The 72,089-nt window shown below is 38.4% G+C and overlaps 2 long non-coding RNA genes across 4 annotated transcripts; both read right to left on the bottom strand.

Annotated features, from left to right (window-relative positions):
* Nucleotides 1-25,129: 25,129 nt before the first annotated feature.
* Nucleotides 25,130-38,514, bottom strand: LOC134485867 (uncharacterized). Of its 2 annotated transcripts, none has more exons than XR_010064160.1 (2): nt 38,317-38,514; nt 25,130-30,144 (listed from the first exon to the last, which is right to left on the bottom strand). It is a non-coding gene; the product is annotated as an uncharacterized LOC134485867 (long non-coding RNA). The 2 variants fall into 2 exon arrangements; XR_010064159.1 differs by having other exon boundaries at nt 25,130-30,078.
* A 667-nt stretch (nt 38,515-39,181) lies between these two features.
* Nucleotides 39,182-46,178, bottom strand: LOC102551226 (uncharacterized). 2 transcript variants are annotated; one of them, XR_005500761.2, is made up of 3 exons: nt 46,076-46,178; nt 40,855-41,313; nt 39,182-39,268 (listed from the first exon to the last, which is right to left on the bottom strand). It is a non-coding gene; the product is annotated as an uncharacterized LOC102551226 (long non-coding RNA). The 2 variants fall into 2 exon arrangements; XR_010064161.1 differs by having other exon boundaries at nt 40,855-41,079.
* Nucleotides 46,179-72,089: the final 25,911 nt, after the last annotated feature.

The following is a 72,089-nucleotide window of genomic DNA, read 5'->3' as shown; positions in this document are numbered from 1 at the left end:
GAACATCCTTGAAACTATAGAAATAATTTTGTTTTATAGATTTGCATTTTCCTAATTCCAGAAAACCTGTGCCTACTATGGGAAACATTCATAATCAATATCAGAAAACTGAGTTCATTGTTAGCTAAGGACTCAGATACACATGTATGCCTTCTCTTCCATACCCAGTGGATTCATTTCAACTAATTAGCAATGTTCTGTTTTTAGAAGTCAGACATAATTGCTAATATAAATCAATTAAATAAAATAATCTATGGTCATCAATTACATGAAAGACTATTCCAAAATATAAAATACTCAAACATATACTAGATCAAAATGTGTTGGTACTTGGCATTTTCTTCCTTTAAAAATTAAAGGAAGGAGGGTTACCTTAATCAGGACAGAAGTTGTTGCCTCAAGATAAATGAACAAATTCATTGATCAAATCTAGTTATATGATGTCATTCTTGGTTGCCATTTTTGTTTTTGTCCCACAGGAAGTTTCTTTTCTAACTAACAAAATGAAAGAGAAAATTTGCTAAAATTCCATGGCTCCTGTTAAATCACAAGCCATGAAAACTTTGAGACTTTTGTTTCTTGATCCCTAGATATCCTTCTACATATTCTATATATTCTGATAAGAAAACATATACCATCTGGGCTGAACAAATACATTATTCAACACACCAAGTTCAAATCCAGCAGCCAGAGATACCATGTTCAGTTTGTCCCAGTACAGTGTGATGAGACCCAGGTGTGTGTGTGTGTGTGTGTGTGTGTATACATATGAACTTATTGTGTAACTTTAGCTGTTCAGTTTCCATATTTATGGCTAATGTGTGATTAAAAATAGAAAGAATATTAACTATCTAGAAAGCTATCTGAATGTTTTCATTAGTTATGAGATACTTGACATTTATATAGGACAGTTAGTAATCTACTGTTCTTGGGGAAGGAGAGGAGATTGATTATTTTCCTAACTCTAGTGATGGGATGTAACTCACTGTATTGTAAGGGTAAAAAGCGTTCTTTGGATTAATTCCTTGGAATATCAGCCAATCTCTTCAGACAAACAAAAATAATAGATGGTTCCTGTGAATCTCTGGCAAAAAATTGCTGAGAGAGCATACATTTCCTGGAACATTCATGGAGAACATTCATGGAACATTCATGGAGAATTGTCTCTCAAAAGCATCCTATCCTTTATCAAAAGACTCATCTAAGAAGCCTGCTTATTCATTCCTTTCTTTTGACCTCATACTGCTCTGTAATATTCAGAGATGCGTAGACATTTCACACATTTAAGACAACAAGGGTATGGGTAAAAGTCAGTCAGTGAAGAACAGCAGTTGAAATAAACAGCAAGAGTTGTATTGACTCTCTGAATCACTACAAGTCCAAGTCTATCTGCAAGTCTCGACCGTGAATTTAGTGTGAGTGAAATCACCCCTTCCTTGATTAATGAATACTCACTTGGGTTTCCTGTTACTTGCAGTGGGTGATATAATGGAATCATATGTAGTATTTCCAGAGACAATGAATAGATGAATGGGTACAGTATATATCCTGAGCAAATATGGGCAAGGTGTATCACAGTGAGTGTCTTCTTTCCTGGACCACTTACAGCATGGTCAATTTAAATTCCACAGAATTTAATCTTCCTAAGATTTGGGGATAAAGGTCTTTCCTAATTTCATAATTAAGGCATTATAAAGTTAGCTAGACTAGGTTGCAACACTCAGAGGAAAGTAGGATGTAGAAATGCGTGCTCTCCTCTTGTGAGCACTCTGATATAAACAGACATCTCCTGTTTCCTTTATACCTTGCAAAATTGAAAAACCATATAACCTCAAACCATAACCAATGTTCTCAGTCTTATTATAACAAATTCAGTTTAGCTTTTTTCTTTGTCCATGGTGTGCCTATATGCAATTTCTTCTCTTTTGAGCATGATTAATCTATCACTTTAAATTTTCTTCATACAGATAATATAAAGAGTTATCTTGAGACAAAGCTTTACTATGTGGTTGGAATGCCAGAACAGAGGTGACTAGATGTGTAGGATAATAGATTTATTCCCTGGTTCAGCCATTCTTTGTCCTTCCCATAGAGAAATCTGTTGGTTATATGCACTGAGTGGAATGTTACATAATCAAAATATTCGTTCTATTGCTGGATAACTTAATTTCCTATAGGCAAAATTGAATTTCAACATGTATCTTCATAGTAGATAGAAGCTTTCCAAATTCCACTAGTGGTCACACATTCAATTTCCCTGCAATGTATCAAATTGTCAGTGAAACATGATAATGAATCCCCTCCAGGTATGCATGTGCTCCATACACACTGCAAGTTAGACAATCACTGGAAATCTCATTTGCTCAGATCAACAATGATTATGGCCACACAAATAAGAAATGAGTTATGAATTCACAAAGTTGGCTGTTGTCTATCTAGATTATTAAGATACTGGCCATGAGGTAAGTTTCCTGGCATGTTCCTTTTTAGCTTCTGTTGTGGACCAATGATTTATAAGACATAAAGCATATATAATAAAGTACAACTAATGTTTTACTTCTTTTTGACAGGATCTTGATATGTAGCCCTGCCTTGCTTAGGACTTGCTACATGGACTAGAATGACCTCACCTCACAGAGATACACCCACCTCTCTCCCAAGTGCTTGCTCAATGGTGTGTGACAAGAAACCCAACAAGGCTTCTGATTTTTAAACAAAAACATAAAAAGCAATCTCCAGGTTTTTAAAGATAATTTACAGTGAGTAGATTTAATACATATAAAAACAACATGATGGACATGGTTTAAACCCTAAGCTATGTAAAATTTTTGCACAGAAGCCTGAGTGAGAACGATGTGTGGCATATGTTCCATACAATACTTGTTCATTCTGTAGTCACATGTAAATCAAGAATGAAGTACTAACCCTGGTCTGGATTTTTTGTTTTGTTGCCGTGAAACATTGTCCTTAAAGAATCCAGTTATGTAGAAACATACTGAAAACTGGGAAACTATTTTAAAACAATTTTACTTTTGCACAATTTTGCTTATTTTTTTTCACCAAAATCAAAACAAAGGCATTTCAAAGGTCACTGTTTACTCTAATAGGCAGCAAGATTCAGAAACACATTCCGTAAGGTTTCATTTGGTTTAAAATTGCCTTCCATTGAAAGTAAAGTCTAACTTTGATGTACATTTAATATATTGTTTAGCCAAAAATGACAAATACACCTGAAAATACCTCACATAGCCATGAGGTGCGCTGTGTACAAAAACTACAGAGCCTGTGGTGGCTAACAGCTGAGAAAGAACAGCATCAGAAACCACTTGAATATGCTCCCGGAAATGTGTGCACTGTATGTCTCTGACCTGTCTCAGTAGTATTGAACTGACATACAGTTTATAACATGTCAATGGGTCTTTATCAAATCCAGCACCTAGTCCATCTGTTCTAATCCTCACCTCTTCTTTCCCTTTCAACTTCATGCTATCTCGAAAAAAGAAGAAAAAAAAATTACTGAGCTCACTTAATGATGCTTGTTTGTAGGTAGTAGACCATCATCTATTACATCATGGGTAGCCTGTTCCTTAAGGTATATGGGTACATGGGACTTACTGCGTGTGTGTGTGTGTGTGTGTGTGTGTGTGTGTGTGTGTGTGTGTGTGTGTCTCTCTCTCTCTCTCTCTCTCTCTCTCTCTCTCTCTCTCTCTCTCTACCTCTCTCTGTGTTTGTGAATGCCATGGTACATGTGGAAGTCCAGGTACAACTTGGGTGAGTCATTCTCCCTTTCCACGTGGGTCTCAGGGATCCAAGTTGAATCATCATATTTGTTGTCAGGTTGCTTTACTTGATGAGCCACACCATTGCTCCTAAGCTCTTGCTCACAGAATGAATTCATCTTGACAGTGTCACACTGCAGCGCTCTTGGAAAAACACCAGTCAATGGAGAATCCAGTGGTATCCTTGCTAGTTTATGTTAAGCTGTCGCAAGTTAAAATTGTCTGAGAAGCAGGAAGAGCAACTGAGAAGGTGCCTCCATATGACTGACTACTGGAAAATCTGTTGGGGCATTTTCTTAGTTACTGACTGGTGGAGGAGGGTCCCACACACTGTGGATAGTACCATGATGGACAGATAGATGGTTTTGGTATATAAGAATGCCAGGTGAGCAAGCCATTAGAAGAAAGCAAACAAACATCACTCCGCAAGGCTTCTGATTCAGGTCCTGCCTTCATCTTTTCTGTCTTTAGTTCCTGTCCTGTGCTCCTTCTCAGATGGACTGTTATGTGGATGGGTAAGTTGAACAAGCCCTTCTGTCCCTAAATAGCTTTTTGTCATGCTGATTGATCACAGCAATAGAAACTCTAAGACAAATGGTCTCTCTGGAACCCACATTTCAAGGAAATGAAGAGTAATATGCTGATAATTAAGTACTGACCAGTTTCTGCCACATTCCTCTATTTGGAAGATGTTTCTCTCATTTTGTCTCAATTTCAACCTGATTCATTAGTTTGCTTTACCTACATTAGTATCTGTTTTATTGGATATTTTTTATTTACATTTCAAATGTTATCCTCTTTCCTGGTTTCCTCTCTATAAACTCCCTATCCCCTCTCACTTCCCTTTCTTCTATGAGGGTGTTCCCCCCCACCCAACTATCCAGCCCTTCCCACCTCCCCGCCCTGACATTCCTTTAAACTGGGGGTCCAGCCTTGGCAGGACCAAGGGCTTTTCCCATTGGTGCCCAGCAAGGCCTTCCCCTGTTACATATGCAACTGGAGCCATGGGTCTGTCCATGTGTACTCTTTGGGTAGAGGTTTAGTACCTAGGAGCTCTGGTTGGTTGATATTGTTTTTCTTATAGGGTTACAAACCCCTTCAGCTCCTTTATTCCTTTGTCTAGCTCCTCCAATGGGGACCCCATTCTCAGTTCAATGGTTTACTGTAAGCGTTTGCCTCTGTATTTTTCATGCTCTGGCAAAGCCTCTCAGGAGACAGCTATATCAGGCTCCTGTTAGTGTGCATTTATGAATATTTTACCAGGGTCCATTCATTTCTACAGGAATTGAAGAAAAACCCATAAAGTCTCACCAACATGACCTCTAAGCATGAGCTGAACAATAACAGTAACATGCTCTGGAGAAAATCTAAGAAGCCTCAACCATACAAAAACTACAGGCAACTAAGGAATTATGGGAACGGGAGAAATAATCATCTACAAGTAACATTAGACTTCTACAAGTAACATGTAGACTGATGATGTGTCTCTGTGTGTGTGTGTGTGTGTGTGTATGTATGTATGTATGTATGTATGTATATAACAACGATTAATGAAAAAAAAGCCTCGAACCTGAAAGAGATCAAGGAGGTGTATATGGAAGGGTTTGGAGGGAGGAAATGGTAAGTAATATAATTATATTATGATCTCAAAATACCAAATAGTTTTTAAAAACAGAAAATATTCCTGGGTCATTAGGAGACCACCAGCAAGCAACAAGGTTGTCATGACTCAGGTCAGTTGTTTTTTTCTAACTGGGAGAAACCATTTTCTCCTGCTAGTAGAAAATATCCTTACATTATCTTGGGAAGGATTTAATTTTCTCAATAGAAAATAGAATAAAAAATATCTATAAAAATATCTATATATCTTCAATTAATTTTACCTTCACTAATGTTGTCTGTGATTTTGGAACATGAAGAATTTTAGGCTTTTACAGCCTGCAACTTTTCACACCAACCACACAAAATGAATTAATTGGTTGAAATTCTATAAGACTAGCTATGCAAAATAAGTAGGTCTTTCCTATATTTCTTTACCTTGTAAATACTTGTGAGTTACAGCATGCTCCCTTTTTCCCTTTCCTTCTCTGTAATTACTCAGTGCATGGTGAATAAGAATATTTTAGCATGTCTTTTTCTTTTAACTTCACTTGGGCTATCAGACTCAGACCATGCCACTGCACAATTATTTGCTGGGTCTCATGTTAAATTGTTGTTTACTCACATATTTGCATGTGTCTTAAATCACTGAAGAAGGAGGACATAATGTTGAGTCCTGACAGATGGAAAGAGCTAGGTTGTTGCACACATAATTCAGAATGCAAGGTCAAATATTCTGTCAAGATATGTGTGTCGCCATGACCTTATTCTTGGGAACAGATTTTTCCCATTTTGAGATCTTCACTTTGATCAATGTTTGTTTTATTCGGAGGGGATTGAACCATTCTGGAGGTAAAATGTAAACCTAACTTTGATTTATTAAAAGAAAGGAAGACAACTTAGTTTACTCTGTTCCAAAATTATTACTTTAGGAATTCTTGCATTATATAGCAGCTCTATAAAACTGTGCTTTTCTTTCTGTTTTTTTTTTTGAGTTATAATAGGTTATTTGAGTTTTAAGTGAGTTATAGTGTTTAAAATTCCATATTATTGTTTGATATAAAATATATTGTTGAAGGCAAGAGGTAGTTCTTTAGTTACAATGAAGCAAGGTATTTTATTTCTTTGTTTCAAGGTTAAAGTATTCTGTGAAGTAGATATTTGCATTTATTTCCATGAACACAATTCTGGAATAAATTATTGCATATCTGTAAAGTACAGATGTGATTCCTAGCTTCAAAGGGTTTTCAAAATGCTTCTCTAGAAGCAAATAAATTATACTTATTTTACACACTATTACTTCAAACAGAGCATTGAATGAAGCAATACTTCCAAAGTTTTATAATTTAATGTTATTATACTTATTGGGTATACGATTCTAGTCTCCACAGGGCAGTTAATAATTCTATTAAGAAAATTTCTACATTTTATTTAAACCATTTAGTTTCCATCATCGCAAGTTCATTTCATGAAAGGCCATCATCAGATAGTGGAGAGAGCAAGTATATAGCTATTCAATTATAATATGTCACCATTCTTAAAGGACACATCCAAAGGACAGGTTTTTTGGTTTTGTTTTTTATCTTTTTATTTTTGTCATTTACACACTGGCACATTTAACAAATCAGTGTCTGTACTAAATTCTCTATTCAGAATTCTTTGACTCTAAAATATGCAACAATGTAAAATATCAAGACTCCTAGCTCATGGAGATACATCAGAAAATGGAAGAATGAACCTCTTTAAGGTGACCAAGTATCTGAATGTAAAATGTATCTTCCTAGTGCCTGTGTTTGAATACTGGAACCCATATGATAGTGCTATTTTAGAAAGCTTTAAGAAATCTGGGCACAGAGAATGTTTGAAAACCGTATCACCATAGAACCAGGACTTGGAGGTTGTAACCCAGTCTCTCCTTACACTGCTGATTCTTAAACATAGTAGGAACTCTATCAGGAGCTCCGGCTGTTCAAACTGACCCAGCCACTCATACCAACCCAGCCTCAGCTGGGATCCTGTCATGGTCATTTTATTCTGCTTCCTCTTGAGTCGAGAGCAAAGCTAAATCTTTCATTTATTTGCCATTTCTGTCAGGCGGTTAGGCATAGCAATGAGAAGAGTAACCAATACTCTCAGAGAGAGTGGAAGGGAAAATATATTGGCTTGCAATATCAAATCTTTAACGAGCTGCCTGTAGTTTCTCATTCACTTCAGTTAAAACGCCTTCACTGCTGTTCTTTCACTTTCACCAAGCTATTTCAACTTTCATTGGTAATTAATTCTAGTAAGAATGAGAAATACAAAGTGTAAAAGGAGAGGGGGGAGGGTTGTCTGAAAATTAAAAATAAAAATTCTTTGGTGGTGGTAGCCAAAAGGACTGCCAGGAAGAGCAACACTGATAAACATGATGAAGAACTGTTGTGTGATTGGCAGAAACTCCTTAGAAGAAGGTGGCATTAAGTTAGAATGCCAGTCACTAGTTCATGCAATTAAGCAGGTTGAGTTAATAAATACATGTGAAATAAATTCCCAACTGACTTTATTTTACAAATATCCTGTTAATTTCAGTCTAAAGAATTTGTGAATAAACTACTTAATTTTATAGCCTTCTGATTTAACTCTGCAAATTAAAAGTCTTTAATTTTTCAAACAATATTGAAAAATCAGAAGACACCTAAATTGGATGGCAATATTATGAAACATTTTTATTATAGCATGGGGTAATGAGGAGATATTCATGCTTACCTTTTCTCCTTATAATTTCTCTTACATTTTTACTCCTTGGTCTTTCTCAAATTCATGATGTATTTTTCTTGGTTATACACACACGCACACACACACACACACACACACACACATGCACAAACATACATATGTGTATGTGTATACACCTGTGCATGTGCATATATATATATATATATACATGTATATATAATCACATAAATATATAAATACAACCTGAGTGGTCTGTCATTGTTGCTTGTATGTATATGATTTCTGGTTGGATCACTGGGCATTGGATAACCAATTGATTAGCTCAATTTTTGGGCAAAATATTATCTAATTCTATTGTTCTTAGCATTCCTTATTTGCCTGCAATTCTTTGGGGATAGAACATTATAATATTTCCTTCTTCACACTATTTGTCAAAGAGTATTTCAAGAAGCATCAAAACACAGAGAGAAAGACACTTGAAGTAAACATATAAACAGATGATCTAGCTCTGAATCACTACTTAGAAATAGAGCTGGTGCATCACAACCTTTGCTATCCTAATCCATGATGCAAAAATATCTAAGTGAGTATGGGTAAGGTTGAAGAAAGAAAAACAAATGTATCTTGTCAAATTCTCTAACCCAACCTCCATACCTATTCAATATAGTATGTTAAGTCTTCACTATAACAATGACACAACTGAAGGAAATCAAAGGGATCCAAATAGGAAAGAAAGAAGTCAAATTATTCTTACTTGTAGATGATGGGATTTTATACAGAAAATATTCTAAAGATTCTGTCAGAAACCTTCTTTAACTGATAAATTTTGTCAGCAAAGTAGCAGAGGACACACACACACACGCACACACACATACACACAAACACACATGCACACAGCTATTCTATATACAAATGACAAGCAGATTGAGAAAGGTATCAGGGAAATAGTTCTTATATAAAGGTCCCAACAGTATATCATGGGAAACAACTGAGCAAAAGACTTGTATAACAAAAAATATTAAGACATTGAAGAAATAAATTGAAGACACTGGAATATAAAATATCTCCCATGTTCATGGATATGTAGGAATGCTATTAAAAAAACTAACATACAAAATTCAATCTATATTTAATGCAATCTCTATCAAAACTGCAAACCAATTCTTCACAGAAATTTAAAAAGAATTAGCTTTATATGCACACACACACAGACACACACATATATGTTTGTGAGTATGTGTGTGTATGTGTGTGTTGAGTGTGTGCACACGTGCACACACGCGCATGCACACGTCCACTGGTATGCAATAAAATAATTCTGAATAGTTTAAGAACTACTGAAAATATCATCATTCCCAATCTCAATTGTGCTTACAGAGATAACATAAGACCAGCATGTTATTGATATTAAATGATGACCAATGAAATCCAAGACCCAGAGATAAGTCTACCTATGGGCACCTCATTTTTAACAAAGAAGCTAAAAATTCACCCTGAAGGAAAAACACTCTCTTCAAATGGTAGATCAGGCCGGAGAGCAAGTAGGTGATAATTCACACAGAGGCCCGAATCTGGACAACATGCAGCAAATAGGAGATTTCTGAGCACCTGTCACTAAATGGGATGAGTTTACCAAACTGTCCTTTTAAATCTCTAGGATCTATGAATACGAGAAGAAGGAAAGATTGTGAGAACCAAAGGTGATGGTCGACTCCAAGGAACAGCAGTTTTCAAACTTAATAAGACTGAGACATATGAGTTCAAATAGACTTTGTCAACAGGCACATGTACAAACCAGACAATTTCCAGCATGGAGAAGAGGAAGTAGACACAAGCACTCTGTCCTCATCCCTCCCCCTCCATTGCTTACAACGTGGCTACTTGTTGTTGTAGTTTTCCTTCTGTTTTGGTTGAGAAGGATAAAGACTATAAATTTGGGTGAGTAAATAGAGAAGTGGGAGAATTAAAGTGTTTTGGGAGGAAGTGGGTTATTTGAATAAGACTGGCCCCCATAGGCTCATAGTTTCAAATACTTAGTCATCAAGGAGTGGCACTATTTTAAAAGATTAGAAGGTGTGGTCTTGTTGGAGGAAGTATTTAACTGACTGTGGGATTTGAGGTCTCTAAAGACCGATTCCAAGCCCAGAGTCTTGTTCTTCCTGCTGCCTGAGGATCCAGATGTAGAATTCTTGGCGACTTCTGAAGCACCATATCTGTCTACATGCCATCATGCTTCCTGCCATGAGGATAACGAATTAAACCTCAGAAACTGTAAGCAATCACATTTAAATGCTTTCTTTTATTAGAGTTGTCACAGTCATGGTGTCCCCTTACAGCAATTGATCACCACTAGTACAGAAAGCAACAAGAATATGATAAAAATACATTTTGAATGAAAAATTTTAATACTTCAATGTAAATGAGTACATCTGATTAGTTTTAGTTGAGACTATACATGTTGGTTCAACATGGTGCAAATGTCTTTTCATTAAGTTTCCTTTTGCATTTCAATAATTGTTTTCAGAAAAAATCAGACCTGTGGAGTCAAAAACTAAAACTAATACAAATATTAAATGCCCAGTAACCATTGCAATGATTGTTTTAAATTCAAATGGTTTTACTGGTTCCAAGTAAATGGAGGATGTTAACAATTTTACAAATCATAAAATTAGGAAAATGCTCGATTCACATAATCATGGCATTAAAACTCTCTTCAGGAGTCTTCTGATAAAAGCATTCAACTCTCTCTTTCCAAAAGCGTTTCTAACACAAGAGATACCCAGGAAATATACACATGGCTGAGTCTCCAATGTGAACATCTCAATAAGGAATTCAGGTACTCTTGTTCCTTTGCTTTATAATTATCCAAAGAAATTTAGATTATTTAGTAAAAGCATTGGCCATCAAGTTGCTAAAACAGTCAAGAGCATTAAGTCATGTGCAGTAACTGGAAATCTCCCTTTGAAGTTTTTCCTCATTGCCTAGATCTCTAGATAAGACAGTAGATCCACACTGAGACCACCCACTCTAGTCAACAAAATTTTAGACATTCTTTCAAAGATATTTTTTAATCTTAGAAGTCATTCAGTGAGTCTAAAAAGCCATTAGGTGTAAGTATGGTAGTTCCAATCCAAACCTTCAGGCAGGTTAAATGGCTCCTGTTAACTTATCCATGTGTCTCAGTACATGAGGGAAATTATAAGGACTATAAGTAAGGCTATAAATTGCCCGAAACAAACTGAGCTTTTCTTGCTAATTAAGAATGCTAAGACAGCTAGTGGTCTCTTTAATAATGAGACCTTTCACCCAATAAACAGGAAGACTGAAAAGGATACAGTTAAAGACTAAAAACTGTGCAGAAAATGGTAGAAGTGAAAATTAAGCTGGCCACCCAACTAATCTTGATCAAATGACATCTAGCAAAGGGAATGCCACTTAAGTAATGACAGCATCAGCGTTAGAAATTTTTTTCCCTATGGTGCTAAAGACTTAATGTACAGAAAGCTTCCACAAGTGCTGGATTGGATGCATGATTTGCATATACAGATAGCTATATGTGTCATTATCTTCATTATCTTCAAAAAATGCAATACTTCAGTGCTATCATCTTAAATTTTTTTAACTCCTATTTGGTAAAGCTGTGATCTTTATATTTATACCAAATGCAAACTTTGGAGGCAAACTTGATTTAGCATGTTTCAATATAATATATTAAAAACTATGTTCATTTTTAAGAAGTAAGACATGTTTAGAACATAATTAAATCTAGTGCCATAACACTTAAAGTTTTGTCTCAACCATATTACTGTAGTTTTTGTTGTTACAGAAAGGTTTATGTTTAATGGGATCTGCACTCACGGAACTTGGACTCAGAAAGATGATCTCTTGAGTTTCCTAGTCCATGTTGTTCATTTATCTTATTACCGCACCAAGTTCAATTCACAATGTTTAGAGGTTGTAACAGATATGCAATTTATGTCACAAGTAATTCATTAATATTAGAAACATGTTGTAAGAGAGCGCCATTAAAATAACCAAGAGGATAGTTCATTTTATGGAAAATTATATAATTTCACTATATTGCCAGTACAGATATTTGGGAGGGTATTAATTTTCATAAGCATATTGTAAGATTTCTAAATTGAAGTCAAAATATGTTGTGTTTGCAGTTTTAAAGAGCATCTGAAATTAAGCTAGAAGGAAAATGTTCTATACCAGAGTAATTTTATGCAAACATAGGCAGAATCTAATACTTGGGCATCCATAGAATAGTAATGATATCCAAGTCTAGATAGACTCAATGGGGGAATTCTTAGGAAGGGTAAATGGACATGGACCCGGCTTACTCCCTAAAGTTCCATAAATAAATGAGTGTTTCTTGCTTGAATGTCACCATTATTATATGATATAGTCAGTTGTTCGATCTCTATATTTTTTTCTCCTGTTGGGAAGATAAAGGTATAAATCTCCAGTTTAAAAATTATTGATAAACCAAAGCAATGATAGGAATCCATACATTTTTTCTTATTCATTTCAATTGGATTCCATCTAATACATGTTGACAAATCTACAATCATTGACTGGTAAGATACTGTAAAAAAAATTGTATTCATTATAAACCATGTTCATCTCAGGATAGAAATATAGCGATATTTACTAGAAAATTCACAGGAGAGAGCTTTTGCAATAAACATCACAATATATACAATTCTGACCAAAGCTTTTTATGGACACTCCTGGTAGTGTTGGCCCTAGAGCTTTGCTGTAGCTTTTGAACATTTTCCTCTTACGAAACACAGATTCTGTATCCACTGAACAGCAGCAGTCCCTGCCACAATTCCTTGGCTCCTGGCAAACACCAGTCAACTTTCTTTATAGGTTTGTCTAGAAATGCATACACATACATACATACATACATACATACATACATACATACACACACACACACAGAGATAGACAGACAGACAGATAGACACTCGTGTGTACACACACTTCTAATCCCAGCACTTAGGAGACTGAACCAGGAACATTGCTACGAGTGTGAGAACAGTTTAAGCTACATAAGAAATTCTAGGCCAGCATGGATACAATTGATTATTTTCAATAGTTTATATCAGAATATTATTGGGCTAGATATTACACTGGCACATTACCTGAGTGAATTTGTTTATGCCGTTGCCTTTACAATCATTTTCTATTTCATATGTGTTTACATTGCCTATGTTTTATGTTTAAAGACACTTTGATGTCCATGGCCTTCTACTGCATGGCATTCCAGCTCCATTTCTTGTAAGTTATGTGTCCTTGTTATAAATTCACTCCATTTTTATTTTCTTAGTGGTCTTTGTCCTTCAGTTTTTGGAAGCTAGTGATTGGGGTGAGCAATACGTTCTCCCCAAATTTTGACTACATCTCATAACTCTCTTCTAATAATTCCCATTGTGAAAACCACTGATAATCTTACACCAGCTCCCTTGTACATGACAGATTTCTGTTCCCTTACTGCATTCAGGATTCTCTCTTTGACTTTCATTCTAGCTAGTTTGTTTCAATTTTCAATAGTGTTCACACTAATGACAGTCTATTAAGGCTCACAGGAAGTGAAATCTATTGGGCTTCTTGGTCGGTTTGTAGTGTAGCAATACTACATTGCCAACTGGATAGGCAATAAAAACATAATCTTTGTCAATAGATTTAAATATTAGAGCAGTCTAAGGATTAAAAAGACATTGAGCCCAAATTACAAGTTTTAACACATTTCCTCACATCCCATCAAGTTAACATATTAATATTCACAAGACTCATAAATACAAGTGATGAATACTGAAAGTTTCTAGTTAATAGTGTTGCATAAGTTACATGGCCAGCTTCATTAGTTTGACTCTTTCCATAGGACTTCCTATGCACTGCATAATGGACAACTTGTTTGAGCATTAGAAGACAACACAGATTTCACTGACTTATAGCATTCATTCCCTATGCTCCAGTTATCAGTGTGTCCCTCAATATTCTCAAACCACTGGTGAGTAGTTTTCTTTTTACTCTCCCCATAATTATGCATTTTCTAGAATACCATATAATTGAAATACTCCAATATGTAGATTTTACACTTGGCTATATATATATATATATATATATATATATATATATATATATATATGCATACATACATATATATGTCTCCAAGTACTATTTTATTAAATAAAATTATCTGTAATTACAAATGTATAACAAGTGATTTTAAAACTAAAGGCCATTATTTCTTTTTAAAGTACTTTTCTTGTATTTATTTGTGTGTGTGTCTGGCTGGCTGGCTGGCTGGCTGGCTAGGTGTGTGTGTGTGTGTTAGAAAGAGGGAGGGAGGCACAGAGAGACAGAGTCCTGAAGGAAGAGTTCAGATAATCAGACTTGGCTACAAGTGAATTTCACACTGAGCCTTTGCCCTGGCACAGTGTAGCAATGGTTAAGAATTTTTAGCTCATTTTTGAAGTCAAAGGCTGTAAAAACATTTGATCATCTCTACGTGCACTGCCCTGACATACATGTTTTCCTGCAGTATTTGTAAAGCTATTTTATTTGTGCATCACATTTGTCCTTAATGTGCTCATTTTTAATGATTTTATTGCATCTCACTTCATATTTCCATTCCTACCAATCGTCTCCCTGGAGTACTTCTCATTATTTCTTGCAATATTTTAAAAGTCTCTCAGTTTAACTTCTTGCCTTCTTTATATTCACTCTAAGACACCATCTCGCTGATTCTCAGGATATTCCCTAGAATGTAATTCTGGCCATGTCTTCTGTCTGAATATAAATCATTAATGATGTTCTACTCTGTGCCAAATCGTGTCTGGTGGTCTGACCTTAAGCTACCTTCTACTCCCGCTTTCACCGGAAGTACTTCAGCTAAGAAGCTGTTTTCTCTGAATTTCACCTGTGTTTCTTACCTTTGTTCATATATTGCTTCCTCTACCCTCCACCTCAATTTTTGCTTTATTCTTATTCTTATGATTATACATGCAGCATTGATCCTATATGGCTGTTAGCATCTGCAAATTCGTATGTTGGGAACAAGTCTCAGAAGCCCAGGCATGATTGAGGCATGAGGGCAGCATGCTCATGAACTGGATGAGGGCCCTTATCAAACAGGTCTTGGGAATCTTGATAACTATTTTGAGCTCTATTTTCAGGCTTCCAACACAAAGTAACCAACTAGAAACTACCCTCACCACACACTCACCATCCCTTCAAACCTGTAGCATAAAATAAACTCCTTTCTTAAGTTACTCCTGTCACATAGACAAGAAAAAGGAACTACTACAAATGCATGCAGGGGTAAAGGAGAGACACTATGACAAGGTACTACCATCAAACTTGAACAGAGGCTGTTACTTTAAATGAGAGCAAGCTGGGGAGGTTGAGGACTAGAAAAATAGCTGCAATGAGTGAAGAGAATAATGTGAAAGGCTTATGCAGGTGGTGAACTGGAAGGTGTCTCTGGAGTAATTTTTGTGGAAAAATTAGGTGTTGGCATTTAGTCTAGGCTCTACCCTACAGATACCTGGCAACAGCCAGGTGTGCCTGACTCACTATAAAAGAGGCTGCTCACCCCGTTCTCACTCCCTTGCTCTTCTGCTCTTCCCTTCTTCTCTTTCTACCCACTCCTTCTCTCCTCATCCTTTCCCCCTCTCTCCATGTACTAATGGCTGGCCTCTACTCCTCTCCTCCATTTCTCTTTCTGCCTTTTTCTGTCTCTATTACCCCCCTCAACTCTCCTCACCATGTCCTAACTAAACTCTATTCTATACTATACTGTCAAGTGGCTAGTCTCTCAGGCGGAAGGGATGCCTCAGAATGGGCCCTCAGAGGTACCCCCTGCCCCAACACCACACCTAACATCCCCCAAACATATTTCTGCTTTCCTTTCTTTTTATAGAACACATGCATGGGAAATGGCTTAGTTCCTGCAGGTTATAAAGTGTTCAAAATGGGAAATGAAAAAAATAGGGATATTTTACTTAAAGGGCTTCCTTGTAAATAGAGAGGATGCGAAGTAATAGTCACTGTGCTGTATGTACCTAATGACAGTTCTGTCTCCCTTGGGTGAAAAAGCCTGGTCCACAGCTACATGACAGATAAAGAAAGAAAAGGAAAGGAAAGACCCCATTATAAACAAGAGGCCTGGGCTGGAAAGGTGACTTAATGATTAAGAGCAGATACTGCTCTTTTCTAGGACCTGGGTTTGCCACATTTGGTTCCTAGCACCCACACTGGGTGGTCTATAACTGTGTGTAACATCACCTTCTGGGTATCAATCTTCTGGCCTCCATGGGCAACCACACTCTGCTGTGCATGATCTCACTGAGACTCAAGTATACATACATAATTAAGGAATAAAAGCAGCTCATTTGTAGAAGAGAAACAATTGGCTTTGTTATGAGGAAAAGCTATTAGCTCTTACAGACTAGAATCACAATACAAAATTAAGTCTGAATTTTAAAAAAATCAAGAACCAAAACACTACACGTGGTTACATTTTTATGACTATTGTTGCATTTTTATCCTCTTACAAATCAGTTCAGATTCCTTCTGACTAAGAACTTTAAGTTTCCAGTGACCCATGTGGTAGGAAAAATCATTTAGTTTCTTCTTAATTTTTTGAGCCCACCTTACTGAATTGTCATTTACATAAAGTTCATGAGTTTTACTTTTCAATTTGGTGATTTGGGGCAAAGACATACAGTTTGGGAATGACATGAAATATTCTCACTACTTCAAAACCTGTCTTTGAGTTTCTTGAAGTCAATCTCTCTATTCCCTGTTCAGAATAATAACCAATCTGCCTTTTCATTCTGCAATTTTCTTGTTACAAGACCTCAGGTTTAAATCAAGTAGATTGTTTCATTTATCTGTCTTTGTTCACTTTGCATAGTGTTTGTATGCATGAGAATCTTGAGTTGTCTATAGTAGCAAGCCATTGACAGGATACTAATTGTGATATGCCCCCAAGGAACTCATGTTGAAGGATTGGTTTACGTGGTTGTGCTGTACTAGAGAACAGTACAAATTTTAACAAGTGAGAGCAGGTTGGAACAAAAAGGCAACTGGGAGTGTATCTTTGAAGGTTCCTCCCCATGGCTCTTGTCTTACGGTTTCTATTGCTGTGAAGAGACATCATGACCACAGCAAGTGGTTTCAGAGGTTTAGTCCATTCTCATGGGGAAAAAAAAACATGGCAACATGGTAGCAGACATGATGCTGAACAAAGAACTGAGAGTTCTACATCTTGATCCACAGGCATCACAGGAGTTTGAGACACATAGGCAAGATTTGAGACTCTCCTTGAGTCACACACTTCTTCCAACAGAACCACACCAACCCCAGCAAAGCCACACCTCCTAATAGTGTCTCTCTTAGGGGTCAAGCATTCAAACACATGAGTCTCAGGGGCCATTTCTATTCAAGCTATCAAAGCAGTGATTCTTTAACACTGCTTCTTTTCTACAATGAAGATAATAGTTTTCTTCTTGCTATGCCTTTACTCCATAATGACTCTACCTTGCCTTATATCTAAGAGGCATGATCAAAGTGACTCTGGACCGAAGTATTTAAAACCATAAGCAAAAATAAACCCTTTAAGGTCTTGGGAGCTGGTTTGAGAAATAAAAGACATCAAGAAAATTTAATTTTGGATGCTAGTACCCACATAAAAGATGGGCAAAATGGCAGACACCACTTTATAAAAAGAATGAAAGTAAGCATATCAGAAAAGGCAGATTGTTAGACTATCTGAATCACTGAACTCTGGGTTCAAAAAGAGAAGCTGGCTTGGTAAGTAAAATCAAGAGTGATGAGAAAGATATCAAGTAGAACACACACTTCCTCTTTTAAGTTGCTGTTTGCAGTCAAAATCACACACATGCACACACTCACATACATACACACATGCACTCACACATACCCTTCCTCCATTAAGTTGTTTTTCACACATATTTGTGGCAGTCAAAATCACCTGCCAAGATGTTCTAGCTTATCCATTCTCCAGTTGCAAGTTTGTTTCCAACCATTAACACCAACAAAGTGTGCATTGATATTCAAGTTCATACTTTTGTGAAGACATATCATAATTAATCTGGTATTAATCATCTGTAAGCACAAGTGTTAATCATATAGTGTCTGGTTTCTTAAGAAAGTGAAGAGTATTCTTTAGCCATACCATTTTATAGCATCCTATACATAATTGATGATCGTTGTTCTCCATATCTGTCAACTCATAGTTTTGCTAGTTTTATCATTTTAGCCATTACAACACATCACTGAATGGTTAATTCACATTTCACTAATGGCTAGTAACATGAGACAATTTCACATTAGATTATTTTCATTTTAATTATCTGCATTCATAAAGTATTATATAAGCTTTAGCCAATTTTTTAACATAGTATAATGGTATACTTTTTAAAAATTTTTATTTAGCTTCCTGGTTGCTGCCGCTGCAGAGTGCCCGTGGGCAGCACCCCGCGAGCGAACTTGAGCCTCGGGACCACAGGTAAGACCAACTTTTCTGCTGCAAGAAAGCTGCCTGGTGAGCTCTGGACACACGGAAGCAGAATTCCTCTAGGACCGGGCACGTCCTGTGTTTACCGGAAGTCCCACACCCGCAGATCGGGCATGCATCAGCTCTCTACTCCCAGACCCCGTGAGACATAGACCCAACCGCCTGGTCAGGTGGGCACTCCTGAGGCTGCAGAGCGGAAGAGACCACCAACACTGCCCACACCTGCCCACATCCCTGGCCCAAGAGGAAACTGTATAAGGCCTCTGGGCTCCCGGGGGGGGGGGGCCCAGGAGCGGAGGGACCCCTGCCTGAGACACCACCAGAACCTGAGGAAACAGACCGGATAAACAGTTCTCTGCACCCAAATCCCGTGGGAGGGAGAGCTAAACATTCAGAGAGGCAGACAAGCCTGGGAAACCAGAAGAAACTGCTCTCTGCACACACATCTCGGAAGCCAGAGGAAAACAACAAAGGCCATCTGGAACCCTGATGCACTGAAGCTCCTGGAAGGGGTGGCGCAGATCTTCCTGGTTGCTGCCGCCACAGAGAGCCCGAGGGCAGCACCCCGCGAGCAAACTTGAGCCTCAGAACCACAGGTAAGACCAACTTTTCTGCTGCAAGTGACCTGCCTGGTGAACTCAAGACACAGGCCCACAGGAACAGCTGAAGACCTGTAGAGAGGAAAAACTACACGCCCGAAAGCAGAACACTCTGTCCCCATAACTGACTGAAAGAGAGGAAAACAGGTCTACAGCACTCCTGACACACAGGCTTATAGGACAGTCTAGCCACTGTCAGAAATAGCAGAACAATGTAACACTAGAGATAATCTGATGGCGAGAGGCAAGCACAGGAACCCAAGCAACAGTAACCAAGACTACATGGCATCAACGGAGCCTAATTCTCCCACCAAAACGAACATGGAATATCCAAACACACCAGAAAAGCAAGATCAAGTTTCAAAATCATATTTGATCATGATGCTGGAGGACTTCAAGAAAGACGTGAAGAACTCCCTTAGAGAACAAGGAGAAGCCTACAGAGGGGAATCGCAAAAATCCCTGAAAGAATTCCAGGAAAACACAATCAAACAGTTGAAGGAATTAAAAATGGAAATAGAAGCAATCAAGATAGAACACATGGAAACAACCCTGGATATAGAAAACCAAAAGAAGAGACAAGGAGCTGTAGATACAAGCTTCACCAACAGAATACAAGAGATGGAAGAGAGAATCTCAGGAGCAGAAGATTCCATAGAAATCATTGACTCAACTGTCAAAGATAATGTAAAGCGGAAAAAGCTACTGGTCCAAAACATACAGGAAATCCAGGACTCAATGAGAAGATCAAACCTAAGGATAATAGGTATAGAAGAGAGTGAAGACTCCCAGCTCAAAGGACCAGTAAATATCTTCAACAAAATCATAGAAGAAAACTTCCCTAACCTAAAAAAAGAGATACCCATAGACATACAAGAAGCCTACAGAACTCCAAATAGATTGGACCAGAAAAGAAACACCTCCCGTCACATAATTGTCAAAACACCAAACGCACAAAATAAAGAAGAATATTAAAAGCAGTAAGGGAAAAGGTCAAGTAACATATAAAGGCAGACCTATCAGAATCACACCAGACTTCTCGCCAGAAACTATGAAGGCCAGAAGATCCTGGACTGATGTCATACAGACCCTAAGAGAACACAAATGCCAGCCCAGGTTACTGTATCCTGCAAAACTCTCAATTAACATAGATGGAGAAACCAAGATATTTCATGACAAAACCAAATTTACACAATATCTTTCTACAAATCCAGCACTACAAAGGATAATAAATGGTAAAGCCCAATCGCTTCTCGGCCTTTTGGCTAAGATCAAGTGTGGTAAAGCCCAACATAAGGAGGCAAGCTATACCCTAGAAGAAGCAAGAAACTAATCATCTTGGCAACAAAACAAAGAGAATGAAAGTACACAAACATAATCTCACATCCAAATATGAATATAATGAGAAGCAATAATCACTATTCCTTAATATCTCTCAACATCAATGGCCTCAACTCCCCAATAAAAAGAAATAGATTAACAAACTGGATACACAACGCGGACCCTGCATTCTGCTGCCTACAGGGAACACACCTCAGAGACAAAGACAGACACTACCTCAGAGTGAAAGGCTGGAAAAAAACTTTCCAAGCAAATGGTCAGAAGAAGCAAGCTGGAGTAGCCATTCTAATATCAAATAAAATCAATTTTCAACTAACAGTCATCAAAAAAGATAAGGAAGGTCACTTCATATTCATCAAAGGAAAAATCCACCAAGATGAACTCTCAATCCTAAATATCTATGCCCCAAATACAAGGGCAACTACATACGTAAAAGAAACCTTACTAAAGCTCAAAACACACATTGCACCTCACACAATAATAGTGGGAGATTTCAACACCCCACTCTCATCAATGGACAGATCATGGAAACAGAAATTAAACAGAGACATAGACAGACTAAGAGAAGTCATGAGCCAAATGGACTTAACCGATATTTATAGAACATTCTATCCTAAAGCAAAAGGATATACCTTCTTCTCAGCTCCTCATGGTACTTTCTCCAAAATTGACCATATAATTGGTCAAAAAACGGGCCTCAACAGGTACAGAAAGATAGAAATAATCCCATGCGTGCTATCAGACCACCACGGCCTAAAACTGGTCTTCAATAACAATAAGGGAAGAATGCCCACATATACGTGGAAATTGAACAATGCTCTACTCAATGATAACCTGGTCAAGGAAGAAATAAAGAAAGAAATTAAAAACTTTTTAAAATTTAATGAAAATGAAGGTACAACATACCCAAACTTATGGGACACGATGAAAGCTGTGCTAAGAGGAAAACTCATAGCGCTGAGTGCCTGCAGAAAGAAACAGGAAAGAGCATATGTCAGCAGCTTGACAGCACACCTAAAGCTCTAGAACAAAAAGAAGCAAATACACCCAGGAGGGGTAGAAGGCAGGAAATCGTCAAACTCAGAGCTGAAATCAACCAAGTAGAAACAAAAAGGACCATAGAAAGAATCAACAGAACCAAAAGTTGGTTCTTTGAGAAAATCAACAAGATAGATAAACCCTTAGCCAGACTAACGAGAGGACACAGAGAGTGCGTCCAAATTAACAAAATCAGAAATGAAAAGGGAGACATAACTACAGATTCAGAGGAAATTCAAAAAATCATCAGATCTTACTATAAAAGCCTATATTCAACAAAACTTGAAAATCTGCAGGAAATGGACAATTTCCTAGACAGATACCAGGTACCGAAGTTAAATCAGGAACAGATAAACCAGTTAAACAACCCCATAACTCCTAAGGAAATAGAAGCAGTCATTAAAGGTCTCCCAACCAAAAAGAGCCCAAGTCCAGACAGGTTCAGTGCAGAATTCTATCAAACCTTCATAGAAGACCTCATACCAATATTATCCAAATTATTCCACAAAATTGAAACAGATGGATCACTACCGAATACCTTCTACGAAGCCACAATTACTCTTATACCTAAACCACACAAAGACACAACAAAGAAAGAGAACTTCAGACCAATTTCCCTTATGAATATCAACGCAAAAATACTCAATAAAATTCTGGCAAACGAAATCCAAGAGCACATCAAAACAATCATCCACCATGATCAAGTAGGCTTCATCCCAGGCATGCAGGGATGGTTTAATATACGGAAAACCATTAACGTGATCCATTATATAAACAAACTGAAAAAACAAAACCACATGATCATTTCATTAGATGCTGAGAAAGCATTTGACAAAATTCAACACCCCTTCATGATAAAAGTCCTGGAAAGAATAGGAATTCAAGGCCCATACCTAAACATAGTAAAAGCCATATACAGCAAACCAGTTGCTAACATTAAACTAAATGGAGAGAAACTTGAAGCAATCCCACTAAAATCAGGGACTAGACAAGGCTGCCCACTCTCTCCCTACTTATTCAATATAGTTCTTGAAGTTCTAGCCAGAGCAATCAGACAACAAAAGGAGGTCAAGGGGATACAGATCGGAAAAGAAGAGGTCAAAATATCACTATTTGCAGATGACATGATAGTATATTTAAGTGATCCCAAAAGTTCCACCAGAGAACTACTAAAGCTGATAAACAACTTCAGCAAAGTGGCTGGGTATAAAATTAACTCAAATAAATCAGTTGCCTTCCTCTATACAAAAGAGAAACAAGCCGAGAAAGAAATTAGGGAAACGACACCCTTCATAATAGACCCAAATAATATAAACTACCTCGGTGTGACTTTAACCGAGCAAGTAAAAGATCTGTACAATAAGAACTTCAAGACACTGAGGAAAGAAATTGAAGAAGACCTCAGAAGATGGAAAGATCTCCCATGCTCATGGATTGGCAGGATTAATCCCCATCAAAATACCAATCCAATTGTTCAAAGAGTTAGAACAATTTGCAAATTTATCTGGAATAACAAAAAACCCAGGATAGCTAAAGCTATCCTCAACAATAAAAGGACTTCAGGGGGAATCACTATCCCTGAACTCAAGCAGTATTACAAAGCAATAGTGATAAAAACTGCATGGTATTGGTACAGAGACAGACAGATAGACCAATGGAATAGAATTGAAGACCCAGAAATGAACCCACACACCTATGGTCACTTGATTTTTGACAAAGGAGCCAAAACCATCCAATGGAAAAAAGATAACATTTTCAGCAAATAGTGCTGGTTCAACTGGAGGTCAACATGTAGAAGAATGCAGATCGATCCACGCTTATTCCCCTGTACAAAGCTTAAGTTCAAGTGGATCAAGGACCTCCACATCAAACCAGACACACTCAAACTAATAGAAGAAAAACTAGGGAAGCATCTGGAACCCATGGGCACTGGAAAAAATTTCCTGAACAAAACACCAATGGCTTACGCTCTAAGATCAAGAATCGACAAATGGGATCTCATAAAACTGCAAAGCTTCTGTAAGGCAAAGGACACTGTGGTTAGGACAAAACGGCAACCAACAGATTGGGAAAAGATCTTTACCAATCCTACAATAAATAGAGGCCTTATATCCAAAATATACAAAGAACTCAAGAAGTTAGACGGCAGGGAAACAAATAACCCTATTAAAAATGGGGTTCAGAGCTAAACAAAGAATTCACAGCTGAGGAATGCCGAATGGCTGAGAAACACCTAAAGAAAGCTTCAACATCTTTAGTCATAAGGGAAATGCAAATCAAAACAACCCTGAGATTTCACCTCACACCAGTGAGAATGGCTAAGGTCAAAAACTCAGGTGACAGCAGATGCTGGCGAGGATGCGGAGAAAGAGGAACACTCCTCCATTGTTGGTGGGATTGCAGACTGGTACAACCATTCTGGAATTCAGTCTGGAGGTTCCTCAGAAAAGTGGACATTGAACTGCCTGAGGATCCAGCTATACCTCTCTTGGGCATATACCCAAAAGATTCCTCAACATATAAAAGAGACACGTGCTCCACTATGTTCATCGCAGCCTTATTTATAATAGCCAGAAGGTGGAAAGAACCCAGATGCCCTTCAACAGGGGAATGGATACAGAAAATGTGGTACATCTACACAATGGAATATTACTCAGCTATCATAAACAATGACTTTATGAAATTCGTAGGCAAATGGTTGGAACTGGAAAATATCATCCTGAGTGAGCTAACCCAATCACAGAAAGACATACATGGTATGCACTCATTGATAAGTGGCTATTAGCCCAAATGCTTGAATTACCCTAGATCCCTAGAACAAACGAATCTCAAGACGGATGATCAAAATGTGAATGCTTCACTCCTTCTTTAAATGAGGAAAAAAATAACCTTGGCAGGGAAGGGAGAGGCAAAGATTAAAACAGACACAGAAGGAACACCCATTCAGAGCCTGCCCCACATGTGGCCCATACATATACAGCCACCCAATTAGACAAGATGGATGAAGCAAAGAAGTGCAGACTGACAGGAGCCGGATGTAGATAGCTCCTGAGAGACACAGCCAGAATACAGCAAATACAGAGGCGAATACCAGCAGCAAACCACTGAACTGAGAATAGGACCCCCGTTGAAGGAATCAGAGAAAGAGCTGGAAGAGCTTGAAGGGGCTCGAGACCCCATATGTACAACAATGCCAAGCAACCAGAGCTTCCAGGGACTAAGCCACTACCTAAAGACTATACATGGACTGACCCTGGACTCTGACCCCATAGGGAGCAATGAATATCCTAGTAAGAGCACCAGTGGAAGGGGAAGCCCTGGGTCCTGCTAAGACTGAACCCCCAGTGAACTAGACTGTGGGGGGGGGCGGCAATGGGGGGAGTTTTGGGAGGGGAACACCCATAAGGAAGGGGAGGGGGGAGGGTGATGTTTGCCCGGAAACCGGGAAAGGGAATAACACTCGAAATGTATATAAGAAATACTCAAGTTAATAAAAAAAATTTATTTAACTTTTATTTATACTCCCAATTTTATCCTCCTCCCAGTCCACCTTCTGACTGTTCCATATCCCATACCTCCTCCCTCTGCCACTACCCAATCTCCAAGAGGATGACCTCATCCCACACATCCCCAACCCCACTTGACCTCTCTACTCCCTAGGGACTCCAGTCTCTTGAGGGTTAAGTGTATCCTCTCTGACTGAACCCAGACCCTGCAGTCCTCTGCTGTGTATTTTTAGGAGCCTCTCATATCAACTGGTTTATGCTGCCTGGTCTGTGGTGCAGTATCTGAGAGATCTCAGGGATCCAGATTAATTGACACTACTGGTCCACCTACAGGTTTACCCTCCTCCTCAACTTCTTCCAGCTTTTCCCTAATTCAACCACTGGGGTCAGCAGCTTCTGTCCATTAATTAGTTAGGTGTATCTGCATCGAACTCTTTCAGCTGCTTGTTGGGTCTTTGGAGGCCAGTCATGATAGATCCTTTTTGCAAGCCCTCCACAGCCTCAGTAGTAATGTCAAGACTTGGGGCTTCTCCTGAACTCATTCTGACCCTGGGCCTGTCATTGGACTTCCTTTCCTTCAGGATCTTCTCCATTTTTTCCCTGCAGTTCTTTCAGACAAGAACAATTATGGGCCAGAGTTTTTGACAGTGAGGCAGTGGCAACTCCATCACTCACTTGATGCCCTATCTTTTTGCTGAAGTTGGCTCTACAATTTCCCTTTCCCTACTGTAAGGCATTTCATCTAAGGTCCCTCCCTTTGAGTACTGAGAGTCTCTCACCTCACAGGTCTCTGGTACATTCTGGAGGATCCCACCCCCTACCTCCTGAGGTCGCCTGTTTCCATTCTTAGTGCTGGCCTTCAGGGCTTCAGGTCTTTTCTGCCACCTAATACCTGATCATGTTCCCCTCTTCTCCCTGTCCTCTTTCCAACCCAAGACTCTCCCTCCCTCCTTCCCCCTCCTGTGATTGCTTTCTTTTCTCTCCCAAGTGGAATTAAGGCCCTTCAGTTTACTTACCTTTTTGATTTGTATGGACTTTATCCTTGGTATTCTGTACATTTTTGAGCTAATATCCACTTTTTAGTGAGAACATACCATGCATGTCCTTTTGGATCTGAGTTAGCTCACTCAGGATAATATTTTCTAGTTCCATTTACTTGCCTACAAAACTCAGGATATCCTCTTTCTTAGTATCTGAGTAGTATTGTATAAATGTTTTTGTTATTGTTTTCTTTTACAGTTTATATCTCTAAATGGCTTGCATGTGTGTTTTTAAAATAAATCCTAAGAATTTAAGATATATATATATATACATATATATATATACTTATTCATATTATGTATGAGTAACTCAAGCTGATCTGATTTGTGTAATCTTGAAATGACCATAATTACCCACATAAATATCAAATTACTTTCTACTATGTTCTCATTATTTCTAAGCATAGATGCTCTCTTCAATGCCATTCTTATTTACTGAACACCACTAGGCGTATATTGTGTGCAGGAGAGCTGTCAGCCCTTTAAGCATGTCGTGTATATGAGACATTTGCCTCAAATACTTTCTATCTGAAAACAGCTGGGTTTTCTATTGAATTGGATGGGACTCTGAAAGGTTCTCTTCTGCTCATTAAGGTTTGGTTTAGTGTAATGTTTGTTCAGATTGTACTATGACACTTAATCGTGCTTCTTAACTAGACTGCACTTAGATTCCCAGAGGAGACAAGTGGTGGTGTTTCCAGAGGATCCACTGCCCATAGGAATGGGAGCATCTCTGGAACTGGAGTATCAGACTGATCAGAGAGGAGATAGTAAGCACTAATGTGTGTCTGATCATCTTCCTGATTGCTGCAATGGGATCAGTCAGTCCCCTCAGTATCCTCTTCTGCCATTGTATGTAGTTTCTCCTCAAACTCTAATATGAAATAATCCCTCATTTGCTTCATTCCTAGTATTTTGTCATAATAACAAGAAAAACAACTGCTACAATTATTGGCTGTAAAATACACATGTCACATCCCCTAAAACAGACGGGGTGGGAGGGAACTACAGTTGTTGAACTCCTAATATGTATCTTTACTATGTAAATAAAATGCTAGCCTATGGTTACTTTTCCCTTCACCATTCCACTTTTCAAGGATTTACTACATGCTGTGTGTGTTGTCTGTACTAATGTATCACTTATTTCATAAATTTGTGCGGTAGCTTAAAATACGTAGCTTTCAAAACAATTTGAATATAAGAACAGTAAAATTCCTCACACCTCTGTGCTGCTCCCAACTTTGTGGCTACCTTTTCTTGACATCTGCAGTTGATTGACAAGCTTCCCTACAATTCAATCACACCTAGAAACAGTGTTACTTTATCTGAAAAAAAAAAGGAGTTTTGCAGACCGATGTGTAACCTTATAAGATATACAGGAACTATTTACTTCATTATGTAAACCACAAAACTTGGGTTTCAATAGTAATGGATCATCAGTCCTAAGGAATACAGCACTCTCATGAAGGATATTGGCCAAGTGTAATTATTGTGTAGGTGCATGTAGGACATCTCTGTACCTTCTATTGATTTTTGGTGAACATATGCCTACAATTAAAAATTGGACTGTTTTAAAAATTTAATTTATATGATTTGAGTGAAGAGGATAGGTGACCATTGTTGTCTTGGAAGATGCCCTTGGTTGTCTAGCAATTCCTGAGGTTCCTCATGGAGATCATATTTCCCAGTTGCCATGGTAATACTCCTTAACTAATTACCCAGAGGCTGTGCAGAAATATTCTCTGCTCAGAAACTAATACATTGTGTCTATTTCTAAGTGTGATAAATACCAATGTGTTACATAACAATGAGGCTTCACTTAGATTGAAGAGTCATAGAATAGACTATTATAGAAACTCCTCATTCTTGGCAGGGTTAAGGGTCATATTTTCCCAAACTGTTTCACCAAATATTCCCTAATGTTAGGAATTCTTTTAGTTACAAACAAAAGTATACCTAAAGACTTTTTTTAAAAAATCATCTTTAAAGGGCTGTAATGATTCTAACATGGAGATAGTTAATTTTAAAGGCAAGGTCAAATAATTGTATGTGGTGATAAATAGTATAAACATATGGAAAAATGTAAAACTATATAGTCACTTTGATGATTCCAAATGCCAAGGAAAGGGAAAGAAAAACTTTTGCAGCTGAACTCTTAATAATATACATACTCAAAGATAGAAGTCCAGTTAAGTGAAATAGCACCCAGTACACAAGATAGAGGCTTGGTGTGCTTGGCTTACATACGTAGGAGTCAGTTTTCTTGATGATCATAAATAGAATCTAGTAAATAATTTTCAATGAAGAAATATGATTTGACATAAGGTTGAAAATTATTACTCTGACTGTGGTATGGCGACATCCAGCAAAGAAAAAGGAAAGTAACAAAGGAGTAAATATACTGTTGCTGTAAAATTACAAAAAAAAATGTTGTCGTTTATCCCACACTAGTTCCAGCACCGTAGTGCCCCAAGATATCTGGTAGATATCTTCATCTCAGTCAGCAAAGCCTCTCACCCGCTCTGTTCCACCCCATATCACATTGCCAATGGCTTCTCTCTGAGCCTGGCAACAATGTCTACCCATCTAGTTCCCAAGGCATGTTGCCACCATGTCAATAATATAAATCCCAATTTCCATGGCAGCCTAGTGTCTCCAGCCACTACATACTCTCTTGAACTTAAATTTTCACATGAAAGTACACACAACAAAATAACCTCTCTAATTGATAAGATATAATTGCCAACCTAGACATACAAAGCCCTGTACACATCCATCCCTTAAGAATATTCATAAGAACCTGTAAGTATGCAGAGAGGAATCTCAACATCAGTCTCCATGTTCTCTCCACTGCTTCCTCTGACTTGCTCCAGTCTTCTCCTCTGTCAAAAACTTTTCTCCTGCCCATCCTTCCTTCTCGTCCAATGACAGGCCTCATTTTATCTTGTACCTGCATGACATCCTACAACACTGATCAACTATGAACATATGAATTGAATTTGGGGGATACTGAAGTACCCAGAAACACAGAAAATAAATACATCACGGATAACAGGTATGTAAAACCCAAGTAAAGTTGTATTGCCCTGGAAAACCCATTCTAACTGTATATTCACAGAGAATTTTGGACTACACGAGTGTTTGAATGCCTTCTTAAGCCTGCTATGTGATATTTTCACTTGTAAGTAAATTAGGATAAAGTAAGCTTAGTTTCTTAGAAAAACAAAGAAGAAGAAAATACAGAAATCTTTTACAAAAATCAGGAGATTAATAAAAGCCCAAGACATTGTATTGATGGACACTTACTTTTCAGAGGCCTTTTTTTAATTAAAAGACTTCTTAAAAATTGTTTTTAGAATCTTGCACACAAGTAGTGTGTGTGTGTGTGTGTGTTATCTCTAACTGCTCTCCCATTCTCCCTTCCACTCACTCTCTTCCTTTTGAACTATTATTGCTACACACAGAGAGCAACCCACACACACATACAAATAGCCTGATGAATCCATTTAGTTTGCTCATGTGTCTATAGATTAGGTTTGAAAATTTGAGACTAAACAACCCTTTAGGGGTACCATTCCTAGAAAAGATTGATTCTCCTTCTCTTGGAAGCCTTTAATTTTTTATACCTCTTCGTCTAGGAGTAGAGCCTTGTGAGATTTCCCCTCATTTACCTTGGATTGTCCACTGGTGTTCAGTTATTATCTAGATGACCATATTGTTGAGAGTTGATGGATGTACATTTCTTGGAGCAGATGTCCTGGTCCTCTGACTGTTACATTCTTTCTTTCTTTCCCTCTGCCATAATGTTGGAAATCTTAGATGTTGAGTTGTATTGTAGATGTATCAGCTGGCGTTGGGTACCACATATCAGTTGTTTTCTTTGTTTTGACCAATGGTGGATTGCTATTTGAAGGAAGACTGAGTCAGCCTTTACAGATTTGATAGAGACCACATACTAATGAAAGGAAACTGGAAAATCAGAAAATTTTTGTATCAGTATTCCCAAATAGGTCTTGTTCTTATCTGTCCCTTCCAAACTCAATAACTATCTGATGACCTGCTCTCCACATGTTTCTCATTCTCCATACTTCTTTCATTTTTTCTAAATTTCTTTTTTAAATTCTTTGAGAGACATAAACTCTGTATCTTAGAATTCAAAGAAATCTTTGGTTATATCCCATTAACAATGACATCTTACTGAAGGACTAAGACCAGAGTCATGCATACCTACTTGCTGTCAAGAATGCTTTGGGTTCTCTTGCCTCATAGCTTCTCTTGTATATAATATACATATATCTGTGTATCTTAGAGATAGAGATAGTCTTGTATATATACTCATTTATCTATGTATCTTAGAGATAGAGATAGTCTGTCCTAATATTGGCAAACAAGACCCCAAGAAATCAGTACAACTTTTTATATATTACTACTGCTTTAGAAACTTATTTTTGTCCTTGACCCATGAATTTTATGCTTTCTATTGTCATGCATAAAACTACTGCAATGTAACTTGTTTCCTTCCACATCAATCAGAGCCTTCGCAGTCTGACACTTGTTACCAGGGAAATCTGACTATGGAGGTAGAAGGCACTCTTTCCTTCATCTCATGCTAGACTTGGGACACTTTTCAATATATTCTTGCTGTATTTCATAGGTAAAGTGAGTTTATAAATTTCTCTTCCTCCATTTTTAACAAGAATTCTTCCTACCTCTCATATTTTTTTTCAATTCATTTTTTTTGTCCTTCCTTTAGGGGAATGTGTGTACAGACAGAATGTATCATTGAGAGGTTTGCTACAAAATAAATGAGTAAGGCTTTAAATACCAGTTTTGACTCCAAACAACCAGGTATGCTTGGGAAACAGTTCACTTGCTTTGAATGTTCTGTCTTAAGTTCTCTAAGGAAGTTGCACTTTTATCAGAATTCCTGCAGACTCCATAACTTTGCTTGATTAAAATACTACAATCCTAGAGAGATGGAGTGTTACAAGTTGAGATGTAAAATTATTTTGTTGTATATTAAGGTTATTGATAACACGTGATTCCAAAATTTTGTCTGCCATAATACACTTTTTTTCAGGCTGTTTCACTAAGCTTAGAAGATTGTAAGCCTTCAGAAACCTCAACTTTAAAAATGCAATAACAACTGAATCCCAATGCCAAGCTAATGCCTTTGTTGATTCCTTTACTACACGTGTTGTTTTTAGCTTTCTTTGCTCTGTGTATATAGAAGTTCATGTAACCCTTTCCATGGCAGAACTTGTCATATAGATTCTCTCAAGTTCATTATACCAAGCCATCTGCTACAGAATACACACGTTTTTCTTATCCCCTTAAAGCAGAGTTGTTATTTAACATTTACAATTGTCAAGGACACAAGTGTTATGGATCAAATAAACAGGGAAGAAACATTTTTATTCACAATTATTAAATATTGACCAAGACTATTAATGAAAGTTTTTCACAAATCTGTATTAATAAAAGATAAGAAAGCTATTTTATTATTTTACCTTGCATATAAAATAACAGTTTTCATTAGTATTTTTATACTGTAATCAAAATAGACAACTTATATGTCAAAGGAATAGAAGGCAAGTCTTGTTTTAGAGCAAATGTGAATAGACATGGCTTGGGAACATACATGTAAGCCTCCCAAAATAGAATGTTCCAGTGGAGTTTTATTGTAACAGAACAAAAGGAATTGTAAATCAATCTGCCTAATACATACATTGGTGGGTACATCAAATAAGGGGGCTACAGCAAGAAGGGGGAATCTATTCTGTAGTTTAGATGCTATCTGATGACATTCTTAACTTTTTGGGTGGCTAGAATCTAGTGGTCCATTAAGTTAATAGACCCCAAAAGGTTTGATTCTATTAGTCATAGGATGTTAGGTCCAACATAGTGATGGGCAAGAAATGATTGTTCAGGACCCCAAAAATAGCCCAAGGTAAGCTAATCAGACTCTGGGTCTGCACCATTCCAACATGTACTTATCAGTGAAGTCCTAATCAGGCAATCAGCATATATGCATATGTATATGAACACCATGCACACACACATACACACACACAGACACACACACACACACACACACACACACACACACACACACACCAATATTTTCCAAATATACACTATAAAGTAGAGAGCTTTTAAGAACTTAAGGATCTAATATGAAAGTAACATAAGGGTTCTGTGGGAAAGAAGGTCAGCTTGATTAGGCCATCTGTCTGCTAAGTGGCACTTTAGAACCCTGCTCTCCCTGGAGACTGGCCACTGGAGACACTATCTTTCTGAATAATTATATTCTGAAGACATAGCTTCTAAGTCCTTGAGAGAAACATTTCCTGGGTTGTAAAACTGACAAGAGGCTGAGAGAAAATTAACACCTCAAAGGAGCAGGGAAAAATGTAATTACTAGTTTCCAGAGTGCTAAAGGAAACGAAAAGTCAGTCTCAGGGCCACTGGATAAGCTGTTTAAAGACCAGAAATGCTGAGAGGACCCTGTCCAAAGATCAAATAGGCTGAGAGGAACCTGGGCACTATTTCCCCAAATTTCTGCTTTTTACTTGTTTGTCTTGAGCAAAATATTATGAAGGTTAACAAAACCTGACAGCAAAAGCTATAGCATGAACACAGTTATATTAATTTAATTTAAGTCTAGTATCTTACATGGGTGATAAAGATTGCTTTTGGCATTGGAATCCTGGTTTAGGACAACATTTAACATATTCATGTTAGATCAACAGTACATATAGTGTACACATATAATCCTAAGCTCTTTTAGGACAATGTAGTATTTCCTAAATGTTTTCTATACACTTAAGAATGTGCACAAGGAACCTCGATCACCTGACAAGACAGAATATGAGCTAACTACATACATAAATTATCATTAACTGAGTGTGAAGGTACATGCACACAATTTATTTGAAGGTGAAGTAAGGAAAGACAAAAGGAAAGTGGGCATAGGAAGAGTAAGAAAAACATTAAGATCACCTAGGATAGAGTAAAGCTAAGGTCAACGTCATGTAGTAGTGTTCAGTCCAGACTTTTTCGAGGCAATTGTCAGGTGGCACCACCCTGTTTGGGTAATTGAACTGCCCAAGAGCTCTTGTGAGAAGTCATTAGGTAGTAAGAGTGCTTCAAATAAAAGCCTTACTGCTTAAGCTAAGCACATATCCTTAGTCACTGACTCCTTACAGTAGCTATGGGAGACCAACTAGGCAATTAGGTACAGGCACAAGAATCTAGATCAAAAGAAAAAAATGTGGTGTATAAAGAAGGTTTATAAACATAGTTTGATTATTTAAACTGGTTAGGTCCTATTTCCTGTGTGCTACAGAGGCTGCTGTCTAAAAAGTTACCAGTGTCTTGGGGCTTTTCATTTCTCAGAGTCAAAGAGCTATCATACAAGTATGAGAAAAACACATCTGTTTGAGGAAACAGATATGTTGAGCTGCCCTCCCTTTCAGACAAGCATCTCTTGTAACTTAGGGTTTTTGACTTGGTGGCCCTTTAAAAATGGTGATGTATGTCAGTCACCTCATTAGAATTTAAGGAAAAAAAGTAGTTGAAACCATTTCTGTCTAAATCTCTTTTGAGTCATGACTTTCTACCAGGTTTTTTCCCCATTAATTGGGTTTAAGAAGATGCATATTTCAATTTCAAGTTAATAAAAGGGATGGATGTTTAAAAAGCCACAAGAAGCAACCAGAATTAAATGCCCAGCAAAAGCTTTTTTGACATGTCTAAGAAATTTTAACAGAGTTCACTTAGAGAGAGTTCAGCCGTCCTGAATTAAGAGTGAATTCCTGACTGAATTAAAAAAAGTGGGTCATTCATTTTGATAAGCCCCCAGGCAAGAATTGATAAATTTCCTTTTTAATGGTCACACTAAGTGCAGTCTCACTGCTCTGCTTCATTTAATCAGTGAAGTAAGCCCATGTCTCAATTTCCCCAACCTACTTGGCTCACATTCTGCCTGGTCCTAGATTGGAAATCCTGTGTCTGGTGGCAGTTAGGAGAGCTTTTCCGACCTCAGCTCCTGGTGTCAAACCCACAGCTGGAACTAGGTTACCTCACATGACTTATGAGTCTTTTAAAGGCAGAGATTCCTCTGACTTGAGGAAAAAGGAAAGACCAGAAGCACAGGAATGAACCCAGACACTGTCTGTAATTTCTGAGATGGTAAGAGACATGTGCAAAGGACAGTAAGTGGCCTGAGAAGGACACTTCACTTGACAGCCTCTAAGAAAATAGACAAGTCAAACATATGGCTGCAGAGACTAAGTTCTAACAGTGACATGAATGATCTTATAAGCACAGTCTTTCCTAAGAACCTGCAGCTCTTAAAACATTCATCCTGCCAACTTTTATTTATTCTGACCTTATAAGAACCTAATCAAGAACCCATCTGAGGCATCCTCGACTTGTGCCCTACAAAACTCTGAGATAATAAATGTATAACCATTTGAGATGCTAATTTCATGGTATTTGTTAAGCAGAAATCTAAAAGCAAAAGAATGCAAACCAGAAACCTGAATTATGACAGAGTAGCCCCATATTCACAGGGGATGTGCTCTACTATCTCCACCGAAGGGCTAAAATCACAGCACATTTATGCACTAAGATGCATAGAGTAGCTTCTTTTTGTCATATTTGAGTTGCATGGTTCCCTACTCTTGTTGTGTTAGAGTCATTGTTAAGTAAAATAGGATAACATGAATTGAAGCACTCTGGTTCATACAATTGATCTCCTAACCTGAGACACTTACTAAGCAGCTCAGAGTTCAACTCCTATGTTTCATATTATGCTGTTAACATTTCCATCTCTTATTTTTAGTAACATATAATGTGAGAATGAACATCTTAAGTGGAAAAAAATCAATATACTATGAAACAACATCTAACGATATCAATCTCTATGATACTACTGACTCTAGGACTTGTTTTGAGGATTGACAATATCAAATTTGCAAGATTTTCATGACAGCAGAGCAGGTGACATGATTGGCATCCAAGAGATAGCTTACCATGATACAGAGCTCCTGGGTTCACGGATAGGATCTGTGAACTCAGTTCCAGTCCTACCAGCTACTTTCTTTGTAGCCTTGAGTGCCATCTTTATTCTTTCTGGGACATTTTCTTATCTGTAAAATTCAGAGAAATTATACTACCTCATAGGAAATATTTAAAAATATATACTTTGGAGGCCAGCAGTGGTACCACCCTTTAATCCTAGCATTTGGAGGGCAAGTCAGGTGAATCTCTCTGAGTTCAAGGCTAGTCTGGTCTACAGAGTAAGTTCCTGGACAGTCAAGGCTACAAAATGAATCCTTGTCTTGAAAAACAATAAAATAATAATAATAAATACTTAGGATAGTCTCCGGAAACACAGTGAAGAGCTAGCAATCTCCTCTATAAACTTTACAACCTTAGTCATGACGGAAAAACTGCTCAATGCTAGACAGGGCTGCATTAACAACACACTGCAGTGTGCTCAATTACAGCCAACTTTTCTACTTTCAAACACGTGGTTTAAGAAAAAATTGTAGAAATCATATTTAGTGCTACATAAATGTTTATATAACCTATTTTAAACACTGGTTTATGTTTTAAATATAAAAATTACTTTACTCTCATGTTTTGTTGTGGTTGTCGTTTGTGGGTTCAAAAATCATTTTCTCTGTCTTCCCGGTCTTTGGTGGGAAATTTCTAGTATTTTTTGAGGTAAAGGTTTTGAACTTGACTGTCTCCTGATTGCTGTCTGATGGATGCAATAAGCCTGTTTTAGTGTTGGGGGGCATGCTTGCAATGGGGGCCGTAGGAGAGTCAGAGGGGAAATAAGGAGTGAGTATAATCGCAGTCCAGTCTACATCTATATAAAATTCTCAGAGAATAAGTAAAACATTATTAAAATGAAAAAGGAGCTTGTCATGTGAGATTTAATAGGATTAACTCTACTAGGGCTTCTTGGAGCCCTAGACTAGATGAGTAGTTAGCACTGACTTCTACTGGACATCCAGCATATTAACAGAGCAGAGTTCAGGCAAGCCTCCTGAACTCCTATCTAGACTTCTTGTGCACTTTTTATTGTCCTAACGCTCTCATGTTTTATTTCTAATTTCTCTTTCCTGTTGCTGCCATAAGACTTTAAGTTCTAGCATCAGCTTAACAAAGCCAGTGCAGCTTCTCAAAGAACTGTTATTCAAACTGTGGTGAGGAGAACTGAATTCTTTTGGGGGCACTGAGGGAGGATAGAATTTATTTGGCTTACATTTCCATATTGCTTTTCATCACCAAAGGAAGTCAGGATAGAAAGGAACACAGGACAGAATCCTGGAAACAAGGGTTGATGCAGAAGCCATGGAAAGGTGCTTTCTTATAGAAACCAGGATTACCAGTCCAGGTATGGCTCCATCCATGATGAGCTAAGCCTGCCCCCATTGATTGCTAATTGAGAAAATGCTTTACAGCTGGATCTCAAGGAGGCATTTTTCTTCCTTTTTCTTTTTAATTATCCTTAACCTTTTCTTTTTACAGTCCAGTCATTGGTGGGGTCAGGGTGAGCAAAAATGGGATGAGGAACTGTCTGAGGGCGGGCCAGGAGGAGAACTGAATTCTTAAGCATGGGACTGAATTGAGAGAAACACCAAATTCCACAAAAATATAAGAGGGTATTTCTGAGTAAGTCTCTGTGAAAGTAGTTCACAGAAAGGAATGTAGAATGGTCAGATAGGGAAGGTATGACTCCATTCTGGTTTTAAGAGAGGCAAAAAGGAAGATGTGAAGAGTGGGCAGGGGATTGGTTTTTCCATCATCTGATGTTAAAGTTCTCTGCGTCATTGACACTAAGACGAAACTGAAGTGTGGGTCAAATTGACAGCCCTTCTCTCTCTCTCTCTCTCTCTCTCTCTCTCTCTCTCTCTCTCTCTCGCTCTCTCGCTCTCTCTCTCTCTCTGTCTCTCTCTCTCTCTCTCTCACACACACACACACACATACACACACACACACACAAACACATACGAACTTTTAGAGGCAAGAGGTTAAGAGGATCATGAATGATGGGGTTATGTTGTAGAAGGTCTGAGAAGTATTAATCTGTATCCATAGTTACCAACAGGAAGAACAGAGGTCAGGCTCAGTTAGTCAATGGATGCTGCCACTTACGCCATTCCCTTATTCATGCAAAAGCTGTGCATGTGCTACTTCTCTTAATATAAAATGTAACTTTGAAGGGGATATTATGAGCTAGAAGCTAAATATTTTAGAGATAAGCCTTAGAAATCGGGGGGGAGGACAGGGAGGAGGTATGGGATGTGGAACAGTCAGAGGGTGGACTGAGAGGGGAATAAAATCTGGAGTGTAAAAATGAATACAAAATTTGAAAGAAAAGTTAATTTGGAGACTTTACTCTTGAATGCTCGATATAATTGTGTGCATTGTACAGTGCATGCTATTAAGCATTCAATATACATGGTTACTCTACCAGGGTCAAAGAGCAGGAGCAATAGAGAAAGAAAGAAAGATTACTTTGGAGAAGTGGGTTGATGTGTATGTTTATGACTGGACTGTAAAAAGAAAAGATGAAAGATAATTAAAATGAAAAAGAAAAGGAAAAATGCCTCCTTAAGATCCAGCTGTAAAGCATTTTCTCAATTAGCAGTCAATGGGTGCAGGCTCAGCCCATCAGGGTGGTTTAAAAAGTCTCTGAATGTTTAATTCTGCTACAATACCATTTTTTCTTTTTACCCCATATAACAAATGAATATAATGTCTCCAAAAAAGGAAAGAAAGAAAGAAAGAATTCAGAAATAAAAAGGACTGACTGGGGGCATGGATTATAAGAAAAGTTGGAAGGAAATGTCCATAACATCATATAAGATGCATGCATCTATCAAGGAGGGTGGAAAGAAATTAAAATAAAGATGTTGCGAAGGATAATGAAGATTATTCCTAGAATACAATAAAATACTTTTCCCAACACAACTTTTAAGTCAAAATAAGCTCAATGTCACTATTAATTTCAAGGCTACAGATAATGTCTTACAACAAGGTTTTTGAAACTACAGAATAGTAAATATGATATTTGGTAAAATGAGAAACCAATGTTGAATTATCCAAATGCTTACTCACTTTAGACTGAAGCAAGGTTATTGCTGTGAGAGCCTGGTGTTAAACATGAAATCATTTTTCCGTGTTACTTTAAGTTAAGAAAGTATGGCAGGGGAACTCTGGCATGTGCTGCTATTCTCATCTGCGTATCATGAGCAGGTCCAGGGTGAAGGTGAGCTTTAGCCTGCCTCAGCAGCAGGATCAAAGTGAGGCTGCAGATGACTGAAAGATAGACAATTTATAAATTTGATAACATGGGCAACTAAGAGAAACAGATTGACAGTCAGCTTGAGTTAAGTACCCACAAGGCTGTGCTTCTTATTGTCCCCTGAGACACAAAGCAAACAAGAACCCGTGCATGAACCTGCTGATGGATGAGGAGTTTGCGACTTCAATTTGTCAGTAACTACCTTGAAATATCCCGGGGATTGTTTTTTTTTCTCTCAATGGTAATAAAACAGACAAGAAACAGCTTACTGAAACACACGAAAAAGAGGGTACAAAGATCTCTGTGGCTTGAGCTCTACAATTGATGTGTAATCTTAAATAAGTTATCTTAAAACATTATTCTGATTTCAGCTTAGTAACAAAAGAGTGTCATCACATTCAAGAGGACATTATGGGAAGGCCATACATCAATTTTAGACAGGTATTTAAGTTGGGCACTCATTATTCTATGATGAGGTCAAAAGTAGTAAATCACATTTCCACTCTGCTATAGAGATGATGTAAAACACCTATTAGCTCTTTATGACCCTGAGTGTAGAGAAAAGAAGAGAGCAGCAAGCACTACTATTGAACAGGATGACGGTCATCATTCAGCACTGTCCTGGTGATTCCCAAGTGCTCATAAAACTCGAGACATGCATCATGCTGACCAGAACCTTGCCTGTTAGGATGATCAGCAGGAAAAGGGTCCACGTAAGATGCTTCTATCTTCTAACATACAGGATAACTTCTTTTGTGATATAATCTGCATTATAAAATTTACCATTTTAGAATATGCAGCCCAGTTGGATACATGTAAATCTTCAGAAATTGTCCAACAATCTGTCTAATTCCAGAACATCACTACAAATTATCAGGATGAGGCAACTAGTGTGGACTTTAGCAAAGAGTCGATAATTGAAAGCCCAATCACATTGTGTAATGGAATGCAACCAACAGGGAGATGTGTACTCTTTATAAAAGGAGAAAAAATTCACCAAGGACAATGATATAATCCAGGTAATTACAGCCCCCAGATATTTAATAGCACTTGCTATAGGTCTAATGACCAGATCAGCCATGAAGACAGAAAACATATTCATTGTCCTTGACTTCAGTAGCTAAAGGTTAAAATCACTTCCAATTCATAGCCAGCCATTGTTGAATTAGCCTGTAAACTCATTCTAATATATTCTTTTTCAACTTATATAAAGATTCATTCTATAAATTCTGTTACTCTAGAGAACCCTCATTAGTACATCCATCCTCATGTGCACTTATTTGTTGTCAGTTCTTTCCAAAGTCCCTGTGCTCACACAGAAGCACGCACAACTTTCCTAGCTCCAAAATTAACAACAGAGAAAATAACAATATTTGGAAAGGTAGCAACTTCAGTTTTCTCAAATGTTCTCTAAATCTTTGTCTCAGAGAAAAAAAACAATAACTATTGTGGTGGTTTGTATATGCTTGCCCCAGGGAGTGGCTACATTAGGAGGTGTAGCCTTATTAGAGGAGATGTGTCACTGTGAGTGTGGGCTTAAATACCCTCAACCTAGCTGCCTGGAAGAGAGTCTCCTCAAAGCAGCCTTCAGATGGAGACAGAAAACTCTCAGCTCTACCTGTACCATGCCTGCCATCATGCTGACATGTTCCCACCCTGAGGATACTGGACTGAATCTCTGAACCTGTAAGACAGAACCAACTAAATGTTCTTTTTTATAGGAGTTGCCTTGGGTATGGTGTCTGTTCATAGCAGCAAAACCCTAACTAAGACAGAAGTTGGTACCAGGAATTGGAGTACTGCTGTGATAGGCCTTCCCATGTTTTTGTTTGGAAGAATGTGGATTTAGGGACTTTGGATTTGCAAAGACATGGGATGTGTTTTAAGTGGGCCATCCTAGTGAGAATATGAAAGACTTTGTTGCTGTGAATGATTTGAACTGTGCAGACTTGGCCGAGGGATGTTTCATTGGAGAATAACATCATTATGTGGTGTAGAAAATGTTTTTGTAGTATTTTGATGAAGAACATAGATAGTATTTGCCCTTCTCTGAAGAGTTTGTCTGAGGCTAAGGTGGAAAGACTCCAATTAATTGTATTGACAAAGGAACTCTCAGAAATGCCAATCATAGACTTTGTTCTCTGGTTAAGTCTCATGAAGAGCATCTTTTTAATTTTATTTATTTATTTATTTATTTATTTATTTATTTATTTATTTATACACTCCAGACTTTATTCTTCTCCCACCCCACCCCTGCCAGTGATCCACATCCTATACCTCCTTCTTGTCACCCTGCACTCTCCTTTCCCCCATCTCCACATCCCCACAAGGATGTCCCCACTCCATCAAACCTCAAAACTTCCTCAGGCCTCCAGCCTCTTGAGGAGTAGGTGCATCTTCTCTGACTGAACCCAGATCCATAAGTCCTCTGCTGTATATGTGTTGGAGGTCTCATCTCAGCTGCTGTATGTTGGCCTGGTTGGTGATCCAGTGTCTAAGAAATCTCTGGGGTCCAGGTTGAGACTGCTAGTCATCCTACAGGGTCACCCTCTTCCTTAGCTTCCTCCAGCTTTTCCCTAATTCAACAAGAAAGTCAGTAGCTTCTGCTCATTGCTTGGACACACATATCTGCATCTGACTCTTTCAGCTGGTTTTTGGGTCTTTTGGAGGGCAGTCATGTTATGTCCCTTTATGTGAATGCCCCATAGCTTCAGTAATGGTGTCAGGTCTTGGTGCCTCTCCTTGAACTGGAATCCACTTTGGACCTGTCACTGGACCTTCTTTTCTTAGGCTCTTCTCCATTTCCATCCCTGCATTTCTTTCAGACAGGAAGAATTATGGGTCAGAGCTTTGACTGTGGGATAGCAATCCCATCCCTCACTTGATGCCCTGTCTTTCTGCTGGGGGTGGATTCAATAAGTTCACTCTCCCCCTGTAGGACCTTTCATCTAGCCCCCCCCCCCCACACACACACACATACACACTTTGAATCCTAAGAGTCTCTCACTTCCCATGACTCTGGTATATTCTAAAGGGTCCTCCCAACCTCCTTCCTCCCGAAGTAACCTGTTTCCATTGTTTCTGCTGGCCCTCAGGACTTCATTTCTTATCCCCCACCCAATACCAGATCAAGTTCCCCTCTACCCCACCCCCCTCTCCTTTCCCTTCCCCTTCCTTCCTTCCCTTCCCACTTCTTGTTGCTTTCTTCTCCCTTCCAAGTGGAACTGAGGCATCCTCACTTGGGCCCTTCATGAAGAACATTTTAAACAGGCATAGCAAGCTGTGAAATTATATATATATATATATATATATATATTAAAGGGGCTACAGGAAGTGAAATGGAGCTGAATCCTGTGTTCAAGGGTATTAAATTGAATTAAGGAATTGAGGGAATGGTGAACTTGGAACAAGATTCCACCCAGCAAAGTTTGGGTCCAGGTTTGGCAGAACAAGCCTTTAATCCAAGGAGGCAAAGGCAAGCAGTTCTCTAAGTTCAAGGCCAGCCTTGAGCAGAGCAGATTCTAGGTGAAAAAAAGCTTAAGTCCTAGCAAGGTGGTAGGTGCCTTTAATCCCAGCATTAACAGGAGACAGAGCCATGGAGATCTTTGAGTTTAAGATCAGTCTACAGGACAAGTTCCAGGAAAGCCAAGCTTAGGCAGTGAAGGAGTTGGTAAACAAAGGTGGTGATAATGTAATAAAATAGGAGGGGGCATGTTCTACCCCAGCAAGCAGCAGAACTCTGAAGCTTTGGCTATGTGGCTCTGGCTTTAAAGTCAAGAACAGAGTGGACTATTGGTACAATTGATGCTAGTTAGCTGGGGCTAAGAAATTAGCAATAACTAAGAAGAGACCAGCAACATTGAGAAAAAAAAAATCTGAGACGAGTGCTTTCCGGGAGCATAAAGAAGCTGTTCCAGAGATAGTCAAGGTTGTACCTTATCCTGCAGCTGAAATTGGTAATGTTTAAGAATCACCCAGGTTTTGAAGGTATGAAGGAGTTCTGAAGAGCAGCTGAGGCTTGGCTCCGTGAGAGGCCAGAGAAGGCCATTGGTGAAGGTGCAGCCTCAGCTGCAGTTGATGACCCAAGACATGCAAAGAAGTTAAGGCTTAGCACCATGAAGAGAGTCTATGAGAGGCTATTGGTGAAGCTTAGCTGCAGCAGAACACCCCAGTGTGTTGGAGATGCCAGTTCAATGGGATGATCACCACTAGCAGCAGTGGAGTGGAGTCAACCAGAGTATAAAGTGTTACAGAGAGAAGAGCTGGAGCATGACACAAGCCCTTTGGAGGAACCCAGAATATCATGTGTGGATCCCAGACATTGGAACAGGAAGCTGCATCATTGAAGTTGCCTTGGACACCCCATGATATTCAAGATGCCCAAGCTGTGGGCTATCTGCTGATAGGGAGTGGAACCAGCCCAGGAGAAAGAAGTTTGTTGCAGTCAATAAAGATGAAAAAGGAGTTGGAAATCTGAAGACCACTTTGACATCAGACATGGATGCACATGAACCTCATTGCTTGGATGCATTACTGCTTGTTCCTGCCTTGCTTTGGGGATTACAGTTAAGTGATTAGATGAATCTCAGAAGAGACCTTAAGATCTGGACTTTTAACATTGTTGAGACTGCTATAGACTAAGGGAGCTTTGGAAGTTGGACTAAATGTACTTTTTATTATGCTATGAATGGAGAGTTGCCTTGGTCATGGTGTCTGTCCACAGCAGTAAAACCCCAAGATAACTACTAAAAGTGATCCAGGAGATCTTGCCTCATCCACTCCTTCCACTGCTATTCCTCTGGTTGTTTATAGTCTTGAGTTCCTCAGTTTTTCATCTCCAGAAAGCTCATCCTAGTTCTCTCACTGATGGTTGAGTTCACTGCATCCAATTATCTTTAGGTATTTTCACAACCTGGCTCTGTTCATGCAGTATCCTCCTCCATAAGGACCACAGGACTCACTACCTAATTCTCAGGTTTCCGTTAATTGCTTCTTTTTTGGTGAGACTTTCTGCCACAATTCTCCCACAAAATACATTTTCTCCCTCCAGAGAGTCAGTTCAATCTGCGGAGTAGTATCCTGCTACACCAAAATTTCATTCTCATATTGAAACTAACTATATTTACACACACACACACACACACACACACACACACACACACACACAAGATACGAAGAAGACATGAAGCCCAGTGTAATAAAGTTTTCTAAAGAGAACAGCACAAATTTGATAAGCAATATCTTAAAAAGCATGTGCAAAAGTACAAAAGAGACTGGCACTGGTCTTCATTATGGCAATGAGGTTCATGTGCATCTTCTTGTTCAGTGGCTTAGAAAATGATGTGCATGACTTTAACCTCCTGTCTGTGCCAAAGTGAGGGACATCCAGGTTTTCACATCAGCTTGACTCAGGTATTGAGTCGAAGTGGAGATGGCTCCTTATGCAAACTGCTAGCAATCGAATGTCAAAAATGAAAGCAGGCACTCTATATAGCACCTTTCCAGGATTTCATCCTCATCTAAAACAGGATTTACATACAACTATAGCAGCAGCAACAGCAGCATTTTTCTTAGTGTATATAGAATGCAAGTAGTGTGGAAAAGACCAAAAATGCTTCTCTGGTTATAGTTGAATCCAATTATCTCTACTCAAATAGATCCAGGTGGCAGTGGTCACAGCACACATTCCCTGTTACCCACCCCAATGTTCTGGGTTCCCTAATGAAATGCACACGCACACGCACATACACATGCACACTCACAAACCCAGCCTTTATACCTTTATATGCCTTAAACTGCTCAATGGCTGGCCCACTTCCTAAACTCCACGTGGCTGATCCACTCTCCGTTATTCCCACATTATTACTTATAAAATCTATATTTCATCTGTGCTGCCCTAGACCCAGTCAGGGAGCCCTCTTGGCACTGCCTTCCCCCTCCACTCCCCCGCTCCTCTTGGTGTCTATGTTCCTTGCCCTGCAGCACCTTTTACAGGCACAGTGTCTTTCTTCCCTGGCATCATGACTCTCTCTTCCTCTCCTTCCTTATCTTTGGTCCCTTCCTTAGGAATCCTAAACTCCTGCCTCTGTCTCCCTGTCCACCAATTGACTGTTGACATCTTTATTAACCAAGCAGAACCAACTTGGGGAGGGACACTGCAAACATTTTTGGGGAACCTAATTAGCATCAGAATACAAGTCAGCTATATCTGATGTGTATGTGCTATGCTAGATCATGGTCCTTAAACAGTACTTGTCAAGGAGTGAATTTGCAGTCGTAGCCGTGTTGATAAATAAACTCATCTGCATGATAAATTTCTTGGATTTCGTAGGAACTAAACATTTATTGAAAGAATGACTACACTGAAATATCTGACAACAAAGCATTTCAAATGCTCTCCTCTAAAATAAGAAACTCTTAGAAAGAATGCATGCATCCTAACCACTTCTCTATCAGACAAATTAAATCTTTGGAAAATTGGTACTCCAAGTGGATTAGCATTATTTATAGCAAATTTGCATGCAAGTGCATGTAAGCTGTTTTTCAACAACCCTATAAATATTACGATGTATAGATTTTTTTAACTCAAATTAATATTATCCCATAAAATCTCGAAATTAATGGGGCAGCCATTTTGAAGTTCCACAGTCTTTGGATGTTGCAAGTCCCAAACTTCTAACACAGAGAATTATTTGGTCAGTGTTCATGAGCTCACACACATCCCTGATGAACCTAAGGCCAGAAAATTCTTCAGACACAGCAATACTATGGCTGATTTTTAAAATTTTTAAATTTATTGTCATCAAAACCTATCTTTTTAAAAAAAATAGCTGTGACCATGACAGATTCTAAAATACACAGCAATATTTTTGTCTGGAATCATTTACTCTTTGAAAAGAAATAATAAATCCTATTAGAAAATGTTTCAATTTAAAAACATCTTGTTGATGTTTCTTCAGTTTGCTGCTTCAGAATCTTATGCTGTGTGTCAATTTTATTTTTAAAACTTAAGTTCTATGGTTATAACTTTAAAACTTTTAATATTTATTTATTATAATTGCTGCCTTACAGATTGTGAGCTTAATTATCTGTAATGAACAATGATTTAAAATATGAATATATGACCCTTAGAAAGGAGTTTTAATTTATAACCTAATGTTACTTTTACTTGCAATCTATTAAAATCCAGGATCCCTGAAGTTTATTGCTAAACTATAGATTTGTGTGAGAAGAGAGAGGTCTTAGACAGGAACAAAATCTCACAATGAATTGTTTATGTTCCTGTAATATAGCAAACTCTAAAACACACAGAAATAAAATATACTGAAGACACTTAAACCAGGTTTATAACCCTGCCATTTCTCTTATTTATGAATAAATAACTGTGATATCTGCTTATTGTATATTTCACTGGAAGATCTTTTTATTTCTTTTTTTTTTTTTGGATCTTTTTTTTTTCGGAGCTAGGGACTGAACCCAGGTCCTTGCGCTTCCTAGGTAAGTGCTCTACCACTGAACTAAATCCCCAGCCCCCTTTTTATTTCTAATATAGGGAATTATATTCTTACTGACTTGAGTAGCAGAAAAGCAACGACAGAAATTCTTTACAGGAAGAACAAATGAGGACATAGTCCCTAGCAGTCCACTGAAAGATGTCATTTAAAGCTCTTCTTCAATGATGGTGTTTAAAATTCTGAAGGTGTCATAAACTCTCAGAATGTCAGCCCCAAGTTCTAGAACTTAAGTGTTGTCATCCATGGATTCTTAGTATCTAATGTAAGGGGGTGACCAGGTCTTTCATCTCTATAACCATAAAAATGTGTTTTTAGTATTTGACAAATATCCTTTTGTTGCCCACACCAGAGAGATTTAACTCTCAAATCATAATGCCAGCATTTTACAACAATAGATAGCTTTCGCACTTCCCATCCTTTAGCAAGTTTTCTGAAATAATCTTTCCCTTACAAATATATCCAATATATCAGTCTTGCCTATGACCATGCCAAGCAGCTGATAGGGAGAGATAGTAAATGAAAGAAAGTAATAGTTGAATGTAGGTAATAATGTGTAGTTGGAGAACTCTTACATCTCCATAAATCTTATCTGTGATGGACATTATTAGGTCATCCCACTGATGAGCCAACCTCACATGCACAGAGAATCACAATCTCCATCACAAACAACTCTGAGAGGCAAAACAGGACCTCATCAGAGACCAAGACTGAGTTAAGTCAGCATTTTGTCAGCCCTTTTGAATGTTTTAAAATCTTGTCCAACATGTTAAAATTGAATTCTCAGTCTTTTCACTGCACTTGAAACTATATCCAACTTATCACCTGAAAGTGCTTTAGGAGGTCAGGCAGCTTCTGGCAGACACCCTCTCCATCTCTGCGTACCATACATGAACCTTTCTGTGTCTTCTCACACTTTTGGCTCACTCACTATCCCTACCAGAATCGTCATTTACTCCTTCTTATCCAGATGGGAGCAGGCTTCCAGAATATTGTGTCTAATTCTACATTCATAAAAATATGTAACATTAGTCAACCTAGTTGCTTAAGTTATCATGTTTATTCCCTTTTTCTTATCTACTATGCTCTAAAATAAAACCTAGAAAGATTACTTCTTCATTGAAATCTCTCAGGTCCCTACAAAAAGGAGTGAAATTTGCATGCATGTTTAATTTCCACTGACTTTAATCCCATAAAAACATACGTGTGTGTGTGTGTGTGTGTGTGTGTGTGTGTGTGTGTGTGTCTGTCACAGGCTTAGTTATAAATATGATATATTATATTTATGTTCTTAGTTATATATAACAATATATACTAGCATTGTATTTTATCTTTGTTGGTTAAGACAGAATATATGGTAACTGAAAGAAAATAAAATGAGAGGATAATCTCACTAGATGCCAAAAAAGCTTTTGACAAAATCTAACATGGCTTCCTGCTAAAAGTCTTAGAGAGAGTAGGGATGCAAGGTATACAACTAGACACAAAAAAGCAATATACAGCAAGATAATGAACACCAAAATAAATGGAGAGAAATGTAAAGCATTTCTACTAAAATCAGAGACAAGGCTATTCACCCCTCTATACATCTCTTCGATATAGTCCTTGAAGTTGTAGATTGAGTAGTAAGACAACTAAAGAATCTCAAGGGAATACAAATTGGAAAGGAAAAAGTCAAAGTATTACTATTCACAGGTAATATGATAGTATACATACATGACCCCAAAAATTCTAGCAGAGAACTCCTCTAGCTGATAAACACCTTCAGCAAAATGGCTGGATAAAAACTTAACTCAAATCAGTAGCTCTCCTCCACATAAGAAAAACTGGGCTAAGAAAAACTTTAGGGAAAGAAGAACCTTCAAAATAGCCACAAGTAACATAAAATATTTTGGTGTAACTCTTAATCAAGCAAATGAAATACCTGAACGACAAGAATGTCATGTCTCTGAAGAAAGAAACTGAGGAAGATATCAGAAGGTAGAAAGGTCTTCAATGCTCCTGGATTGGTAGAATGAACATAATGAAAATGACCATTTTACCAAAAGCAATCTACAGATTCCATGCAGTCTCCATTAACATTCTAACACAATTCTTCACAGACTTTGAAGGAACAAACATATAGAAAAACAAAAAAGCCCAGATAGCTATAATGATCCTGAACAATAGAGGAACTTGTGTAGGTATTATTATCCCTGACTTCAAGCTGTACTACAGAGCAATGGTAACAAAAACTGTGTGGCATCGGTATAGAAACTCATCAATGGAATCAAAGACCCAGAAGAAAACCCATACACCTATAGTTATTTGATTTTTGGCAAAGAAGCCAAAATCATAAAATGGAAAAGAAAGAACATCTTTAACAAATAGTGTTGGTCTAACTGGATGTCTGCATGTGGAAGAATGCAAATATATTCATACTTATCATCCCGTGCAAAGCTCATGTTCAAATGGATCAAACACTTCAACATAAAACCAGATACAATCTAATAGAAGAGAAAGTGGGTAACAGCCTTAAACTCATAGGTACAATATAAAACTTCCTAAACAGAAAACCAATGGAACAGGGACTAAGGTTAACAATTAATAAATGGGAGCACATGAAGCTGAAAAGCTTCTGTAAGTCAAAGGATATCATCACCAGGACAGGAAAAAAAAAGCCTATTGATTGAGAAAAGATCTTCGCTAACTTTACTTCTGACAGAGAGTTACTATCCCAAGTATATAAAGAAGTTAAGAAGTTTGACACTGATAATCCAAATAACCTAACTTAAAAATGGGGTGCAGAGCTAAACAGAGAATTTAACAGAAGGATCTTGAATGGCAGAGAAGCATTTAGAGAAATGTTCAACATCCTTACTCATCAAGGAAAGGCAAATCAAAACAACTCTGAGATGCTACCTTATACCCATCAAAATGGCTAAGATCCAAAACTCAAAGAACAGCACGTGCTGGCAAGGTTAAGGAGCAAGGGGAACACTCCTCTACCACTGAGAGGAGTGCAAACTTGTACAACCACTCTGGAAATCAGTTCGGTGATTTCTCAGAAGATTGGAGACAAAGGCATATACCTGGGCATATACCCAAAAGAGTCTCCACCATCCCATAAAGATCCTTGCTTCACTATGTTCATAGCAGCTTTATTCCTAATATCCAGAAACTGGAAACAACATAGATGTTTCTCAACTGAAAAAGTGGATACAGAAAATGAGGTAAATCTACACAATGGAGTACTACCCAGCTATTAAAATCAAAGACATCATGAATTTCATAGACGAATGGATGAAACTAGAAAATAGCATCCCAGATCTAAAAGGACATGCATGGTGTATACTTACTTATAAGTGATATTAGGCATAAAGTATAAGATAATCAATAGACCCAAAGAAACCAAATAACAAGAAGGGAACAAGGAAGGTTAAACCTTTCTCAGAAGGGGAAACAGAATAGATATCAGAGGTGTATGGAGGAAGGGAAGTAGGTGGAAGAGGAAATGGAGAAGAAGCAAGAAGAGATCAAATCCTGTGTTGGAAGAGCAGAGGAGAGAGAAAGGTGATCAGCTGGTCTCTAGAAAGTGCCAGAGACCCGGGATGGGGAGATGCCCCAGAGGATCTAATAGTTACTTGTAGCTGTGATTCTTAGCAATGGGGGATATGAATCCTAAAGTGGCCACTTCCTCTAGTTAGAACTCTCAATGGAAGGTAAAGGACAGAAACTCACCCAAAAATCCCTAGACCCAAAATGTGCAGAGACAAAGATAAAGCAGAGACTTAGAGAATGGCCAACCAATGACTGACCCAAAATTGAGACCCATCCTGTGGGCAATAACTAATCCCTGACTCTCTCAATGACACTCTGTTATACTTACAGACAGGAACCTATCATAACTATCCTCTGAATGTTCTACCCATAACCCAGTGGAAAGAGATGCAGACTTAAAATTAAACATTAGTGGAAAAGTTGGGAGAAAGACTGAGGAACCCAAACTAGATAGAGACTCCACTGGAATACCAACAGAGTCAACTAACCTGACAGAGACTGAATCACCAACAAAAGAGCAAGGAATGAAGGGAGAGAAAACTGAAGTCAGAATGTAATATATGTGAGAAGAATATATGCACACACACACACACACACACACACACGCACACACACACACACATACACACACACACACACACACACACACACAATCACAAAGAAGCTATCCTAGAACTTTATCATGTCTGATGCTGCAATTTAAGTCATCACCACAAAACGCATCATAAAATGTCATAAATCTTAAAGTAGAAAACTATGACATAATTTAAGCAATTATCTAACTTCATATGTTTCTAATGTACAATAAATAGTTTTCTTAAAAAATCAAGAAATGTGCTGTTTTTTTTAACAGTTACTTTAAAACCCCAATCAAAAATTACAGATGTCAAGTTATGAATGTGCTCCAGGAACTTTGGGCTGGCAGTCCCTGAAGGATACATACAGTTCGACTTCTGAAAACTTTGAAAAAAGCAAGAAGATCTTGTAGCTTCAATAAAACTATATTTATTAATAAAATGTTCCCCCAAACTTATAAATGGGACAAACATTCATGTAATTTTGATACAAAGATACACAGTCTAAAAGTCAATATTTTCTGACTCCCTCTATGTGCCATTGTTTGAAGCGCTGATTACTATTAAGATCCAGACTATTTATAAGTTAGACTTCTAAATGACTAAGAAGTTATGCTGAAATTTGGCTGAGAGAGGTGCAATTATTTCCATCTGATTGGTCATTTTGCTCTTCTCCAGGGCATTTCAGTTTTTGCATCACATACTACTCTTATCAAACATAACGTTTCCTACTGACCACACATAATTGGTCATATATTCTCTGAGCCAATTTTCTCCATTAATAAATTAAATAACAACATGATGTGCACAGCCAATGCATTTAACAGTGTGTCACAGTACTAGCTTTTGAGATGTAGAGCTTTTGAGATGTAGATCTTTGTCTGTAGATCACACTACAAAGAAAGAAAGAAAGAAAGAAAGAAAGAAAGAAAGAAAGAAAGAAAGAAAGAAAGAAAGAAAGAAAGAAGAAAGGAAGAAAGGAAGGAAGGAAGAGGAAGGAAGGAAGGAAGGAAGGAAGGAAGGAAGGAAGGAAGGAAGGAAGGAAGGAAAAGAGAAAGGAAGGAAGGAAGGAAGGAAGGAAGGAGGAAGGAAGGAAGGAAAAAGGGAAGGAAGGAAGGAAGGAAGGAAGGAAGGAAGGAAGGAAGGAAGGGAAAAAAGACCTATATAGAATTGATGTTTCTCAGCAGTGACCCAAATGAGCCATGGTGGGCCATTGAATCTATCAGATGAACCTAGTCTTACACTTGTGGTCTCACTACCTTAGATAAACAGTCATTCTCAGCACACTAAGAATTCTTTAGCCACACATGTTTTTGCAGAAAGAGACTGTATTGTCTGAAAGTAAATTCACTTCCTGTTCTGAATTAGAGCTGTTACTGTGACTATCAGTGAATTCTCTATGAAGTGAAGACATGAATGTGCCCCCAGTGAAAACTGTTATAAGGAATTAGAAGTGCCATGACTCAGCTTCACTGGCTGACATAAACCAAGCAGGCTTGAAGTCCTCTCAGCCAGATATTTCTTCTCTATGGAGACAAAATTGAAGCTGTTGTTTTAGAGAATTAGTTGTAGTGGTGACATTTCAAATTTCTAAGGCTGTGCATGAGAACACTGTGAGAGCTTATATTTTAGGGGCAGGGTTTCTAGGGAGTAAGAGACAACTGTGTGTGTGTGTGTGTGTGTGTGTGTGTGTGTGTGTGTGTGTGTGTGTGTGTTATAAATTGCAACAGTGGCCCAATACATGCTGGAGAGGTGGAGACTATAGCTGGATGTCTCAGTATAGCACTGAGAGCCTGAAAGTTCCCTGTAAAGCCACTAGTATTTAATCTACACCTGAGGCTACAGAAGCTGGAGTTTAGTCCTAGGGTGGTTGGCAGCAGCACTGACAGACCAGCTTGATCAAAGTGAAGGCAGGCAGGGCCATTTTATTTCCTGACATCTCTTCCTGTGTAGGATCACGGTTGGAAGTTTCTACCATGTTGAGAGTAGGTCTTCCACTCCTGTTAATCCTTTTTGAAAGCACCCTCACTACACCCTCTAAGTGACTCTATATCTGGTCAAGTTGGCAATCAAGACCAACCATCACAGATAATAAATCTAATTTACTGGTGGTGATGGTGAGAAGTCACAACCCACATTGGCGAGCAAACTTTGTAAGAACACAAGGTTTTTCAATGCATTTCAGAACAGTTTGTACTTTAAAATGTAGTCTCGTTTAAAATTATGAATAAATAATCTTTGTAACCACTAAACATATATTCCCTTCTTATAAAAATAAACTCCTTGCTTTGGTTTATAAATAGTCTGATTAAAACCTCACCCCATGATAACACATGCAGTGTATAAAACATGAACTACTGTATTAATCTAACAAAATTAAATGGCAACAGAGATCTAAATCTGTAGAAACCTGTGCCGACATACTCCCATTTCTTCAAAATTATCAACAACAATCGTTATTCTAGATAAAAATAATAGACTTGAATTCCACTCATTTTCTACCAAAAGCAAATTTAAATATTGACATGTAATTTTCTCCTTTTATACTCAGAGTTAAAAATTTTGTCTTAGAAAAATAGTAGACATATACATTAAGTAGACTTCACATTTTATATAAGCAATGCAACAAAAACATGTAGAAATTTACAATGCTTTCTGAGATTAAAATTTCATATCTAGCAGAGCTAGTGACTTTCAATCGTTCCGCTCCCTGTATGGGTATATTATGAACACATCATAAAGTTCTGTACATTCTATAATTTCTGAAGTGTTTATTTCCATAGATTGCCTACATATAAAATAAAATTAAATACCAAATTTGCATGTAACCTTGCTCTTTCTACAGGTCTAGATTCCATGTCTTTTGGAGGCTGTCCATATGAAGCTTTCCCCTCTACTGTTATATTCGAGAATCTTCTGTCCTAAAATCTAGTGTTCTGATTCTCCTGGTTCCTTCTCAGCCTTGTGTATGCCTTTCATCTCCAAACCTTAACCAGCTTCAAAAGCGCATAGATGAATCACTCGAGGAGATAAAGAGTTCTGAGAATTATGCCCAAGGGCATAGAGGAACGTACTAGAATAGCAAATTGAACAAGGAAAGTGGAATTAAAACTCATGCTATAATAAAAGTGCCTGGGAATGAGTAAATACGTTAACAATTGTAACAAATCTTATTAAAACTTTAGGTAGTCTTTAACTTTGAAGGTTACCTTTATATTATGCATAAAGTAAACCAACAAATGAATAGAAGGCACACGATGGTGGCTTTCAAAGGTAAGTGTTTCAAGTACATCAATAGCATCTATAGCATCTGGCTTTGCAGACAGTCAATGCTTTGTGTCAGAAAGTGGAGCATATGAGTGACCAAGCTTCCCTGCCTGCTGCTTAGATGAGAAATCAAGAGCCAGGAAGCACTACTGAATCTTTAAATCTGGATATCAACAAGACAATGAGAAGGTGCTGTGAGGTCTTGACCTCTGGCCTAAATGGTATTTTAGTTAATAATTTCAAAATAAAAAACTCTAAATATAAAAGGGATTAGTATAAATATCAATTACAAGGGAACATCTTGGACTTTTTTAATTATAATATTTGTGTGTGTGTCTGTATACATGTATAAATATGCATGTGTGTGTTTGTGTGTGTACGTGTGTGTATGTATGCTCATCTGCACTTGCATGTGTGTATTGTGTTACATGTTCTTGAATGTACATGTGCATGTGCTTATATGTGTACTCTGTGTTCATGCATGTGTGTACATGTACATATGTCAATGTGTATGTGGGTTTGTATTACTGTGTGTGCATGTGTGTGTGTGTGTGTGTGTACACACATATATTCATGTGTGTAAGCTTTCATATGCTACAGGGTGTGAGTAGAGATCACAGGACCACATGGAAAAGTCACTTCTCTCTTTCTACAATGAGGGACCCAGGGATCAAAATCAGGTTGGTCCTCAAATTTGGCAGCAGACACCCTTCCCAGGTGAGTCAGCTCCCCAACTCTTGTAAGACACTTTAAAATATATTTTAACATCATCATCTAAAACTCAAAGGTTAAAAATATAACAAAACATGCAAAAATTCTGTTCACTCAAGGCATGTTTTCACCTGTAATCCCAGCCTTTGAAAGGGAAAACAGATCTGGGCTACAAAGAGAAACTCTGTGTCCAAACACCATAACTCACTACAAAACACATACTTACATGCACACTCAAACTGGCATGCTCTCACACACACATACATACAAATACAAGAAAACACATACACATACATGCACACACACACATAAGTCACACAAACATACACACATAAATGCACACTAAATAAACAAAGAAAAAGGCCACATCATCTGAAATCATGTCACATTGTGGTTTAAGTGATCATTTTATTGTAACTATAAAATTGCGTGCAGTGATTATAAAATTAAAAGAAAATTAATTTACATTTTCAACTAACTTATTAATAATGAAGATGAAAAGTCATGACATGAAATTAAACATAGATGGTATTCCATGATGCCAAAAATTAACATGTTTTACAGGTTAAACATTAGCATGTTTAAGTACAATGTGTCAAATGAATATTGAAGGGTAACATAGTCAGATCTTTATTTCTTTTTTTAAATTTTATTTAATCTTTTTTACAATCCAGATTTTATCCATGTCTCAGTCCTCTGATTGTTCCAATTCCCATACCTCCTCCCAGCCCACCCCTAGTCCCCCTGAGGATGTTTCCACCCACTTATCCCCACCCCAAAAGACCTCCCCACTCCCTGGAGCCTCCAGTCTCTTGAGGGTTAGGCGCATCTTCTCTGACTGAACCCAGACTGGGGAGTCCTCTGCTGTATATGTGTTAGGGGCCTCATATAAGCTGGTGTATGTTGGTGGTTTAGTATCTGAGAGATCCCGGGGGTCAAGGTTAATTGAGACTGCTGGTCCTCCTATAGGATTGCCCTCCTCAGCTTCTTCAGCTTTTCCCTAATTCAACATCAGGGGTCAGCAGCTTCTGCCCATTGATTGGGTGTAAATATCAGCATCTGACTCTCTCAGCTGCTTGTTGGGTCTTTCGGAGGGCAGTCCTGATAGGTCCTTTTTTGTGAGCACTCCACAGCCACAGTAATAGTACCAGACTTTTGGGGCCTCTTCTTGAACTCAGATCTTTATAAAACCTAAAAATTTTTTAGAGATTTCTCTCCTTAGTTGTTTCAGGTAAAGGCCTATAGAACACATTATGATTGCCCATGTCGTTGGCCATAATGAGAACATTATTACAACGTGTTCTTTTAAAGTTATTCCTCAGAGTAGTCACAATCAGTTATCTGTGAGAACTTTTATATTATATGTGAATTAAAAACATTATCGCTAGAAAAGTACATTTCTCTATCAAGCATCAAGGTAAAACCTATTCATTGAATGTGTTTATGTCATTATTTAATAAAAGATTTTTTTCCAGTTTTGAGATACTTTGTGAAGATTTATTTTATTTTCAACTCTGTGTGTGTATATTGTGTATACATGTATTGTGTGCACACACATATGTTTATATACATTGTGTCTGTGTGTTGTATATGTGTGGTGTATGTATGAGTACTCCTTAGTATAGTGTTCTTGGATTCTATAAGAGGATGTTAAAACCCCTGGAGCTCAAGTTATAGGCAGCTATGTGCAGCCTTGTTTGCATACTTAACACCAATCCTTTAGAAGAGCAGAATGTTCTCTTGATTGAAGAACCATATCTCCATCTCCAGGATTATGAAAGGTTTTTTAATACTAAATCTCTATATATGGGCCCTGAATAAATTATAGAAATAAGGTAGCCACCTAGTAATTATTCATATTGAAATCTAAGTTTCTAAAAATATGTGATTATCTCTTTTTCCAAAAATAAGTTGCCAAGGGCTTTGAAAGGGTAGGATTTATAATAATGATGTTAGAAAATTTCTGACAGCTCGCCCATCAGATAATAATTATAAAACTTAAACACTTATTTAAAGCAGAATTAAAATGTGACAGAATATGACAAAAGTAAGTAGAGCTTTTGAAAAAAAGGTTATACTTCAAAGACATCTATTTCATTAGGTAAGAGCTATAGATTTACATTTTTGTGTGTGTGTGGACACATGCCCGTTCACTCAGCTATGACAGGAAAAACTTCTTATCTCTTCAAAGTGGTGGTTGTTAAAAGTTATCGCATTAAAGCAGATGAACAGAGGCATTTAAGGAAACTATCCTAGAAGTAAGAGAATCCCAGAAGAGCTGAGGTTAAAATTTTAAAAAAGTGAGAGACCAGGAAGATGACACAGCAAGTAATGGTATGTGCTGCCAAGGCTAATACGAAGGTCAGGCCCGGAAACCCACAAGGTAGAAGCATAGAGTTGTCCTCTGACCTCTGACCTCCTCTGATCTCTACATGTACTCCTTGGCATGCATAAGCCCCACCCCCATACATAAACACAGAAAACCAATAGATAATCAATAGATAGATAGATAGATAGTAGATGATAGATAGATAGCTGATAGATGATTGATAGATGATAAGTAAATGATAGAGATAGAAAGATGATTGTGGGATGATGTCACAGGTGAGGCAGGTATAAGATAGAAGGAGGCCTGTCATTGGACAAGAAGGAAGGATGGGACGGAGAAAGGTTTGAAGGAAGAGGAGGAGACTGGAATGGAAAGGAGGAAAAGGAAGAGAAAGGAGCAAGAGGGAAAGAACCCATGGCAGATGACGTTAAGATTCTGCTCTGTGTATTTACAGGTTGTTATTAATGTTCTTAAGGGATGGATGGTACTTGGCTTTGTATGTTTAGGTGAGTAATTATATCTTATCAATTGGGTCAAAGATTGTTGTGTTGTGTGCTCTTTCAGGTAGAGATTTAAGTGTAAGAAAGTGTGCTGCAGCTGGTCTAGGCCACCACAGAATTGAGATATGTGCTCCTGGCATGGAAACCTGCCTTGGGAACTAGATAGGTAGAGAGATTGCTGCCAGGCTCAGAGAGAGGCCTTCGGCAGTGTGATATGGGATGGAGCAGAGCGGATGAGACACTTTACTGACTGAGAATTAAGACATCCAGCAGATATCTTGGGGCACTGCGGTGCCAGACCTAATGGGATACAAGTTACTTTTTTATTTTTTATATTTTTACAACAACAGATGATAGATAGACAGACAGACAGATAGATAGATAGATAGATAGATAGATAGATAGATAGATAATTGATAAATGTCAATATTAATTTTTGAGGAAAAATAAACCTTTTTGCCCACCCTTTTTGACACGTGGCCTCACAACCTTCCATGTACATGTTGACACTGCTAAACTACTCATCACACATGGAAAATTCAAGAAGCAGATAGAGGCAGAGGACAGTCCTCTTAAATGTCACATATTCCCGCTTTGATTTGCACATGTGGGGCTTGTAAATTCAATGGATTCCTGAACCCACACAGCGCAAGAGCCATGATGGGAACTTTTTGATCAAAATGAGAGCACAGAACTCAAAACTAGCAAAACAACTGAATACACAGAGAGGTAATTCAGTAGCATCAGTGTCCCAGAATAGGTAAATCATGACTGTAAGTGTAAACTCCTACTACAGCAGCATGTGGGCAAGACAGACACTCCTGAGAAATGATTAATGAAGTAACACTTAGACGGTGAAAAAAAGAAAAAACAGAACAGAGGCATAATGGAAACCATAGAAGATTTTATAATTTTAGTCAAAATAACTTGGGCTGGGATGTATTTCAGCAAAGGCATGATTGTCTAGCATTCAAAGAATCTTGGTTTCAATTGCCAAAACCAGACCAAGAACAAAGTACAAAATACAGCAACTGTCTTCTCAGTGGCAGAGAATTCACATCTGGTACTGTAAATCTATCACCTACCTATTGCTTTTAGGCCATGGAACATAGAACGGAACTTGCTAATACTCATTTCTCAAGCAAGTGCAATCTCTAACTAGCGTCTTAATATTTGCCCTTATACTTACAGATAAGTACTGCTCCAACTCGTGAGCAAATACAGACTATTAAAGGAGAGCCACAAAGTGTCAAAATGCAGAACACAACCAATCAATTTGGTGGCACATCTGCATCACAATTCCCACACTTAAGGAGCATCATGGGAAAGGGGGCAAAAAGGCTTTGAGAGCCAGAGGACTAGAACACTTGATGTCAGATTTTGTCTTCTATATATGATATGGTTGTTGTTCCCATGAGCACTCAACAATCCCTGAAACAATCCCTGAACAGTGACTACAGCAATTAGCATGCCAGCATGGACAGGGAAATCTCACAAGGCTCCATTCTAAATGAAGAGGTCTAAGCAATTAATGACTACAGACATAGAAAGAAAAAATGAATCTACTCCACTGATAGGCTCCCTCATTGATTAGCCAATTCCAAGTGGTCAGCTATAAAAACTTCCTTGAAACAGCATTAAATGTCCTCAGCATGCTGGACTTATATGGTTGCTCGCACATACATATATTTCGGGCTTTGCAGCAATATTATCTATTTAAAGATGTCATAAATATGAGGGTTTGCAGATGAAGGTACAAGAGAAGTTGGGGCAAGCCAAAGCAGGGGGAAATGTTCTTAATAAAATACATATATATGAAATTTAAGAAAAAATGATTTTCGAACATCATCTAAAGAGAAAAACTGAATTCAATCCCTTTTTACAGTACATCTTCTGCACTGTTATGTTTTAAACAAGAAATTAGTAAATCAGCAGATATTCAAAAGCATAGAAATCTGGACACCGCCGGAACCTGAAGGAAACAGACCGGATAAACAGTTCTCTGCACCCACATCCCGTGGGAGGGAGAGCTAAACCTTCAGAGAGGCAGACAAGCCTGGGAAACCAGAAGAGACTGCTCTCTGCACACACATCTCGGACGCCAGAGGAAAAAGCCAAAGACCATCTGGAACCCTGGTGCACTGAAGCTCTCGGAAACGGCGGCACAGGTCTTCCTGGTTGCTGCCCCTGCAGAGAGCCCGTGGGTAGCACCCCACGAGCGAACTTGAGCCTCGGAACCACAGGTAAGACCAACTTTTCTGCTGCAAGAAAGCTGCCTGGTGAACTCAAGACACAGGCCCACAGGAACAGCTGAAGACCTGTAGAGAGGAAAAACTACACGCCCGAAAGCAAAACACTCTGTCCCCATAACTGACTGAAAGAGAGGAAAACAGGTCTACAGCACTCCTGACACACAGGCTTATAGGACAGTCTAGCCACTGTCAGAAATAGCAGAAAAAAGTAACACTAGAGATAATCTGATGGAAAGAGGCAAGCACAGGAACCCAAGCAACAGAAACCATGACTACATGGCACCATCGGAGCCCAGTTCTCCCATCAAAACAAACATGGAATATCCAAACACACCAGAAAAGCAAGATCTAGTTTCAAAATCATTTTTGATCATGATGCTGGAGGACTTCAAGAAAGACGTGAAGAACTCCCCTAGAGAACAAGTAGAAGCCTACAGAGAGGAATCGCAAAAATGCCTGAAAGAATTCCAGGAAAACATAAATAAACAAGTAGAAGCCCATAGAGAGGAGACACAAAAATCCCTGAAAGAATTCCAGGAAAACATAAATAAACAATTAGAAGCCCATAGAGAGCAGACACAAAAATCCCTGAAAAAATTCCAGGAAAACATAAATAAACAAGTAGAAGCCCATAGAGAGGAGACACAAAAATCCCTGAAAGAATTCCAGGAAAACACAATCAAACAGTTGAAGGAATTAAAAATGGAAATAGAAGCAATCAAGAAAGAACACATGGAAACAACCCTGGATATAGAAAACCAAAAGAAGAGACAAGGAGCTGTAGATACAAGCTTCACCAACAGAATACAAGAGATAGAAGAGAGAATCTCAGGAGCAGAAGATTCCATAGAAATCATTGACTCAACTGTCAAAGATAATGTAAAGCGGAAAAAGCTACTGGTCCAAAACATACAGGAAATCCAGGACTCAATGAGAAGATCAAACCTAAGGATAATAGGTATAGAAGAGAGTGAAGACTCCCAGCTCAAAGGACCAGTAAATATCTTCAACAAAATCATAGAAGAAAACTTCCCTAACCTAAAAAAAGCGATACCCATAGGCATAAAAGAAGCCTACAGAACTCCAAATAGATTGGACAAGAAAAGAAACACCTCCCGTCACATAATTGTCAAAACACCAAACACACAAAATAAAGAAAGAATATTAAAAGCAGTAAGGGGAAAAGGTCAAGTAACATATAAAGGCAGACCTATCAGAATCACACCAGACTTCTCGCCAGAAACTATGAAGGCCAGAAGATCCTGGACTGATGACATACAGACCCTAAGAGAACACAAATGCCAGCCCAGGTTACTGTATCCAGCAAATCTTTCAATTAACATTGATGGAGAAACCAAGATATTCCATGACAAATCCAAATTTACACAATATCTTTCTACAAATCCAGCACTACAAAGGATAATAAATGGTAAAGCCCAACATAAGGAGGCAAGCTATACCCTGAAGAAGCAAGAAACTAATCGTCTTGGCAACAAAACAAAGAGAATGAAAGCACACAAACATAACCTCACATCTAAATATGAATATAATGGGAAGCAATAATCACTATTCCTTAATATCTCTCAATATCAATGGCCTCAACTCCCCAATAAAAAGACATAGATTAACAAACTGGATACGCAACGAGGACCCTGCATTCTGCTGCCTACAGGAAACACACCTCAGAGACAAAGACAGACACTACCTCAGAGTGAAAGGCTGGAAAACAACTTTCCAAGCAAATGGTCAGAAGAAGCAAGCTGGAGTAGCCATTCTAATATCAAATAAAATCAATTTCCAACTAAAAGTCATCAAAAAAGATAAGGAAGGACACTTCATATTCATCAAAGGAAAAATCCACCAAGATGAACTCTCAATCCTAAATATCTATGCCCCAAATACAAGGGCACCTACATACTTAAAAGAAACCTTACTAAAGCTCAAAACACACCTTGCACCTCACACAATAATAGGGGGAGATTTCAACACCCCACTCTCATCAATGGACAGATCATGGAAACAGAAACTAAACAGTGATGTCGACAGACTAAGAGAAGTCATGAGCCAAATGGACTTAACGGATATTTATAGAACATTCTATCCTAAAGCAAAAGGATATAACTTCTTCTCAGCTCCTCATGGTACTTTCTCCAAAATTGACCATATAATTGGTCAAAAAACGGGCCTCAACAGGTACAGAAAGATAGAAATAATCCCATCCGTGCTATCAGACCACCACGGCCTAAAACTGGTCTTCGATAACAATAAGGGAAGAATGCCCACATATACGTGGAAATTGAACAATGCTCTACTCAATGATAACCTGGTCAAGGAAGAAATAAAGAAAGAAATTAAAAACTTTTTAGAATTTAATGAAAATGAAGGTACAACATACCCAAACTTATGGGACACAATGAAAGCTGTGCTAAGAGGAAAACTCATAGCGCTGAGTGCCTGCAGAAAGAAACAGGAAAGAGCATATGTCAGCAGCTTGACAGCACACCTAAAAGCTCTAGAACAAAAAGAAGCAAATACACCCAGGAGGAGTAGAAGGCAGGAAATAATCAAACTCAGAGCTGAAATCAACCAAGTAGAAACAAAAAGGACCATAGAAAGAATCAACAGAACCAAAAGTTGGTTCTTTGAGAAAATCAACAAGATAGATAAACCCTTAGCCAGACTAACGAGAGGACACAGAGAGTGCGTCCAAATTAACAAAATCAGAAACGAAAAGGGAGACATAACTACAGAGCAGAGGAAATTCAAAAAATCATCACATCTTACTATAAAAACCTATATTCAACAAAACTTGAAAATCTTAAGGAAATGGACAATTTCCTAGACAGATACCTGGTATCGAAGTTAAATCAGGAACAGATAAACCAGTTAAACAACCCCATAACTCCTAAGGAAATAGAAGCAGTCATTAAAGATCTCCCAACCAAAAAGAGCCCAGGTCCAGACGGGTTTAGTGCAGAATTCTATCAAACCTTCATAGAAGACCTCATACCAATATTATCCAAACTATTCCACAAAATTGAAACAGATGGAGCACGACTGAATTCCTTCTATGAAGCCACAATTACTCTTATACCTAAACCACACAAAGACACAACAAAGAAAGAGAACTTCAGACCAATTTCCCTTATGAATATCGACGCAAAAATTCTCAATAAAATTCTGGCAAACCGAATTCAAGAGCACATCAAAACAATCATCCACCATGATCAAGTAGGCTTCATCGCAGGCATGCAGGGATGGTTTAATGTACGGAAAACCATCAACGTGATCCATTATATAAACAAACTGAAAGAACAGAACCACATGATCATTTCATTAGATGCTGAGAAAGCATTTGACAAAATTCAACACCCCTTCATGATAAAAGTCCTGGAAAGAATAGGAATTCAAGGCCCATACCTAAACATAGTAAAAGCCATATACAGCAAACCAGTTGCTAACATTAAACTAAATGGAGAGAAACTTGAAGCAATCCCACTAAAATCAGGGACTAGACAAGGCTGCCCACTCTCTCCCTACTTATTCAATATAGTTCTTGAAGTTCTAGCCAGAGCAATCAGACAACAAAAGGAGATCAAGGGGATACAGATCGGAAAAGAAGAGGTCAAAATATCACTATTTGCAGATGACATGATAGTATATTTAAGTGATCCCAAAAGTTCCACCAGAGAACTACTAAAGCTGATAAACAACTTCAGCAAAGTGGCTGGGTATAAAATTAACTCAAATAAATCAGTTGCCTTCCTCTATACAAAAGAGAAACAAGCCAAGAAAGAAATTAGGGAAACGACACCCTTCATAATAGACCCAAATAATATAAAGTACCTCGATGTGACTTTAACCAAGCAAGTAAAAGATCTGTACAATAAGAACTTCAAGACACTGAGGAAAGAAATTGAAGAAGACCTCAGAAGATGGAAAGATCTCCCATGCTCATGGATTGGCAGGATTAATATAGTAAAAATGGCCATTTTACCAAAAGCAATCTACAGATTCAATGCAATCCCCATCAAAATACCAATCCAATTCTTCAAAGAGTTAGACAGAACAATTTGCAAATTCATCTGGAATAACAAAAAACCCAGGATAGCTAAAGCTATCCTCAACAATAAAAGGACTTCAGGGGGAATCACTATCCGTGAACTTAAGCAGTATTACAGAGCAATAGTGATAAAAACTGCATGGTATTGGTACAGAGACAGACAGATAGACCAATGGAATAGAATTGAAGACCCAGAAATGAACCCACACACCTATGGTCACTTGATTTTTGACAAAGGAGCCAAAACCATCCAATGGAAAAAAGATAGCATTTTCAGCAAATGGTGCTGGTTCAACTGGAGGTCAACATGTAAAAGAATGCAGATCTATCCATGCTTATCACCCTGTACAAAGCTTAAGTCCAAGTGGATCAAGGACCTCCACATCAAACCAGACACACTCAAACTAATAGAAGAAAAACTAGGGAAGCATCTGGAACACATGGGCACTGGAAAAAATTTCCTGAACAAAACACCAATGGCTTTTGCTCTAAGATCAAGAATCGACAAATGGGATCTCATAAAACTGCAAAGCTTCTGTAAGGCAAAGGACACTGTGGTTAGGACAAAACGGCAACCAACAGATTGGGAAAAGATCTTTACCAATCCTACAACAGATAGAGGCCTTATATCCAAAATATACAAAGAACTCAAGAAGTTAGACCGCAGGGAGACAAATAACCCTATTAAAAAATGGGGTTCAGAGCTAAACAAAGAATTCACAGCTGAGGAATGCCCAATGGCTGAGAAACACCTAAAGAAATGTTCAACATCTTTAGTCATAAGGGAAATGCAAATCAAAACAACCCTGAGATTTCACCTCACACCAGTGAGAATGGCTAAGATCAAAAACTCAGGTGACAGCAGATGCTGGCGAGGATGGGGAGAAAGAGGAACACTCCTCCATTGTTGGTGGGATTGCAGACTGGTAAAACCATTCTGGAAATCAGTCTGGAGGTTCCTCAGAAAATTGGACATTGAACTGCCTGAGGATCCAGCTATACCTCTCTTGGGCATATACCCAAAAGATGCCTCAACATATAAAAGAGAAACGTGCCCCACTATGTTCATTGCAGCCTTATTTATAATAGCCAGAAACTGGAAAGAACCCAGATGCCCTTCAACAGAGGAATGGATACAGAAAATGTGGTACATCTACACATGGAATATTACTCAGCTATCAAAAACAACGAGTTTATTTAATTCGTAGGCAAATGGTTGGAACTGGAAAATATCATCCTGAGTGAGCTAACCCAATCACAGAAAGACATACATGGTATGCACTCATTGATAAGTGGCTATTAGCCCAAATGCTTGAATTACCCTAGATCCCTAGAACAAACGAAACTCAAGACGGATGATCAAAATGTGAATGCTTCACTCCTTCTTTAAATGAGGAAAAAGAATACCCTTGGCAGGGAAGGGAGAGGCAAAGATTAAAACAGAGACTGAAGGAACACCCATTCAGAGCCTGCCCCACATGTGGCCCATACATATAGAGCCACCCAATTAGACAAGATGGATGAAGCAAAGAAGTGCAGACCGACAGGAGCGGGATGTAGATTGCTCCTGAGAGACACAGCCAGAATACAGCAAATACAGAGGCAAATGCCAGCAGCAAACCACTGAACTGAGAATAGGACCCCCTTTGAAGGAATCAGAGAAAGAACTGGAAGTGCTTGAAGGTGCCCGAGACCCCATATGTACAACAATGCCAAGCAACCAGAGCTTCCAGGGACTAAGCCACTACCTAAAGACTATACATGGACTGACCCTGGACTCTGACCTCATAGGTAGCAATGAATATCCTAGTAAGAGCACCAGTGGAAGGGGAAGCCCTGGGTCCTGCTAAGACTGAACCCCCAGTGAACTAGACTATGGGGGGAGGGCGGCAATGCGGGGAGGGTTGGGAGGGGAACACCCATAAGGAAGGGGAATGGGGAGGGGGATGTTTGCCCGGAAACCGGGAAAGGGAATAACACTTGAAATGTATATAAGAAATACTCAAGTTAATAAAAAAAAAAAAAAAGAAATCTGACCTGGGTGTGTTCACAGCAGGCACACATGCATGTGACCAACCCTACAACCAAATGTTGGATGGAGAAATTATTCACTACAAGTTTTATAAATCTGTTTTTAAAAATCAGGGAAATAACTAACTATAGAAATGATTCCTGAACTAGATTGTTGGGGGGAGGGCGGCAATGGGGGGAGGATGAGGAGGGGAACACCGATAAGAAAGGGGAGGGGGGAGGGGGATGTTTGCCCGGAAACCGGGAAAGGGAATAACACTCGAAATGTATATAAGAAATACTCAAGTTAATTAAAAAAAAATAAGGGAAATAGTGTTATGGATAGGTGAGAACACAAGAAATCAAGCAGAGAATCTGAAATTATAAAAATTAACAAAATAGGTATCCTAGAGCTAAAACTAAATTATCTGACATGAAATATTCAGTACATGGTGAGTCAGTGATCAGGGAGACATATCAATAAAAATTACTCAACTTAATGAAGAGACAGAAGGAAAATTAAAAAGTATAAACCAGGGCTCAGAGACCAGGTGGAAGATATTATACAATCCATAATGCGTGTAATTGGTGTCCTAGAGGGAGAGGATAAAGAAGAAAAGAAAACTATATTTGTAGAAGTGATTTTGCAATATAAATTTGTAAGTAGGCAGAAGACAGTATGTTACTGACTGACACAAGAAGCTCAAATACATCCTCTAAAAGGCACAAGTGCATACACGCATGCACACACACACACACACACACACACACACACACACACATTCACACATTGCTTTGCATTTTTATGCTCAAAATTCTATAATCAAAGTGAAAAACCAGAATCTTGAGAGCAGCAAGAAAAATGAACACAACTCATGTTAGAAGAACGGAGACACACTAAACTGTGGCTTTATAATCTAAAACAGGCCAGAAGAGACTGACATCACCAGAGTGCTAAGAAAAACACCAATTTCAAAGGAGCACTTGGTAACCACTGGAAATTAGGATGAAATGAAAGCAATTTCATAGGAAGAGACACTGACAAAATGTATTTCTAACAGATCTGCACTAAAGAAAGAACGCTAAAAGGAAAGGAAGCTAAAAATCTCTTCAGCTGAAATCAAATGACATTCTGATATAAATGAAAGACATGAAAATACTGTGTGTGGGTAAAACAACTATATATATGTTTTTTCCTAGATATCTGAGAAGATTTTTAGAACTAAAGGTAAAATTCCAATAGCACATGCTGAGTTGCATGAGAGGTGCACATTTTATTGTACATGGGTTGAAATGTGAAAGGAGACGATACACGTGCAATACACAAATACATGTATTTGTAGATAATGTTACATATATTTCATTGCTAATGTTTTTATATTAATTGTGATTAGGCTGCTAAGACACAACATCGTATTTTAAAATTTATAGAACAACCACCATGAACAATGTCAAGGCACATCTAAAGAGTTAACAGTGAGTACAGGACACCAAGCTATGAGGGGGAAGGGAGCAAGGTTGATAGATACACAATCAACTATATGTAAATCCAAATATTTTTCCCATAGAAGAGTGATTCAAAACATGTGTCACAGCCCCTCTGGGGGTCAAATATCAAATATCCCACATATCAGACATTTAAATTACCACACAAAACAGTAATAAGATCACAATCATGAAGTAGCAATAAAATAATTTTATGGTTGGCGGTCAACACAACTAGAAGAGCTGGAGTAAAGGATGGCAGCATTAGGAAGTTTGAGACCTAGTGCCATAGAAAATAGTTAACATAATTGCATTGTATCATTTAAAGTATATAAAAGGAGAGTTCAGAAAGTTTGCCTCATAAACGGGGATAAATGTTTGAGATGATGGCATCCTAAGTGTTCTAAGATACTCAATGAACCATGCAAATATGGGCCGACACACCACAGTATAACCCACAAAAGTGAACAAACCTCAGCAACAGAAAGGTACAGAAAAGAGAATACACTTGCTGGAAATACTTAGGATAAAATGAGGTAAGAAAGGAGAAATTAGGGAATTGAGGGAAGCAGAAAACAAAACAGAAATGCAAATGCAATGTCAATGTAATGATTTACTAACAACCGATCTGAAGAATAGATCGCTGGGGCTCTGGGGATAGTTCTGATAATAAACAATTGCTATACAAGCACAAGGCCCTGAACTTAATCCCTAGTGCTCACATTAAAACACCTGGAGCAGTACACACCTGCAATCTGAGTCCTGGTGATGCAAAGATGGGAAGAATGGGAAGATTCATGGCACTTACTGCACTCACTGACTAGATAGTCAGTCTAAAGGTTCCGCTGAGCTTCAAGCTCAGTATGAGATCCTGCAAAAAAAAAAAAGTAAGGAAAGGAAGGAACACAGGTAGGGAAGGGAAGGGAAGGGGAGGGGAAGGGAGGGGAGGGGAAGGGGAAGGGGAAAGGGAAGGGGAAAGGGGAAGGGGAAAGGGAAGGGGAAAGGGGATGGGGAAGGGGATGGGGAAAGGGGAAGGGGAAGGGGAAAGGGGAAGGGGAAGGAGAAGGGGAAAGGGGAAAGGGGAAGGGGAAGGGGATGGGGAAAGGGGAAGGGGAAGGGGAAGGGGAAGAAGGGGAAGGGAGGGAGGAAGGAAGGAAGGTGGGATTATCTTAGAACCATGTCTGGTATCTACATTCATATATGAAGGCCTGAGATTGTGTGTGTGTTTATTCACAAAAATACATATTTAAAAGGAAACAATCACTTAGTTTCCATCTTTGTATAATAGACTCTACCATTCCTTTCTCCACATGCTGAATCATCATGACGCAGAACCCAAACATACAGAGACAGGTACCTCATCAATTCTTACAGCCTTGCTCTTCAGAATAGAGAGCCCGAGGGGTTAGGAGGCATTGGTCGTGCACCGCGAAAACCGCCCACTACCTATTCCTTAGGAATTACAGAGGAGGTATTTAATGAAATCCAGTTTCTCCTTTTTAAGTCGCACCTCAGGGTCTAGTATCTGGTTCATGTTCAAAGGCTGTGAGTCTTAGAGCCTTCTCCCGTGAAGCTTTTTATCTCAAGCAGAAGTTCTTGCAGCCCCTTGCCTGTTACTTTCACGGTACTCAGGAAAGCAGTTGCACTCACTTTTGTTAGTCTGCCCAGACAGAGTGCTTCCTTGGTGGACATCTTGTTAGAGAAAGCACCATTAACTCTGTACTTTGCTACAGAGAACGTGCATTCTGAAATATATGCACTCCAGGGAGCTTTGTACCAACAAGGCTATAAATAACAAGACATACTTACCTGTACAGAGATATTGTGTACAGAACAAAGAATACAAACTCAGAAAAGCAATACTTCTGGCAACCTGAAGGACCATTTCCATTAAGGTACAGACAATACAGCCTTTGAGAAATGTTTGCAGGGTCATTAATTAAGAGAGGAAAACATGAGTGTGGGCTTCTCTATTTTGCTTCTGTCCTCTCTGATTAAGAAAGTCCTTTACAATGAGAACTGAGAAAGTGAGGGGAGAAAAATGTACTAAAGGAAATTAAACTCCAGATTGTTGAGGAAATTATAACACTTGCTACTTCAGAGGAAATTAATTCTCTTGTCTTAAATGAGTTACACTCTTGCTTACTTTAGAGCTCAGTAAAAGAAACCGCCATGAAAGTATCAAGCTAGAGGGGCTGGCAAACAGGAGATGAGGAAAAGGACTACAGACTTAAATGACTGAAAAATCTTAATCCTTAGATCATGTAAATGCACAAAATTGGGAACATTAAAGAATACCGTGTGAAATAAAGACCAGATATTAAAAGTGTTCTTTGGATTTGAATGACACAGGTTAATACTTGGTTCATAACTAAAGTAGCTTTTCCCCTTACACTGAAGTGTTTCAAGCAAACCTCCAGTCTTGTAGCAGTCAAATCTGCAGACTCCAGTTTGGAGCTTTTGCTTATAGAGTGACAATCACACCATCAAACTAACACAGCTAGTAATGATTGTTTCGTGTATTCATTACCTGTTGCTGAAAAACAAATTACAGGCAATTTAGTGGCTTGAAACAACACTCACTCACTAATTACTGCACTACCTCTGTAGGTCACAGATGTGGCCTGACCATACAAGACTCTGCTCACTGCCTGCATGGCAAGTGCCCTGCTATATTCTCACTGAAGACTCTGGAGATGAGTCCACTTTCGTCATTTGAAGTTATAGAACTTTGTGACCAACAGGAAGAGACCATTTTCATTTTCCTCAGCTAGACCCAATCCACAAGATGAAACTCCTCATATAAGTAGTCCAACTTGATGTCATGTAAAAGTAATACTCTGGGGGACTTTAGAAATACATGGCTTTTATGTGTTTCAAAGAAAGGAAAGAATTTTGCCCCCAAACAAATTATTACTTTGAAAGCATGGATGGAGGTAGACCAACTGGGGAAAATGGCTTGGCAAGATAGAGCACATGTAGCTCGTTCATGGGCCCAGGGTTCAGTTCCCAGAACAGTGGTTTAAAAGTACTTCTAACTCCAGTTACAGTGAATCCAACAATCTCTTGTAAGTTTCATAGACATTAGGTATACACATAGTGCACACACATGCATATAAGCAAAATAGTCATGGACATAACAGTAAACATAAATAAATATATAATTAAATAAATAAAAAATCAAGGCTGGAAATTCCATAAATTTTCCTTAAAGTTAATATATATATATATATATATATATATATATATATATGTGTGTGTGTGTGTGTGTGTGTGTGTGTGTGTGTGTGTGTGTGTGTGTGTGTGGTTTGTTCCTGCTTCATTTCAACTAATTGTCTGTGGCTACTTCAGCAGATAGAATGCCAGAATAATGCTGTGTGCTATCTGAGACAGACTCACAGAGGAGCAGAGTTTTCTGGAAAATTATCTCTTGTGGATCCTTGAGCCACATCAATTTTCAATTGGAGTCTTGGAGTCCTCATGGCAGAGAGACCACATATCCATTAAGAGTATGTTACATTAACCTTCAAGCTTCCCTCCCAATAGTGAAGCCATCTTAGACCCTCAAAGCAGTTAATGGGGTGGACATCACAGAATGAACTGTCATAGACGGTTCAGAAAAACAGTGACACCCTAGTCTGTGACTCACAGAGGTTGGTATGTAACACAATGCTGAACTGGAGTCTCTAATCTTGGGGTGTGGTTTGTTTGGTTGTCTCCTGGTATCCGATCTCATATGTGATAGATAATCTTCTTTAGGTGCATTTTAATTCTAAATGTGCTGCTTAGATTTTAAGAGAAGATACGAGAAAGTACAAAATTTTTTTGCTCTGGTTTCTCTGTCAAAAAGCCCTTATTTTCCTAAAAACTATCAACATTTTTGATAAAGAAGAGATGGTGCAATCTGCTGATGACCTAAAGCTTTGTAAAGCTGAAAGGAGATTCCACACGGTAGCACATAGAACAAATCTAATACAGTGAGTGTGGTCAAAGAGAGTAGACAAAGGCTTTATTGGGTGGTCGATGGTCTTAAGACGATCATTATTATTATAGAACGTGTGTGAATTATGTTACAAAAGCCATCATAGCAATGATAGAATGCAAGCCATGATTCCTTGGGTCTAGTCATGAACAACAGATATTAATTGATGTGAGAAATGTACTGAATCTCCTGCAATTACATAAATTATGTGAGCTACTATACTAAAAGCCTGATCAATGTTACCTTTTTTTTTTTTTTTTGGTTCTTTTTTTTTTCGGAGCTAGGGACCGAACCCAGGGCCTTGCGCTTCCTAAGTAAGCGCTCTACCACTGAGCTAAATCCCCAGCCCCTGATCAATGTTATCTTATACAGACATATTATATAATACATGTGTAAAAGCTTTTAAAGTATACAACTTTTTATTTCTATTTAGGAGAAAGTGAACGCTCAGAAAAGTAGAGGAATGTTCAGAATATTCACAGTAGAAAGGATTTTTGTGAAGAGAAAATACACAAGCAAGTAGAAAATCACAGACCCAATGCACTTCTGTGGTGGTTTGAGTGAGAATGCCCACGCAGGTTCACATATTTGAATGATTGGTTCCCAGCTGGCAAACTGTTTAGAAAGTTCTAGAAGGTGTGGCCTTGTTGGAGAAGATGTGTCACTGGAGTTGGCTTTGAGGTGTCAAAATGCCATGCAAGTCCCAGCCTTGCTCTCCCTCTTCTTCTTTACCTCCAACTTCTGGATCTGATGAAAGCTCTCGATACCTCTGCGGTGCCGTTTCTGCTTACCTGCTTGTGAGTCATGGACTCACCCTCTGTCACCGTAACTGTAAGCAAGACTCCAATTTAATCCTTTCTTTTCTAAGTTGCCTTGGTCATGGTGTCTCTTACCAGTCATATCATCTAAAACAGACTCTTCCGGGGTCTATTCCGGTAAAAGACACAGTGCTGCGTCCCCAGAAGGTTGTATGCCCAACGAGGGACATATCATAACACCAACAGTTGTAAGAAAAAATAACGAGTGAGTAGTAAAGTAACAAAACAATCTGCAGGTGAATAGATGTTTTTCCCGGTCTCTTTAAAAATACTAAATCTTCTCAGAAGCGGTATCTATACCATCCTAGAAAGATAAGAAGCTTAGATACAATGCAGGTGGGCAGAAAATGGGAGCAACATAGAGTTCCAGATCACGCACCTCAGCCTACAAAGGCAGCAAAGCGAGTTCACTTGGTTAACAAATGTGTAAGGGAAGAATAAAAGAGAAACAGAAAACGAAAAGGGAAGCGCATGCAGCAGTGGAGAGGAGTAGGGAGTGGGTAATTGAGAGTTCGGCTTACAAAGAATTTTGTATGTTGAAGA

Source organism: Rattus norvegicus, chromosome 2 (genome assembly GCF_036323735.1).
Source record: "Rattus norvegicus strain BN/NHsdMcwi chromosome 2, GRCr8, whole genome shotgun sequence".
Classification (NCBI taxonomy): domain Eukaryota; kingdom Metazoa; phylum Chordata; class Mammalia; order Rodentia; family Muridae; genus Rattus; species Rattus norvegicus.
The sequence above is the reverse complement of the archived record's forward strand: the minus strand, read 5'-3'. Positions and strand labels throughout refer to the sequence as shown.